Source organism: Saccostrea echinata, unplaced genomic scaffold (genome assembly GCF_033153115.1).
Source record: "Saccostrea echinata isolate AGI-Se365-2 ecotype Australia unplaced genomic scaffold, CSIRO_AGI_Sech_v1 ptg000009l, whole genome shotgun sequence".
Classification (NCBI taxonomy): domain Eukaryota; kingdom Metazoa; phylum Mollusca; class Bivalvia; order Ostreida; family Ostreidae; genus Saccostrea; species Saccostrea echinata.
In genome coordinates this window covers 49,866,285-49,927,232 of record NW_026889758.1, presented here as the reverse complement: position 1 = coordinate 49,927,232, position 60,948 = coordinate 49,866,285, and the positions used below count along the sequence as shown (strand labels likewise).

The 60,948-nt window shown below is 34.0% G+C and overlaps 3 protein-coding genes across 3 annotated transcripts; 2 read left to right on the top strand and 1 right to left on the bottom strand.

Annotated features, from left to right (window-relative positions):
- The first annotated feature begins 4,929 nt into the window (after positions 1-4,929).
- Positions 4,930-6,352, top strand: LOC133182830 (uncharacterized). Its single transcript, XM_061317674.1, has 2 exons — positions 4,930-5,893; positions 6,291-6,352. Exons 1-2 carry the CDS (start codon positions 4,930-4,932, stop codon positions 6,350-6,352), a joined length of 1,026 nt encoding a protein of 341 aa, XP_061173658.1.
- Positions 6,353-13,655: 7,303 nt separating this feature from the next.
- Positions 13,656-18,511, top strand: LOC133182998 (uncharacterized). The gene is made up of 2 exons (XM_061317905.1): positions 13,656-13,709; positions 15,794-18,511. The coding sequence occupies exon 2, from the start codon at positions 15,799-15,801 to the stop codon at positions 18,010-18,012; it is 2,214 nt and encodes a 737-aa protein (XP_061173889.1). The 5' UTR covers positions 13,656-13,709; positions 15,794-15,798; the 3' UTR covers positions 18,013-18,511.
- Positions 18,512-24,560: 6,049 nt separating this feature from the next.
- Positions 24,561-40,414, bottom strand: LOC133183886 (uncharacterized). Its single transcript, XM_061318776.1, has 11 exons — positions 40,388-40,414; positions 37,367-37,435; positions 37,152-37,268; positions 36,167-36,333; positions 35,066-35,183; positions 32,348-32,426; positions 32,139-32,159; positions 31,684-31,830; positions 31,030-31,163; positions 30,285-30,372; positions 24,561-24,681 (listed from the first exon to the last, which is right to left on the bottom strand). The coding sequence occupies exons 1-11, from the start codon at positions 40,409-40,411 to the stop codon at positions 24,575-24,577; spliced, it is 1,071 nt and encodes a 356-aa protein (XP_061174760.1). The 5' UTR covers positions 40,412-40,414; the 3' UTR covers positions 24,561-24,574.
- Positions 40,415-60,948: the final 20,534 nt, after the last annotated feature.

Below are 60,948 nucleotides of genomic sequence, written 5' to 3'. Positions count from 1 at the left end.
TTTAAAAAAAGGTAAATTGAAAAAGAAAAACGAAACGACGAATACAAATATCCCTAATAAATGTATTATAAAACTGTTTTTGCTTATTAGTTTATGAAGTGTGTTTATATTTTTCATTTGGTTGCAAGCTGAAGTAAATAAAAGAAAAGCTAGAGAGTGCATAATTAGACAGATTGAAAGAGAATCTAAGAAGGGAATATAAAAAGAAAGACAGAAAAATGAAAAAGAGACCTAGAAAGGGAAAGAAAAACTGGACAGAGAGAAAGCTGCAGATGCAGAAAAGGATGCCTAAAATGGACGTAGTAAGGAGCTATATGCCATCACAGAGATGCTCAATAGGGGAAAAAGGATGCAAGCTGTTGGAGTGTAAGAAAAAGCGCGGAACACTGAAAGCAGAGGAAAAGGGATAGAATGGGAAGAATGATGGAACATTGTGTTAAATATTGAACCGGCGTTGACCCAATTGCGGAAAATTAAATAGGAGATAAAAAAAGAACATAACACATCAGCACAGGAAGAAGACCAAATGGAAAGGTAAAAGAAGCACTGAGAAAAACAAGGCAGTGGGAGGGGAACAGGGGTAGATCAAATAAGACATAAACTGCTGAAAGCAGAAGCAAACACAGCTAGACTAGTGAAAAAATGTACAACAAAATGTGGTTGCCAGAAATCTTGCCAAAGTCATGGAAACAGGTCCTCATTGTAAAAAATTTAATGTTCAAGGAGGATGGCCTTGAAGACTGTAGCGACTGGCGCGGAGAGAATCTGTCATAGTGATTAGCAAAATGTTTTGCAGAAATATCATTGACTTGATAAAAGAAGGAAAGAGCCGGTAGGATTTAGAACATGAAGGGGAACAAAAGAGCTGATATTTATTTTAAACAAAAAAAAAAAAAAAAAAAAAAAAAAAAAAAAACCATCAGTTGACCTTCCCCCGAGCCTACCATGCTGGCTTTAACCAGGGGTACAACTTTGCTGAAGCAGTCAACTTTGCACCAGCAGACTGGGTAAGTTCAAGATCTCTAGGTTTTTATACGCCCGTCTTTAGATGGGACGTATCATGTTATGGCGATCATGCCTGTCCGTCCGTCCATCCTTCTGTCCATCCGTCCGTCTGTTAGCTTTTTTTGTGTCCGGCTCATAACTTTAATACTATTAGGCCTAGGATTATTAAACTTTGTCAGCTGAAACTTCTTGGGTAGAAGGTGTGTCGCACATTTAAAGTGTAAGTCGCTCTGACCTTTAATTAAGATGCTATGGCCAAATATGGAAAAATCCTGTCTGGCTCATAACTAGAAAACTGTTGAACTTAGAATCATCAAACTTGGCCAATTTATGCATCTTAGGTAAAAGGTCTGTTCAACTGAAAACAGATTTATTGACTAACAGAGTTAAAGATATTTTTGATAATTTCAGATAACCCAAATTAAAAACAAAGATGTTTCTATCTATTTCCTTATTTTATATAGGACTTTTCTGTAGATTACACGGTTTAAATCAATCGCGTTTCAAAGATATAAAAAATTAATACAATAATCGATTTATTTACCGACTCTACAAAAATTACAGCTATGGTAAAGTAAATTTATCTACATGTATAGAAACCTGAAGTTATCCAAGTTTAAATTCGGTGAAAATTTCAATTTAAAAGAACATAACTTATGTCAAGTATATCTATATCAATTTCGTATAATTTTATTTTTTAGTTTAGATATGCCAAATAAAGCTTTTAAAATAAAATCAAATATCATCACTTGGATACTGATGGATGCTTAGGAATCTTGACATGCAATAATTAATAAATGCATTTTTCAGATAAACGGAATCGAGATGATGTACAAGTTAATTATTTTTAGCTCTACCACTTCACCATATTTGTTTTATTATATATTGTTCACCTCTCTTGAACTCTTGACCTTCGTGTTGTGTGGAGGATTTACGACTGTTCTGAAGAGCAGATTTGCTGGTCGATTACACATACTTCTGGAATTGGTAAGTGCACTATGTGATTTGAATGATCCATCTAATGTGTTTTAATACCTATTTATTACAAATACAAGTTAAAAATCAATGTTTTAACATTTCCGAGTGTCTCGTGTGTTTTCTCCCGCTCTAAAATCAAATACGGAAGGCATAACGGACACTAATCGTTTTTGAATATTTTTTTTTTTTTTTTTTACAAAATTAATCGTTGATAAAATTTAAATGAACATGATATAAAGTCCTTGTTATACAAGAGGCTCAAGGGCATTAACGATCACCTGAGTAGAATACAACGCTGTAAAGGATCCATAGAAGTATAAAACAAAATTAACTGATAGACGAAGCAGTGTTGGTCTGGTAAAAATGCCCTTGCTTATTGTAATGTGCTAGATCCGAGTGATCTCCTTGGGTTTTCCCAAATCTTACAGGGATGAAAATGAAAATATAAATACAATGGACACTTGCCTATTGTGTAAGGTATTCATTATACACATATATGTTTTTGTCACTTGTCTAGTGCAACAATTCAGTACACAGAGACTTGGCTATACAACGTGGCTAGTTGCCAGTTTTACCCCTGACCCAGGGGCCAAGAAATTCACAATTCTGGATGGGGCACACTTCCTCATCATAACTATGTACTTAGTTCATCGGCTTAATACCGAAGATTTTCAAAAAAGTAATGCATTTTTACTACATAATCATTAGAGCCCCGCCCTAACACCAGAAACCCTGACCCAAGAGCCACATAATTAAAAATTTTAGAAGTACTTTTCCTCATCAAAACTATGCATTAGTGTGTTTGCTTAATACCCAGGAGCAGAGGAGAAGATTTTTCCCCAGAAATTATACATTTTCACAGAATATTCACAAAACCCCGCCCTTGTGCCAGAACCCCTGACCCTGGGCCATGAATTTCACAATTTTGGTAGAGGGCTTAATGCTCATTACAATCAAGCCAACAGTTTGACTGCTTGATGTCCAAGAGTAAAGAAGAAGATTTTTGAAGTTTGCATTAATTTTTATGCTTTTAATCACATCCCTTAGCCCAAGGGGGCAGGGGCCATGAAGTTCACAATTTTTACCCCCTTAAGCCATACGTGCCAAAATTGGTTGTAATTGGTTCAGTGGTTTCAGAGAAGAAGCTAAAAATGTTCAAAAGTTCACAACCGATTGACGACGGACGACGACGGACGAAAACAGATAGCAATAGGTCACCTGAGTGACTCAGGTGACCTAGAAACGATCAATAGAACGAAATAATACTAGTTCCCGATGAGCCAGAATTGATGAACACTTGGGCGACGTGTACCTAAAAATTGATGAAAAAAAATCCCCTAAAAAAATTGTACAACACTTCATTCTTCGTTTATAACTTGCTTTTTCTTAGCTAGCAAAAGAAAGGGGGATGTGCTGTAAGACATTTGTGCGGAACAGCAAAATATCATAAAGTTTTGTGTGACTCCTTAAGGTTTTGTCAAAGGTCAACATGTCCAAAAATTTATTTTTACAATAGCTCCAAAACTATGTGGTTTATAAAGTTAAAACTTTTACAGTTTATAAATATCAGTTGATAAACATATATTATTTCTGCAATGATGGTTTTCACTAAAAGTACAGAATTAAGCAGGTGCATTTTTTTTAAAAATGTGCAAATTTTTTGCATTTTTTTTTCTCTAAAAATATTTTTTTAAGTATTTGTTTTCAAGTGATACTTTTTATCTGTTAATCAATGATATATTTATAAACTGTAAAAGTTTTAACTTTATAAACCACATAGTTTTGGAGCTATTGTAAAAATAAATTTTTAGACATCTTGACCTTTGACAAAACCTTAACAAATGCCTTTAGTTACATAGAAAATTTATGAACAGTTTGCAGATTTCTAACACAAGGGGCATGAGGGTTTTTGATCCGTGAAGCTTTGTAAGTTATTTCTGAATGTTCCTTCACTTTCAAAAAAATATCAATGTTTTCATTTCAGTTAGAATGCCTGCTGGGATATCTGACCTACCCGATGAACTTCTTGTGATAATATTTTCCTTTCTGTCATTTTATTACATTGTAAAGAACGTTAAAGCTGTTTGCACTCACTGGCGATATTTAGGAGACCGTAGGTCTTTGTGGAATACACACGGACTTTTGAAATGGATAAAAGAGGCTGACGACGAAGAAAGATACATACAAAGAGTCCGTGTAATAGCAAGGCACATTGATACATTGAAGTACTCAAAAATAAACGAAGAAGAGCCCGATGACTATCTTGCCTCAAACATTGAAAAGCTTTATTTGAAAAGATTTTGCAAACCAACACCATTTCACAAGTATTTTACGTACTATGAATATAACGGGCCACTATTATTTCTGAGAAAAGACATTCTCTGTCCGAATTTGAAAGTAATTTCGTCAGTTGATAGCAACATATCTCCTACATGTTTCCGTAAACTGCTTGAAAAATATCCACAAGTTACAACTATTGTGTGGGCTAGGAGTCTTTTCTCAGAACTATGTGCTTATTTACCTTCAATTCGACAATTGCCCAAACTTGAAAGCCTAACTGTTTTCGAATGGCACGATACAGATGACTTTACGAGTTATGGAGATTCAGACATATTTTATAATAGACAAAACAGAAATGAAGATTTGCAGGATTTAGTAAAGACACACCCAGAGTTAGAAAGCTTGAATGTTTCGTTTCGGAGTACAAGTGGCCGCACAATTAAGACAATATTTGAGACATGTCAGAATCTACGGGTTTTAAAATTAAGTACTTGTAAAACCGATGAACTAGAACAACTCACATCGACATTGCCAATGCTTGAAGAATTATTTTTACATTGTTTTGACAGAAAGCCAAATGAAATGAAAAACTTATTTGTTGCTGCTTGTAAAAGTCCGAAATTAAAAAAGATTTCCCTCTTTTATTGTACGAACGTCACGGAGGAGATGTACGATTACATTAGCAGACAATGCCCTCTTCTAGAACAATTTGCTTTAGCTGAGCGAAAATTTGATGATACGGAAATGGACCTAAGCTTCTTCCTGGCTCATTGGAAAAATACTTTCATAAACAACAAAGCTCTGGAATATTTGTCTATTTGTAGAAACCTCCAAGAACTACGCATATGTTACTCAGATGAATCGGCAGTTAATGACGAAGGAATTCTTGCTCTTGCACGCGGATGTATTCAACTGAAGAAGGTCGATTTTGAGGGATGTTTAGGGATCACAGACTATGGAATTATGGAGCTTTCTCGGCATTGCCATGGTCTCAGCTTTATCAATCTTTGCCACTGTCATCATATCACAGGATTTGGGTTTAGTGCTCTGGTAATTAATTGTCCAAGACTTCAGGAGGTTCAGATGTACAGTTGTCCTTTTGTTAAACAGGTTGTTCTATATAATGATGAACATTTTGCAGAAGTTTCTATCGCCTCTCTGTATGAAAATAGGGCAGTAGTTGATACTAAGTGCGATTGTATTGAAATCTACAACTCATGGGAATCATGGGAATCATACAGCGAATCAAGGTGCTGTCCTAGAGTCATTCAAGGCCAAAACGAAATCAAATTTTTTTATGGGTTAACAGATGAAATGATCAAGCAAAGCAGTCAAAGGAATCAATATAAAGAGACTAAAACTGAATTTCAATTAACCAACATGGAGGACATGAATTTATCAAAAGCCCTTTCACCAATTCATCCAATACAAGTTCCATTCGACTGCTCTCGGATACAAAAACTGGATCTTTCAAATTGTAGGAGAATTTGCGATTCAGATGTTTTGAGGATCTGCAAATATTTTCCAGAAATAAGAAATTTCAGTCTTGCGCACAACTTCAAGTTATCAGATACAAGCATTATGGCTACGGCCAGACATCTAACACTGCTGAAGGTTTTGGACTTGGAAGGTATTGAAAACTTGACAAATACTTCTTTGAATTGTCTTCTCGAACGGAGCTTGGAGTTTTTCTCTTTTTCTCCTTATTCAAATGTGTCAGTCATTGGTTTTAAAAATTTTCTTCTGTCTAGCAAGAACTTAAAGAAAATTAAGCTCAATTTCAACAAAAAGGATATTTCGGCAAAGTTGACGCAAGATACAATTAGAAATATGCTTTCCGAGGAAGAATGTGGATTTTTCATGAAACGTGATGAATTTTCGTATTATGTTACCATTGCATCTAAATGTAGCAAATATGACTAGCCCTTCTTTTAAGCAGTGAATGAATTGTAAACATTCTCCTTATTATAGAATTGAATTATTATTATTTCTGATTGAATTATTAGAGTAACAATGGTAAATTGTAGACGTAATTCAAATACTAGCAGACAATCAGAAGCATTCCACAAATTGTCCAATGGACAGTTGAATGTTATATCGCTAATAAAACTTTTTTTGCTTATTGGTTTATGAAGTGGGTTGATGTCTTCCATGTCAAACTTTCAAGCTTGCGGAATATAGACAAAGGATAACAGTCTGATGAATGTTTTTTTTTACGAGATACTAGTACACAGAGTTATAATGATCAAATAGTTTTAGCTTCCTCACCAAGAAAAACATGAGATTTTATACATTAAACTCATATAGAAATCAAATATAGTCCCAGGTTCGTGACAGAAATGTCTTCACAGTATATACACATAAACTTAATAGTCGACCATTCGGACAATAGCAAGTTTATTGTCTCCCCTCGGCTGAGCCTCGGGAAATAGTTGCTGTCTTGGGAGACACTAAAGTTGTTATTGGTTTCATAACCAGTCAAGATTTAAGATAACTATTGCTTATAATACTCAGATAACGAGCAGTTATCAAGCTCATAAATCTCAGAAATACAGATTTCTAGCAGAGCAAACACAAACCTCTTTAAAAAAAATCAGGTTGGGATCAGTGCCATTGAGGAGCGAGCATGCATCCCCTGTCGACCGGTAACACACGCCGTGTGCTCCTTGTTATAATCGGGAAAACGGGAAAATCCTTGGACAATTCGGTATGAAAATAATGACCCAGTTTGTATGAACGTTAGTTATATTCATAATGTAAATCGATGAATTCATTAGTCCCCTACCGGTGAAATTGAAGGTGAACTATAGGTTTCCTCCTCGTCTGTCCGTCCGTCTGTCTGTCCGCACTTTTCTTCTCACTGCTTGCATATAGGCTATTGTGTTGATTTTTGGTAAGTGTATCACAATGAATTACAGATCAAATTTAAATTCGTTGCGCTTCAATTATTATTTTTACGGAATTATGGTCTTTTTTAATCTTTGTGGTTTTTTGCACTTTTTTCTAAACTCTTACAAATATTGAGCTGATTTTTGATATGTGGGTCTATCTTAATAAGTTTTAAATCAAGTTTGCAATTATGTTCCGCTTCAATGATTTTTGACGAATTACAGTATTTTCAATTTTTAATGTGAACCAGATAACAGAGTTCAAGTATTGCTAATGTAGTACTCTCGGAATTCTTGTTTTATGACGAAAATAATAGGTCGGAGGTCGGCCTTTGACCTTCTTTGTCATTTCAAAATTGGGAAGCCTTGGGTCAGTTTTCGTTCAGCACTTTGCTGGATACAGGGAAATGCTGTAAAGAGGCTTATTTTAAAACTATCCTTTATTTCTATGCATTTGTCATAAATATATATTAGATAATATTGTTAATGGTTCACATCTCTTGCTTTATTTTACAAAATTATGAAATTAATAGCCATGTTTCCTCTTCGACATGGGTTTGATTTTAAGCGTGATCGAGAACTGCATCTTGTATTTCATTGCAATCTACTATTTTTCTCTTGTCTTTTTAAAAAGGATCTAAATTCCATCTACTTTTCTTAATAGATTGATTTATGTTATTGCTTAAAGTTATTTAAACGAGCCGAAATGTCTCTAAAAGCCAAGAGTAAGAGGAATTCTAAGAAACACGTGGAAGAAGGGGTCAAAGGTAAAGAGGTCAAAACCTTATGCAGATCAGCCAGCCACTAAAAATTCGGTGCCAACTGAATAGGAGCCATGTTTAAAATTGGAATTGATTTCACTCGAGAGCCAAACAGCAGGATGAGGAATTACGTTTGTCTGTCTGCCTAGCTGTCTGTCTGTCCGTCTGTCTGTAAACAATTTTTCAAAATGCTACTCCTCCTACAGATTTGGTATGATTTTAATATAACTTGGCACACAGGTAGACTACACTTGTGAAGTTACATAATTCAGTATATCGGTTTTTGATTTTTATGAACAGTGTTGTCTTGGTTACTAAAAATAGAAAATTCTGGGAAATACTTTCAAAATGCTACTCCTCCTACAGTTTTGTTCTGATTTCAATAAAAGTTGGCACAAAAGTAGACTATACTTAGAAACATAATTTATGCATCGATTTGATTTTGATGAACGGTTTTGTCATGATTACTAAAAATGAAATTTCTGTGAAACTCTTTTAAACGCTACTTCTCCTACAGTTTTAGTCTGATTTCAAGGTAACTAAGCACACAAGTTGAATACACTAAGATACAAAATACAGTGCATTGGTTTTTGATTTTGATTTTGGTGTTGTCATGGTTACTAAAAATAGAAAATTCCCAAAAATTCCTTTAAAACGCTACTCCTTCTACAGTTTTGGTGTAATTTCAATATAATTTGGCACACAATTAGACAACACTTAGAAACATGTGCATCATTCTATACATCGGTCTTTCCTTTTTTTGCCATGGTTTTTAAAATAGAAATCTCTGTGAAATACTTTCAAAATGCTACTTCTCCTACAGTTTAAGTCTGATTTCGGTATAACCAGGCACACAAGTAGATTGCACTGAGAAACATGATTCTTTTTATCTTTTTTGGAGCGTTGTTGTCATAGTACATGTAACTAAAAATAAAAAAAATATTTTTTAAGACTTTCAAAATGCGACTCCTCCTTCAGTTTTGGTCTGATTTAAATATATCTTGGACATACAATTTCAAACTCAGATAATTCTGTGTATCGTTTTTTGATTTGAAATAATGGTGTTACCATGGTAATAAAATGGAAATTTTTTGGTAAATACTTCTAAAATCTACTCTTTCAACAGTTTGATCTGATTTCAGTATTATTTTGCACAAGTAGACTATACTGAGATGTATAATTTTATATCATTTACTGATTTTAATGCACGGTGTTGCCATGGTTCCTTAAAAAAAAAAAGAAATTTTGGTGATTTTTTTTTTTTCAAAAGGCTACTCCTCCACAAAGAGACTTAACCAAGGATCATTATTCTATTTATTGCTATTGCATAGTTTCAAGTGCAAGTGCTACTTTTCTCTTCCTTTGTTGTGAATAGAAACCAGTGAGCTACAGTCTCATCAGAGACTTCTGGTTCTTGTTTCATCCTCAGTCGCGAGAGGGCAAATATTTTAAAGTTGTACTTTATTACATTTCTTTTCTGACTTTTCTAGATTATAGCTTTAATTTGAAAAAGGTGAAGATAATAAAAAATGATTTTGATTTATGACAAGCAAGCACGCCCTTTATTTGTAGTTTGAGCTTACCTGAGCTGAAGGCTCAAGTGAACTTTTCTAATCGAAGAGTGTCCAACGTCTGTCTGTCGTCTGTAAATTTTTGACTTCTCCAAAATTACTTGGCCATTTTCAACCAAACTTGCTACATAGCATTGTTGGGAAAAGGGAATTCAAGTTTGTTCGCGGCAAGTGCCACGCCCTCTTTCAATGGGAGATGATTAAGTATTCGTGAAATTTGGTAGCATCTTTTAAAAATCTTATGTGAGAACATCATTGCATACTGTAGATTCAAATATGTTCATATCATGGCCCTTGGGAGTAGGGCGGGGCCGCAACTGGAATATATAGGAAATATCTTTTAAAATCTGCTTTTCGAGAACAGCAAAGCCATTATTAGTTATATTTAAACAGAAGTATCCTCAGGATGTGAAGATTCGAGTTTGTACAAATCATGACTCTTAGTGGTAGGACAGGGGGTCAAAATTTAACATAGGAATATTTAGGAAATATTTTTAAAATCTTCTTTTCACGAACTGCAAAGCAATATTAATACTGAAGCATTCTCAGGTAGTGAAGTCTCATGATTGTTCAAATCATGACCCGAGAGAGAGAGAGAGGGGGGGGGGGGGTAGGGTCACAACAGGGTATCAAATTTATACATAGGAGATATCTTTAAAAATCTTCTTCTGAAGAACAGGAAGGCCATGATCAGTTATATTTGAATGGATTCATCCTCAAAAGGTGTAGATTGAAATTTGTTAAAATTAGCAGCTTTTGGTATAGAGTGGGGCAGAAATGGGGTATCAGAGATTAACATTGCAATATATAGGATAAGTGTTTTAAAATCCTTTCCCCAAGAACAGCAAAGCCATGATCAGTCATATTTGGACGGAAGCATCTGAAGGTAGTGTTGATTTGTTCAAATTATGACCCCCGGGAGTAATGGTATGTACAGCCACAATGGGCAATCAAAGTTTTACGTAGGAATACATAGGAAAAAAATCTCCCTGTAGCTGGGGCAGGGTGGGGCCATAAAAAGTAATCAATGTTTTACAAAAGAATTTATAGGAAAAAGAATCTGCTGATACAGAACAGAAGGACCATAGATACTCAGGTGAGCGTTGTAGCCCATGGACCTCTTGTTATAATTTCCAGATTAGAATAGATTCTAAAAAGGTTTTGTTTTTATAATACATGAATATCGGTCTAAAATGCACTTGCCATAAGTAAGTCATGGCCTTCTACCTTATAAAGTTTAAATCTATCTCCATGCCCCCTTTTTGAAATAGACAATCCTGTACAACCTGGTTCAGTATTTTGAAGAAAAAAGCCTGCTTCGATTTTATTTACATTCTGCATAAATGATCGAGCATGCTGATAATATAGAGCCGTGTCAGCTTGAGTTCTGCTTAGGCTATTCACAATTGAAAGGCCATAAAAAAGTGTGCAATATAGTGTGTTTACTGATTAGATAATTAATAATCAATGTAATCGTGACATATGGTGATTCTATGTTTTATAGGGGGTTCTCCCCCTGTTTTTATCATTTGATTTAGTAGGGGAAGTCCATAGCTTTTATCGTAAAGTACCACTTTTGTTCAAAGCTTTATAACATATTCATACGTGATATACGTGCATTTTTAACAGGGGAGATTGGTGTAAGAATCCAAATAATCAAAGAATTAAAATAATTTTCCTTTTAAGAAACACTGTTCTCTTCTTTTTTTAATAACGTAATACTCTAGCAGTGTAACAATGGTGACAGTGTAATACAGCCTTGAGCATCCAGCTGTAAAATCAAAAAGGTAACCCCCCCCCCAAAAAAAAAAAGAGCTCCAGGGGCCATATCGCTCACCTGAGCACATTGGCTAGAGAAAAAAACAGAAATCAGTTCGTTATTAATAAATTTAAGACAAACTTGAATTTACGCTACCTCGATGCTTATCAATGTTAATAATCATGGCTTTGCTGTTCTTAATTAGAAGATTTTCAAAGATTTTTTTTTCTATGTATTCCTATGTGAAACTCTGATTGCTCATTTTGGCCACACCCTAAAATTGAACAAATTTGAATGTACACTACCTGAGGATGCTACTATAGCAATACTAGTCAAATCCGGCAAGTGTAATCTTGTTCCCGTTAAAAATTGAAAATGCCATAATTCCGTCAAAAAATCATTGAAGCGGAACGAAATGCACACTTGATCTGTATCTCATCAAGATACACTCACATACCAAAAATCAGCTCTAATCTACAAGCGTTTAGGAAAAAAGTGCGGAAAACAAGTGGGACAGACTGACATAGGAACAGCTAGACGAACAGAAAGACAGACAGACGGACGGACAGACGCAGAGGAAACCTATAGTCCCCTCCGGTTTCACCGGTAGGGGACTAATAATATTACTAATCATGGCTTTGCTGTTTTTGAACAGATTTTTTCCCCAAGATAATTCCTATTTATTTTTTATGTAAAACATTGACCCTCTGTTGTGCCCCCTAACCCCTGGGGTCATGATTTGAACAAACTGGATTCTACAATACCAAAGGTTGCTTCTGTATAAATAGGCCTTAATTGGTTTTGATGTTCTTAAGAAGATTTTATAAGGTATAACCTTATATATTCATATGTTAAACTTTGACCCACTGTTATGGCCCCGCCCTACTCCCTGGGGTCATGATATGAACTAAACTACCTGAGGAAACTTCTCTATAAATAGTTTAAATACGACTAATAATGACTTAGCTGTTCTTGAGAAGAAGATTTTTAAAGATATATCCTATATATTATTATGGTAAACTTTGGCCCGCTGTTGTGGCCCTGTCCTACCCCCAGAGGTCATGATTGGAAAAACATTGAATCTACACTACCTGAGAATACTTCTCTAAAAACATGACTAATCATGACTTTCCGTTCTCGATAAGAAGATTTTTAAAGACATTTCCTATATATTTCTTCGACCCCATCTTGTGGCCCCGCCCTACACACAGGGGTTATGATATAAAAAAAAATTGAATCTATCTAGAGTATGTAATGAAGTTTTCACGTAAATTTTATCTTTTTTGCCCAATAGTTCTTGAGAAGATTTTTGAAATATGCCACCAAATTTTCATGAATTTCTTAATTATCTCCCCTTGAAAAAGGGCTTGGCACCTACTGTGAACAAATTAAGATGCTTTTCACCCAAGGATGCTTTGTGGCAAGTTTGGTTGAAATTGGCCCAGTGGTTCTTGAGATGGCTAGATTGTTTTTAATACATTTTATTAGCACAGTGGAACATGAAATATGTTAAAGACATTATTATTAGTATGTACAATCACAATGTGCAATAAGTGGGGAAAAAAATAATAATTTCATTTATTGTAACTTACAATTTTCTGAAAATATGATACTTATCTGGCCATTATTTTATAGTATTTCTGAGTGTTTTGAGTCGTATTTCAAATTCTTGAAAATAATTTTTTGGATTGTAAATCGATTGAAACCTGAAAACTAAATATTACCGTTTACTATTTCGTTATCTGTTTAAGAAAGGTCTTAACTTTACTCACTAAAGAGCTTTAATTTCGTGGCAGTTTTATGCAGTCAGAATGAGCTGTCCTTTGATGTAAGTTAAAATAATTTGAAACTGAGGGAAGTGACACAATTGAAAATAGATTAAAGTATTCATAACATTATATTAAACCATGATAAAGCAAATTAATACATTATTTGGTGTAAGCACAGTGATTGCAACTCATAGTTTTTAACTGAATTTTCCTAGGGAAAATTTAAAAAAAAACAACTGATAACCCACAAATGTATGTTGAAAATGAACTAGATATCTTCTATTTGGACAAATTTGTATGATACAATTCCCTCAAAATTAAAAAAAAAAATCTCATTAGATATATCTGAAGTGCTTCCCTAACCGCAACAAAAATGGCAGTATACGATTCCTATGTACAGCTAAAAACAATTTCCTTGCTATACAGAGTTTAAAAATACATGTAATATTATATGTATCATTTTTGGACATTGGTTAATCATATGAACGTGTAAGAATTGATAAACATTTTTCTCTTGTAAACGGAATGGAGGTGATCGAATACAGTCACTCATTTAAACATTTAATTTTAGCTGTACCAGTTCACCATATATATTTTATTCACCTTTCTTGACCTCGAAAGCTTCTTGTTTTGTGTATTTTTTTGCGACTGTTCAGAAAAGCAGATTTGCTGGTCGTTTACATATACTTATCGCACTGGTAAGTAATTTGTATGATCCTTACAGCGTATTATTTAAATACCTCTAATTTAATGTAGTGAAAATGTACTATTTGTACGTTTCCGGGTATGATTTCTCCCGTTCAAGCAAATATCGACCAAAGAAATACGGAAAGCAAATACGGACACTGATCGATTTTTATGTAGGATGGCAGTTTTGAAAGGGTGCGTTTGGTGCAATCGATTTGTCATACGAAGTTTGATTAAAATGCCCGTTGACAGTCAAATTTTTTAACGTAATTTATATCGAAAGAACATTTTTTTGTACACAAAACTGAATGTTGAAATTTAGATAAGCATGATATACATGTAGTTCCTTTTAAATTAACACACATTTGAATGAAATAATATTGGTTTCAGAAGAGCCAGAATTGATGAACAATTTAAAATCAAACCAGATTAAAATCAGAATTTTGATTTGGTCCGAAATCCTTAAGGTATTTTGATTTTTTTCAAATCTTCATATCAATAAAAACGAAGTTGTACAATACGTGCCATAGTCTGGATGTTAACTTATTAAAGAACTTACTTTCTTAATTAGCAAAGAGACATATAATGCAAACATGACGTCGGACGTTCGCATTAGGTCATAAAATTTGAATGGCTGATTAAAAAAAATTTAGAGACATGGAAAATGTACGGTCATTAAATTTTCCAAAAGTTTGCTAATTAATACAAAAAGGCTATAAAGGTTTTTTGTCCGAAGGGGCTTTGTAACCAAAGTGCTAATATTTATGTTTTTGCCCCTGTAATCGATAATAAGGGGGCATAAACTTTTTGCCCTGTCTGTCCGTCTGTCTGTTTGTTTATTGTTTGTCCACAAAACTTTAATCTTGCCCATAACTTTTTATAGTTGGAGCTATGGCTTTCATATTTCACTGGTATATTCATTGAGACAAGACCTTTCATTAAGTACCAGTATATTTGACCTCTTGACCTTGACCTTGCAGTGCTTGTTTGGTCCACGTTTTAAAAAATTTACTAAACTTTAACCTTGGATATAACTTTTGAAGAAGGGCTTTCATATTCTACTAGTGTATTCCTTGTGGCAAGACCTTTTTCGGGCACAAATATTTTTTATTTGAAATTTGGACCTTGACCTTGAAGCTTGACCTACTTTTAAAAAAAACTTTAACCTTGGACATAACTTTTGAATAGATAATGCTAGTGTTGTTATATTTCACAGATGTATTTCTTGTGACAAGATCTTTTTTTTTTTGAAGGGGGGGGGGGGGGGGCAAATATTTTGATGACATTTTGACCTTAACGTGTGAGTTTGACCTACTTAAAAAAAAACTTTAATCTTTGCCATGACTTTTAATCAGTCGGTACTAGGGCTTTAATATTTCACAGGTGTGTCCCTTTTGACAATGCCATCTCTCTGATTCGAACAATTTTGACTCTTTCGTCTTGATCTTGCAGTTTGGCCCTACTTTTGAAAAACTTCAACCTTGGTCATAACTTTTGAATGGTAAATGCTAGGGTTTTCTTATATCACATGTATATTCCTTGTGACAAGCCTTCCCTTGGGTACCAATGGGCACCAACAATTTTGAACTTTCACCTTGACTTTGGAGTTTGACAAATTTTAGAAAAACTCTAACCTTGGTCATACCTTTTGAAAAGTCGGTGCTAAGGCTTTAAAATTTCACGCTTGTAATCTTTGTGACAAGACCTTCCCTTGGGCACAATTAATTTTGACCCATTTGATCTTCACATAGAAGTTTGACCTACTCTTGAAAAACTTTAACCTTGGCCATAATTTTTGAACGGTTGGTGCTAGGGCTTTCTTATTTCACGTGTTTTGCTTGTGACAGTACCTTTCTAGGGGTACCATTATTTTTAATATCTTGACTTTGACCTTGGAGTTTGACCTGCATTTGGGAACTTTAATTTTTGCCATGAACTGCCAAATGGGGGTATCGGTGTTTTACAAACAAATCTTGTGTAAATTGAGTTTTGAATACTTACCACATTCTCTGCGATTATTGATAACTCAAAGGTTATCAATAATCATGAAAAGATACAAATTAACCTTTAAAAATTATCAACGTTCTCATTTCAGTTAATATGCCTGTTGGGATATCTGACTTACCCGATGAACTTCTTGTGATAATATTTTCCTTTCTGTCATTTTATGACATTGTAAAGAACGTTAAAGCTGTTTGTACTCACTGGCGGGATTTAGGAGACCGAAAATGTTTTTGGAATACACGCGGACTTCTGAAATGGGTAAAAGAGGCCGACGACGAACAAGGATATATACAACGTGTCCGCGTGATAGCAAGAAACATCGATACTTTGAAGTACTCAGAAATAAATGGAGGGGAACCTGATGACTATCTTGCCTCCAACATTGAAAAACTTTATTTGAAAAGATTTTGTGAGCCAACGCCATTTCAGTCGACGCATATCATGGATATGTATGAAGAATATAACGGACCTCTCTTATTTCTGAGAGAAGACATTTTCTGTCCGAATTTGAAAGCAATTTATACTGTTGATACAAATGTATCTCCTACATGTTTCCGTAAACTTCTTGAAAAATATCCTCATGTAACAACTATTGTGTGGGCTAGGAGCCTTTACTCAGAACTCTGTGCTTATTTGCCTCCAATACGACCATTACCGAAGCTGGAAAAACTAACAGTCGTCGAATGTCAGAATACGGATGACTTTCCAAGGTACGAAGATTCCAATATTGTCTGGAATAGACAAAACAGGAATGTTGAATTGCAGGATTTGATAAGTGAACATGCTGAGTTAGAAAGCTTACATGTTTCTTTACGGAGAACAAGTGGGCGCACAATTGAGACAATATTTGAGACATGTCAAAACTTACGAGGTTTGAAATTAAGTGCTTGTAATACACACGAAACAGACGAATTAGATCTCACATCGTCATTGCCGATGCTTGAAGAATTATCTTTAGATAGTTTTGACAGGGATCCAAATGAAATGAAAAACTTGTTTGTTGCTGCATGTTCAAGTAAGAAGTTAAGAAAGCTTACTCTGTTGGATTGTACGAACATTACGGAGGAGATGTATGAGTACATTGGCAAAAATTGTCCTCTTCTCAACACGTTTGCTGCAGCTGAGCGAGGATTTGATGATAGGGATCTCCGCTTCTGCTTGGACCATTGGGAAAATACATTTGTAAACAACAAAGCACTGGAATATTTGTCCATTTGTAGAAACCTCCAAGAACTACGCATATGTTACTCAGATGAATCGGCAGTTACTGACGAAGGAATTCTTGCTCTTGCACGCGGTTGTGTTCAACTGAAGGAGGTGGATTTTGAGGGATGTTTAGGGATCACAGACTATGGAATTATGGAACTGTCTCGGCATTGCAATGGGCTTAGCTTTGTCAATCTTTGTCACTGTCGTCATATCACAGGATTTGGGTTAAGTTGTCTGGTAATGAATTGTCCAAGACTTCAGGAATTTCAGATGTACAGTTGTCCATTTGTTGAGCAGATTGTTCTTTGTAATAATGAACGTTTTCCGGAAATTCCAATAGCCTCTCTGCATCAAAATGTGGCAGCAGGCAACACTGAATGTGATTGTTATGAAGTCTTTAGATCCGGAGAAACATACAGCGAATCAAAGTGTTGTCCTAGAGTCATTCAAGGACAAAACGAAATCAAAGTAATGTATGGGTTAACAAATGAAATGATCAAGCAAAAAAATCAAAAGAATGGAAATTCGGGGAATCAGAAGAATTCGCAGACAACCATGATGAAAGACTCGGACTTGTCAAAAGTCTTTAAACGAATTAATCCATTGCAAGTTCCATTCGACCATTCCTGGATACAAAAACTGGATCTGTCCGCTTGTAGGAGGGTTTGTGATTCTGATATTTTAAAGATTTGCAAATATTGTCCAGAAATAAGAAATCTGAATCTCGCATACAATCATAAGTTATCGGATACGAGCATCATTGTTTTGGCTAGACACCTTACGTTGCTGAAGGAGTTGGACTTGGAAGGTATCAAGAATTTGACGAATGCTTCTTTGGCTTGTCTTGTCGAAGGGAATTTGGAGTTTCTCTCTTTGTATGCTTGTCCAAAAATGTCAATCATTGGATTTAAAAATTTTCTTGTGTCTAGCAAAAACTTGAAAAAAGTGAAGATCCGTCTCAACAAAGATGATCTTTCCGTGGAGTTGAGGCGAGATACAATCAGAAGTATGCTTTCCGAAGAAGAGTGTGGTTTTGTCATGGAACAAGATGAATTTTCGTATTATGTTACACTTGAATCTAAAAACAGCAAAAATGACTAACCTTTCTCTTAAAGATTGAGTAATTGATGTTCTTTACATTCTACAAATTATAAAATTAACAACAGGTTATTGTATGACTGAAGACCTTCAAATCATTCTGTTGCAACCCCGGTGATTTGTAGTGATAAATTCAGACAATCGAAAGTAGCTCACAGATTGTCCATGGATTGTTATATGGCCGTTACGGACTTTTGTACGTTTCAGTTTCTTGTATGGAAGTATTTGATTGGATGTCTAAATTTGTTACAACCAATCAGTGTCAATTTTATCTATTTTTTGGAATGCCTTATGTGTGCGGAGACGCAGAGGACTATTGGTAGTATGACGTGTTTTGCAGCTAGGCGTTAGGGTATTTCCATCCTTTTGTGACGTCACAGGTTTTTGCAAAAACTTTCAAAATTTTAAATTGCATGATAGAAATCTATGTTTTGTAGAAGTATTATAATAACAAAAAGAATATACTTTAACAAAAATATTAAAAAAGAAAATATTCTTATAATTTGTCTTTTTTTTGTTTTAAGAAAATGATAAAAATTACAAGAACTCTTAATTATGTTTTTTTTTCCAATCATGCATCTTTTCTTCAATCCCTCCATCATAAATGAGTTCTCTGATACCGACAATTTATATATACTGTAGATCACCAAAGTTTTGCGACACCTTGTTTTCTCCAGGTGGGTATTTGATATTTATAAGCAAGACAACATTTTTGATGAATTCTGGTTATTGTTGTATGTTATCTATACTACTGAAAATACCGTATATCGGGTTTTCTTGGAGGGTGTAAAATTTGGCCTTTTGCTTGCTCAAAAGTGTGCCAATAATTTTGGCAGAACTTTTTTTTTTTTTGGCAGACACTGAGTACTATGACTTTGTAAAAGAGAGGAAGTTTTTTTCCAGAATTTTTAGTATAATATATATAATAATAATATACTTCTGAATACGGATTTAGACCAGAGATTGAGGAAAAACCAACACCAGATGGAAGATATATTGTTTAACAACAGGCTGACCAAAGTTTATATTTTTCTTGTATTCTGTACTTATACGCAAGGGTGCAAATTAAATTTTTTGCTGGCTACTTCAGAACCGCTAAACTAAGCCAAAGTTAGCACCCGGCAGGCCCGTAGAGCGCGGGTAGCCCCCCCCCCCCTTTTTTTCTGAGTATAGTATTTTGCTGTAATAAATTTTTCTTTGGATGGAAAAATTACGAAGCCAGCCATGAACAGGCTTTTATTTTATCGTATATTAGAGGCCCTCGTAAAAGATCCGGTCTGATTACTTTGTGAAATATTTGGATATTTCAGATGAAGTAATCCTTCCAGCAATTAATTTTAAGAGTTGACAATTGAAACACTCTAGGCAATAAACAAGGACACTTGCAACAGATAGTTGAAATTTAATGATGTACGTTACTTTGAAAATTTATCCATTTTTGTGTTGAAATTAAAATTTCTTATTCAGTACATGATTTATTTAATTTGCACATTATATCAAGTTAATTAGCATATTATACATATTAAAATACATAAAACTTAATTGATATATTGTTTGCACTAAGAAGACTTCCAAACTTATAGATAAAACCGCGCAGATTACTAAACTTCAATCTATAGAGGCCCGTGTATCAGTTTAATGTCATCGACCTTCATGAAAACAGAAATAAAACAGGTCAATGTCCTTAATTATAAATGGATACGAATAATGTGTATGTTAGCTTTAGTTGCAGATCTGAAGATGGGGTTGAACGACCACAGGCTTGTAGTATCATTGGGCGGGGGGGGGGGGGACTTTTTTCCAAACATTACTTTCTACTGTTGAAAATGTTTAGTGGAAACCCGCCCTTCCCCCACTTTTTATTGCGGTATGGTTAAATCTTGGTAATGTGGTATTGTATTAAGAAAAATTTGGTTGTGAAATAAAAGCTTGACTTCCCACCCCCACAGGCACTAGTTTCTGTAACAATTTTTTTAACCCACTGATAGTGTACTCAGTAATAATAACACAAGGTATGTAACTCCGAATTACTTGGAGTATCCCTCCTCAGAATTTCCAGTCATTTACACTTTCAGAGGAAATGCACCGGTACTGTTTCTACTGTAATTTACCTACACAGCCATATCTGGCATGCTTGTCTTTATTTTCTTCTATTTCCGCAGAGTCATTTGAAACTCTGCTCGCCGACTGGAAAAATCTTCTCACACTATGGAGAGGTATTTACCAATCTCGAGCACAGAGCAAAATTTAAAAATAAGTGGGTTAAAAAATTAAATCCCAGTGTTAAAAATATTGCAGTATAATAAATAAAGAAGATAGGCGAACAAGGCGAGCGAACTGCCTATAGTGCGACAAACATCAAGGTGAAAAATCTAAATTTGCAATTATAACAAAATTTTCTTTGATATTTCATCTAACATTAAAGTAATGTACTTCATGTAAAATCGCCTGAATTTGCAAAATCTCCCAAAGATTGAAATTATTTGCCATGGAGCAAAGACCCATATACATGTACATTAAAAATACACTTTTATGACACAACATTCGCATCTTTCCGAGAAATAGTCACATCACAAACATGATTTAAGTGCCACTATTCATCAGGAGTTGTATAGCGTACTGGTTAGCTTGTTAGTCTCAAAGGAAAATGATACTCAGGAATTTTATTGCTGGCGTTCGAACTCCACGCATGAATACCACATTATTTTTTTAAATAACAGAATAATTTTTGCCGAGAAAATTTTCCTCAGAAAAGTTTTTTTTATCATAATTTCATGAATTCCAATAATAAGAACTTTACTCTAACTACTAAATTTACAAATTGAATATGATTTTTATATATCTATAGATATAGGCATTCTACACGCCTTGTTCACCATCTCCTTGTTTACGTTTTATTTTCCATAAAAACAGTACGATATTTTTCGGAAGTAATCTTAGAAACAGATTTTTAGCCAATCAAAATCCAAGAACATATATCGCCAGAAATTAGTACATACCACCCCTTGGTAAGGTATGGTGTCCGGATAGGGCCATTTGCAAAAGCTCAACTGCGCGTTCAGAAAAATACGCCGTCGCGCTAACACACAACACGCTGTCACGCTAACACAAGTTCGCACAACACGCCTATCCGGACACCATACAAAACCCCTCCTCATCTAATTTCTTGGGGATGTAACTGCCCAAATCCAAGAAAATTCGTGGTATGTTTTCTTATCTTTCTCTAGAAATATCCCCAACTTGCTAATGTCTCTTAATTCAGGATCATTGGTTACAAATCTTAGATGAGCTCACTCTTGACTTCAGTCTCAAGTTTCCACCATAAAATTCCTATTTCAAAAGCGAGACTGAGATCAAAAGTGAGTTCTTCTAAGTTTTATTGTCCCGGATCCGGATTTCGTCGGCTACATCTGACATTGCATCAACGATAACGTTTATTATAGATCTACTTACCATTACTCAGCTTTAGTTTACATTGTAAATTATGAAAACATTTTGTAGAATCTAATTTTGATCTAGGAAATCTTGCAACCCATCATTTTAAATGAAACTCAGCAAATTAAATATAAGCCAAGGAAACAAACTTGATAGCTTCCTGAGGAACTTTATGCACTATCAATCTATCTGAGACTTCTTTCGATTCAACTGGAATATGCAATCAGACTGCATGTGAAAGGAGAAACTACATGTAAATATATTGTTCTTGTTAACATTGTAGGCAATTGGACAAAAATGCATTTCATTATAAAAGTCGGCAGATTCCCATTATCAAATTTTGTTGCAATATCCAAAGCAGGCGCGTAGCCAGAATTGAAATAAATTGTACGCAGAGAGAGGCCCGGGGTCTGAGGGGCCACCATGCATGATGCCCCTGTGGGTCCAGGGAGAAACCCTGGCGGGGGCCCAGGGGCGAAGCCCCCGGAAGCTCCTGGGTTTTATTTTCCTTGAAAAAAAATATGCTTCTTTTTACAAAATAAATGTCTCGGTAAAACCGTTCAGTTTTAAATAAGTTGATACATGTATTTCCTTGGAGACATATTGTACACATATTAGAGGCTGAATATTTTACCGATACATGTATATACAATATACTAAAAAATTTTAGCAACAAGTATCATAAATGTTATTAACAAAAGTACTATATTTTAAATCATACAGTAGAATAACAATCCATTCTCCGATGTGATTTGAAATTTTATTTCTCAAAGATATTTTAAACATTATCAATTATTACAGAAAATTTACAAAGAGCAAGAGCCACTTAGGGCCTTTTTTGGCCCTGTGAATTTCTGAAAATTCAAAACTGTATAGTTTCAGTCAACAAGGCAATAAATAATACTTGAGCACTTGGTGAATGAATATCTACTGAAAATGATGTAATTTTCTTTCTAGTCAATATATTATGACGTCATGAATAGCGTCATTATTCATATATCCTAAATATTTCTTCAAAAATTGCTAAAATATGATGCCATTTTTCAATATTTCGTATACAGCACAACCTCCGATCCAAAATGTGCAAATATATTATAAAAGAACTGTTAATCAAGATTATAAAACATATTTTAATTTTTGGATCGAGGGGTGTGCTCATATTTTTATCCTTTGCTGAAGGTTCTCAAAAACACCTGTTTTCTGCAAAATTCAATAACATTGCAGTTTCACATAACCTGTTTTTCAATGCCTGGACTCTTCAAAGGAAATTCTGTTGTATAAACTGAAAACACTAAGTCTCTACTTTATAATAATGTTGAAAATGGTACACGGGGTATTAGTCAATAAATTGGTATATCTACAGGGCCATTTTATGCATAAAGTGAACCTTGCTCTTTATAAATAATTTATTTGGATTTGACAATGATTGATTTCAAATTTATTTATTATATAAATTTTGAATTGGAACAATATGACACAAAATTTTAAACACAAAATTAATATTTGCTGGATTGTACATTTTTTTCTCTACAAAACTCTCTCTTAATTTCTTTCTTTTTTTGAAAATGATGTGTACACATTTGCGTACTTGCGTATAGGCAGCTACACGCCTGCAAGGTTTCGAATCTTTAAGATATAGAACTTGCTTTGAATTTCGTAGACATGGAGCATATTTCTTTAACTGTAGAAATGTTCATATTCTGAAACTTAGTCCTTAGTAACTCCAGATTTATATGATCAGGAACATTACAGTAATTGAACATAGTTGTTCTGAATTAAAAGTTGACCTGGAGGGACATTTCTACAATTTTAGAAGTATGCACCATGTCTACGAAATTCGATTTTCCTCTGTCCCTCTGTGTTCTTCTGTTGGTCATGCAGTCCGTCTGTCCCACTGGTTTTTCTTCTAGACGCTGGCAGATATTGAGCTGAATTTTCAGTAAGTGACTAGATTGTCCTTTTTTAAATATAAAAATCTGCAAAATGACTATTTTTCATGCTGAAGATTTTTATTTGATGAAATATATGAGAATGAACACTACTCTAATGACAGATCAAGATAGATTACGTTCCATTTCAATGTTTTTTGACGGAATTACGGCCTTCGGATTTAGAAAATTTAGTTTATTCAGTTTTTGACTTTTTTCTATACACTTGAAGACACTGTTTTTACTTTTGGTAATTATGTCATCCTACCTAACGCATAGCAATTTTGACAGAAATGATAACTAAAACCCTAAACCAATGGAGGCTTGTGAAAAACCTACCCAAGCAACAGTTACCTCGAGGATCTTGCCAAGGCCCCAGAAGAACAAATATCATTCTCTCAGGTAACAGGGGAATGTACTCACCAGTAGCCAGATATGCCGTACGTTATTTATAGATATATATATTCCGAGTGCTCTGATAATACCATACTGTTCATAGAACACTTTTTAAAAATTAAAATTAAAATTTACTCTCAAAGTCTCTGTAAATTATACATATTGCCTTACTTGAAATTTCTCTGTACAAAATCAAATTTTAAAATCTCTTCACATAAATATACCTTTTTTAAATTGGATAATGAACATCATCAAGAAAATCCATTGTACAGGTAGTAATCTAAAGATTTGTAGTACCAGAGTTATAAAAAGTTGTAGCATGATAAATGCGATTGTCGTGTTTGTTTATTTTAAATACATTTACTTTCAAACAGTATTAGTAAAATTGTACGAATTCAACAAAATAGTTAAGAAAGGTTTTTCATTAACCTTGAAGATATCTTACTAGGATATTTTGTACATCTGTACACCCTTTTTTCATTAAGAAATTAAAAGGACACTTTTTAAAGTACAAAGAATTTATTCACAGGAAAAGTCCTTCATAAGAAATATTTCATAAAGTACTGGCCAAAGTCATTCTTTGATATTGTTATATGCTTTATGTAAAATAAACAAAAAATTAAAGGAAAAAAGTTGTAATGTATATTGTGCATATATATTACTATTTATAAGCGAACTATTTTACACAAAAGACTCCATGCACATATGTAGTATTCACAAAATACTACATGTATTTCAATTCCTCTCTTCCGATAACGCCATCAACGACCCCCCCCCCCCCAAAAAAAAAAAAAAACCCCGCCTTGTTATATGTCAAGTTCACGAAGCCCTGCGAGATGTGAAATAGTTCCCGAGAAATAGCTCCTGAAATCCGCCAGCTGTAAACTCCCTTCTATGAAAAAAACTGCCTTATCTGAAAGAGAAACAAATCTTTACTCATACATTTAAAAACTATCTAAGAACAGATTTGACAGATTTGAGAAGAAAAAAATGTGGTATCATCTTTTTATGCAAAAAGAAAAACATTTAATTTTTTGAAATAGTAGTCCTCACATAATATTGGCAACAGTAATTTTTTTTATTCTAAATGTCAAGGGGAAAGATAATGACCTTGACCTGACCTTGTTCCTAAAATAGAAAGGTAATATTTAATCTGATTTTTTAAAAACAATAAATATGAGAAGAATCCCTGCTTAAGACAGCTTTGCTTTGTTGGTTTTTATTATCACCTAATTCAATATGGTATAATTGGACTGAAGAACATGTCAAAGCTCTATGCAGCTTGATTTCTTTCGGTTTTTTTCCCTCGCAACTGAATAAAAAAAAACCCCACAAAATATAGTTTGAGTTTGTTTTAAATTACTGATTATCTTTCAATATTTACATTTGCTGTGTTTTTGTACTACGCCAACTGTGATACTGATATAATTCCAATCTTAATTTTATTTATTGATTTCCTGTGTTTTGACTGGACGCGAACAAATTCAAGAAAAAGTTTACACATCGATAAATTTCTCAACCAGAACTACTTTCTTGGCCTACATGTAGCCTTTATTGAAAAAAAATGAAACAAATCGTTTTTTCTAGTCTGTTTTAGCTAAACAATTACAGAAACTTTAAATTAAACCAGAAGTCTCTGATGAGACTGTAGCTCTACTGGTCTGTATGTATAACAAAGTAGCACTTGGATTTGAAACTTTGCAAAATGCAACCATAAATAGAATTGTGTATCTTAATGTATTCTTCTTCTGTGCCAAGTTATATTGAGATCAAACGAAAACTGTAGGAGTAGCATTTTGAAAGTATTTCACAGAAATTTCTATTTTTAGTAACCATGACAACACCATTCACTGAAATCAAAACCAAAATACATATTATGTAACGTAGTGCATTCTAATTGTGTTCCAAATTAGATTGAACAGACCAAAACTGTAGGAGGTGTAGTGTTTTAAAGGAATTTCACAGAAATTTCTATTTTTAGTAACCATGGCAACACCGTTCATCGAAATCAAAAACTGATGCAACAAATAATGTATCTTAGTATAGTCTTTTTGTATGCCAAGTTATATTGAAATCAGACCAAAACTGTAGGAGGAGTAGCGTTTTAAAGGAATTTCACAGAAATTTATATTTTTAGTAACCATGGCAACACCGTTCATCGAAATCAAAAACCGATGCTTAAATTATGTATCTTAGTGTAGTCTACTTGTGTGCCAAGTTATATTGAAATCAGACCAAAACTGTAGGAGGAGTAGCGTTTTAAAGGAATATCACAGAAATTTCTATTATTAGTAACCATGGCAACACCATTCATCGTAATCAAAAACCCATGCACTAAATTATGTATCTTAGTGTAGTCTACTTGTGTGCCAAGTTATATTGAAATCAGACCAAAACTGTAGGAGGAGTAGCGTTTTAAAGGAATTTCACAGAAATTTCTGTTTTTAGTAACCATGGCAACACCGTTCATCGAAATCAAAAACCCATGCACTAAATTATGTATCTTAGTGTAGTCTACTTGTGTGCCAAGTTATTTTCCAATCAGACCAAAACTGTAGGAGGAGTAGCGTTTTAAAGGAATTTCACAGAAATTTCTGTTTTTAGTAACCATGGCAACACCGTTCATCGAAATCAAAAACCCATGCACTAAATTATGTATCTTAATGTAGTCTACTTGTGTGCCAAGTTATATTGAAATCAGACCAAAACTGTAGGAGGAGTAGCGTTTTTAAGGAATATCACAGAAATTTCTATTTTCAGTAACCATGGCAACACCGTTCATCAAAATCAAAAACCGATGCACTAAATTATGTAACTTAATGTAGTCTACTTGTGTGCTAAGTTATATTGAAATCAGACCAAAACTGTAGGAGGAGTAGCGTTTTGAAAAATTGTTTACAGACAGACGGACAGACAGACAGACAGACGGACGGACGACGGACACCTTACCATCGCATAAGCTCTTCTGGTCTCTGACCAGTAGAGCTAATAAAAACAATACTGACGACATACAGGACTGACAGACGGGAATGTTATGTTTATGTCACTGCCTGCATGGTCAGATCACGAGTTAAATCTCTCATCGAATATTATCGTTGTTCCTAATGCTAAGCAAATCAGCTTAGTTCTCGGTAGTTGATAGGAAAGAGAAACGTACCTCAGACTCTTGCCTTATTAGCATCAAATTCGTATTTCTACATCCTATATTCTGTCCCGTTGTCTTTAAAAAACAGAGCAAATCAAGGTGTCGTGGTATGCTACTTTCAATTTAGAGCGTTTGTCGTTAATGTCAACCAACATGGCTTCTGAAGTCTACTTATATTTACGATATTCGTTGACTTAAACAATATTCGAAGAGTTTTTATAAGTTTGTTTTATTGAATGTTTTGACAATTTAAGTTAAACTTTATCGATGTTCATCTCAATTACGTTTCATTTCCACATCGCGACATAAAGTATTCCTACGCTGTATACAGATATAACGGATTGTATGGAGGCTCCAAAGAGAAATAATTTTTAAAACTTCGTAATTGGAATTATAAGATATAAACGTTCTTTTTGAAAATTTTATCGATATGTAAACTCGTGACATTTTACTCACAAAATGAACATAAAAGTGCTTCGCACTTTTATTTATTAATCCAGTAATGGAATGCCATTTTGGTGTGTACTCACGCGTAGTAATATACACGGAGAAACTCGCGCTAAAGAGACGTCACAATAAGCTACAGAGACGTTAATAAAAATGTAACGATATAGGGCAGCGAATAATTCAAACATTGAGTATATTTGTTGGTGCTTTTTAACATGTAAAATGTAAATATAAGGAATGTTTCTGGAACGACTTTACCGGTCCCCAGAAAAACGCGCTAAAATATAGTGTCGCGTGAGCGATCGAAAAAAAAATGAAAAAATGAGGTTTTAAGCCTTTTGGACCCCAAATTCGAATTCTACAGTTAAAAGTTTAGTCTAAAACTTCGTTTTTAAACGAAGTTTTTAACCTTGTTCTCTGAAAAAAAGTAATAAATATTGTTTATTCAGTGAATAGGAGACAAAACGTAATTGTGAACGAAGCGCGTGCGGCGCATGCTTAGTGCCGTTTCTTTCGTACTTAGCCATTTTTTCATGTAAACAAACCAACGAGATGTCGTTGAAGCTGAATTAAGATCTTGCAAAAAATACAGACGCAACTGATTTCTTAATTAATCTAAAAGAACAAGACACTAACCCTAATCTCTCGGATGGTATGCGAGGACTAACTCAAATCTCCCAGGCGGATGCTAGACCATGCTAGACTAACCCATGTGCGAGGACTAACCCTAATCTTTCGGATGGATGCGAGACTAACCCTAATCAGTCGAAAACTTATGCAAGGACTAACCCTAATCTTTCGGGTGGGTGCAAGACTAACCCTAACCAGTCGAAAAATGTGCAAAACCAACCCCAATCAGTTGAGTGACGTAAATCTTACGTCATAGTGCAATGAGCGCGCGGATCTTGCGGATCTGGGGACCGGTAAAGTAAAGTCTACCCATGTTTCTAAGTTTAGTGTGAATTATTGGTGTGTAAATCACACAGACTTGCACGTAAACATATTTTTCATAAAGCGCTAGCGCGCTTCATGAAATATGCCTACGTTACAAGTCTGTGTGATTTATCCACCAGTAACTCACACAAAACCTTCCTTAATTATTTAATTCATTAAGTTCGTCTGTTTTTCCCCCTCGCAGTTGAATTAAAAACACAAACCTAGTTTGAGTTTGTTTTAAATTACTGATTATCTTTCAATATATATATATATATTTCGCTTATGTTTAAGATACAAAAATATTCTAGGATTTGGTTTAACCACCACCACCACCAAAAAAAAAAAAACAAACAAACAAACAAACAAAACCGCATACATATATTATTTAATTTTCTCTAAAATACACTGTAGTTCCATAAATCAGTGGTAATGCATGTTATAAAGAGGTGCTTTTTATATGAAATTATAAATCTTTTATTCAATATTATGTCGAACCCATCACCTTCTCACCTACTATTATTATTCTCTTTTTTTTTTTCTTTTTTTTTTTTTTTTTTTTAGTTTTGCAACTGTTATTGGTAATATTCAAAATACGTATACATGTAAGAACATACTGTGAATCATTTTTTTGTTCTCGCGAACTTTATTTTCGCGCAATTGCCGTCTACTCGCATAGATTTCATTCTCGTGTATAATTGTTATAGTTCTGCCTGTCATTCCGACAAACAAGGTTTATTGGAGTAGGTTTTTTAGGAGGTAAACACTAGGGATGGCAATCGATTACAGAATTGCTAATCGGTTAACCGCAAGACGTTCCGACCGATTAATCGGTTAATCGTAATATTATACACATTTTTTGACATTCTATTTTTTTCAAGTAACTCTTTCATATACACAAGAAGACTGATATAAAGACGCTAGAAGTTAGGAATATTCTGTTTATTATCTCGATCAGGAAACTTAATATGTACCTATCTTTTATTTCAATTTCAATAGACAAGAAAAATTATAAGAAAAACATGAATTTTGCCTGAGAAAACAGACGCAGATAATTTTCCAGTGCACACACAAGTTCAATCTGCATTGACACCATAATCACAACTATGCCTGAACTTTCACTGTCCAATCTTTTTCTAATACTATAATTTAAAAGATAACGGCAAAAGAAAGGAAAACTAATTAGCTCTACGTTGTTTTATTGAATATCATTAAAGGATTACAGGATAGTCTGGTTAAACGATTTGATGTTTTTAAAATCAGTAATTAACTCACCACAAACTGACCAATTAGCCGCGATCTCAATCCAGAAAGCCATAATTACCTCCTGACAAGCTTAATTATTAGGTGTGTAAAAACCGTAAATGATCAACTCTTATGTGTTGAAGTTTCCTTTCTAAAAATGAATTTTAAGAAAATTGCGTTCAAATTTGAATATATTTTATTTTTTTCCGATTAACCGATTACGGATTTTCTAACCGATTACCATCGTTCCGACCGATTAATCGATTAACCGGTTACAAATTGGCATCACTAGTAAACACAAATGTCGGTATGGTCCAGTCTATAATATATTCATGCGATTTCATTCGGTTAATTAGTCATTTATCTATACATGTATTAACCACGGACAAACAGATGAACACAGATTCATTAGAAGGGGATTAAAATACTAGTTGAATATGTATGTTAAACTTGAAGAGTTAACCTATTACGTTTCAAATCTTTAAGTTAAATATATGTTAAGTTTACGCAGACAGACAAATCTAAGGACCAAGAGAATAAAAACATTTTGCCCCCGATCTTCGGGAGCATAAAAATTATTTAAGAAAAATATGAGAGTGTGAAATCTTCAAACACAACCTGGTCATTGGAGATATTTTACAGGACAAACAAAAGAAAAAAAAATGAATAAAGTCACATGATTAAAGATAACCAATGAGAAGAATAAATCAAATCACGTGTTTTAAAATATTTCAGGAACTACTTACCAGGTTGTGTATAAGGTCGCAAAATTGACCCTGAGGCTTGACATTTATAGTTTCTGAATGAAACACGTTCGTCGTCGTACTTCCCCTCCTTAAAGAAAATAGTTTTACCTTCAACATTTTGCATAGTGATTAAATTTAAAAGTTTGGAAAGAAGTTCAAACCCATTGTGTTATTTGTTGTTTTGAAATGTACACAGTATATAGAAGCTTTCACATAAGTTTTGTCTTTTTACTTTCAAAACCTTTCTGCTGATTAAGTGTTTCAAAGAGATACTAGTATGTTTCAAGTGGACTGTTTTGTAAAACTCCGTTTTCGTGAAGCAGTTTACAAAATTTGCTGTAAACATGCACCCACATTTAAAAAATAGCTTATACTAATCATAGCGAAATTTCCCCTTTTACAAATTTTCATGCATATAATTTTTTTTAATTTCTCAAATTACAAATAATGAGGCCATCTTTAAAAAATTGTTTGGTTGCCCTCTCCCGACGACTGGCTAAAAATGGTCTGACTAAAAACTTTTTAACTACCAGGAAACATTTTCTTTTTATGTTTTCCGAAAAATAAATTTAAAAATTCAGCATTAATGTTGTTTTTTTCTGTGAAAAAAATTCCCACCTACATGTACCTACCGATCCACTTTTTTCATCCTAAGTCGGGGGAGGGCAATCAAGCATAATTTTAAAGTTGGCCTAAAATAATAAAATTTGAACTGTAAGCGTAAGTTAAGGCACTAAAAACGAACCACTAAGTCGATTGTTTTTCCATCGGATGCCAATCCGAGGAACTTCGAGCTGTCTGTCACAGACTGATAGGAGTACACATTGAAGAAACTAAGGTTTTGGAATTTGATGCTCCGGTGACGAACAAAGTGGCCAGCTAAACATAATACATTTAGTATTAATAGCTGGCTATATATCAATAAGTGTAAAATTGTTTTGTTTGTCTTTTTTAAAAAAAAAAAATGTCTAAAGCGTGAAGTAATATGTAACGTATAAATCCTTTTTGAGTTAAATACGACAAGAAATTGCCTATAAAGCATAATTTGTCCCTGTTGCGTTCTTTAGACTATTAAAAAACAAATTGCATACACATTTGTGTATTCATTCCTTTTATGCGTACTTGCTAACCCCCCACCCCCCACCCCAATTCATGACTTGTCAGAATTAGCCAACTTTCGAGCTTTTTTAAAAATTATTTACCAAAGCATAACAGAATTTCATTGACAAAATGTTTGGTACCAAATTCCAGTGTTTATATATATATTAATTTCTTTTTCCACAATTTATTGGAAATCCTGGAACATGAAAATGCAAAAGAATTCTTATCCAAAAATAAATCGGATGAAACAAGAAGGTAAGTTGAAGAAAGGAAGAATATTTTTGCAAGCCATGCTTACATTGGCGTTTCTTAAAATTATCCAATATCGCGAGTCCAAGGCGTCCGCCATTGTTAATCAGATATTGGCAAGCGTTTGCAATTCTCAGTGCTGTCACTAACTGATATGGGCTGTCTGTGGGTTCCTTTACAATTATTTTCACGCAAACTACAAAATGGATATACAAAATATGAGTGGAGCACAAAAGGCAATTTTAGAAAATTTTTAAACTTTGTCATTTCTCGTGAGATGATGAGAATAAAATTGGATACACATTATAAAGCATACACATGTACATGTAGTTTAATAATTCAATACATGTATTTTAAATAATACGAGTACATCAAAGACAATAGAGTAGTTTAAACAATGTAGCCAATGTATGTTAAATATTGGAACAAACTTTCTGGTACGTAAAACATAAATTTAGATGTGACATTAAATCTCATTAAAATACTACGGATCCTCGTAATTACCATCCGTTTCTTCGGACCAATCTGTAAAAGAGAAGAGGTGTCAAATTCTGAAGCCTTTTGTATATTTTTATCACAAAATAGTTTGAGCAAATATATTTTTAGAAAAAAAAATCAATTAATCTTTTATCATACTTTCTACTTAATAAATAATTAACATTTCACTGGTCCATGTTTCTATTAGCGATGCTTTTTTCCCTTCTTTCACATACCTTTTAAAATGTTCTTCATGCAAAATTTAAGCTTGAAGTACGTATATTTTTCACTTCGAGGCCTACATCTACATATCATCTATCAAAAATTAAAAAGACAAATTGTTAATCTGCATTTAATATATATCAACGTTCTTTTCGAATAACACAGCTTGTAATTCCCTAAAAAAAAACTTTTCTGTGGATATATGAACACTGAATCAGGAAGTATTTCATATCTAAGGAAAATCTTTATAACTTTAAATTATTTTTATATTTTTTATTTATTCTACTCTAGAACATCACATAAGTCTTATGAAGGTTGGTAAGGTAGATACATGTACGATGTTTTGATTGCTGGGGCCCGAGTATGTATATAAATATATACAGTCAAACCTCGTTATCTTGAATTCGATAAGGCCTATTAAAAGTTTCGAGAAATCAAGAATTCAAAATACATGCATTGTTGGTAAAAGAGAAAGAGAAAAGCGATTAGGACTTACTGATGACTTCAACATATCCATGGTATTCGAGAAATTGAAGCGTTCGAGATACCGAAGTCAACTGTATATATATATATATATATATATATATATATATATATATATATATATATATATATATATATATATATATATATATATATATATATATATATATATATATATATATATTAGGGATGTCAACGAATATTCGAACATTCGAATATTCATTCCATAAGTTGATATTCGAATATGAATTTAAGATTCGAATATTCGGTGTTTTTCAGATTTCATAAAAAGAAGTACTGTGATTAATAAATTTTGATTAGAACAGTGCTGGAATTATCCCTGTTTAATTTACTAGCGATCAATTTCGATCGCCCGATTTCTTTCACTATTTTCTTATCTTATATAGATCTACTAAATTATTTTGTTTCGAGTAAGGTGTTTAAGAATTATACAATAATGCTTTATGTATAATACAAAACGTACTTTCATAGTTTTTATTAGTTAAATACGATCGAATCTAGAATCGAGGACAACGAAATGAAAACCTTCTTAGAATGTCTAAAAGACGTGAACAGTATACTTATGAAAACAAATTTAATTGATCATTCAAATAAATATCCGATAGAATTAGTCTGTAATTAATATTGTAAAGGGCTCAATTTTGGAGTAAATGTGTAAATTACTTGATTATCTCAGGTTGTACATAATCCTGAATTTTATATTCATTATCGGGAAATTAGTTAATTACCTAGGAAAATTGTCTATGGAATTGTTTGTTTATATTTCATAAACATTGTATCAAAGAATATAATCATATCTCTTATAAGCCTGATGTAATTAATTACATGCATTGAGATCTGAACAGTATACGACTATCCTGCCTGTGGTAAAACGACTGGTTCCTCAGTTGGAGCTACTATAAATACACATGTATCATTTGTTAAAATTATACTTTTCTACATTTAAATCACTTTTTTATTTCAAACATTGACAAGTATCAAATGGATTCCGTTATTGTACACCTATAGAAGTTTTCATACAATTTCATTTCAAATATAAGAATACCTACACTAAACTTTCATGAGAGTAGGATGACGCGTATTTAAAATATACCAGATCTTATTTATTTTATCGAATATTCGAATACTTTCATTGAATATTCGAATATGAATGATTGACAAAATTGATATCCCTATATATATATATATATATATATATATATATATATATATATATATATATATATATATATATATATATATATATATATATATATATATATATATATATATATATATATATATTAGGGATGTCAAGATATTTATTTTCCTTAGTCGATCATTCGATTGCATTATTCGAACGATAGTCGAATATTCGGAACATTTTCTGAAAATAAAATTTTATTTCATACTTCATTGGTACATACTCAGAAACCTTTTTACTTAAATCTCTATTAGCATGATTCTATGAAATAAATTTAGAAACCTAATTCTCCAAAATTTATTATTTCCCCATAAATAGAATTCATAAATCGGCCTGTACATGCGGTCAATTTTTTATTTAGTAAGCATTAAAGAATTGCCAACTGATATTTTTTTTTAAAGCTTATTATGAAATAAAATGTAAGTGCACTGTTTTAATAATTATCGATGTATCAAAACAGGTTACTTTATTCCTTGCATTTGAGCAAACTTAAAATAACAAAAGATAATTGTCCAATGAATAATTTTACAAACAAAGCCCATTATATTGATTATTTATTACAAAAACAACACAGGCAGTTACTGACAATTAATTCTCGCAGTAGTGAAGCATTTATAATTGCTGTACTTTCTATGCGTACATGGAAAATCTACCGTTTTTTGTTCAGGAAAATTACCGACTGTATATGAGAAAAGACTGTTTCTCATTTTTTGATGAGAATTCCATCTCATCTATCACTCATTTATTGCATTTATTTAGTTAAAATAATATTCGAATGTCGTTTCATTATTCGATCGTCGGTCCATTCGACTGATAGTCGAATAGTCGACTATTCGTTGACATCCCTAATATATATCTATATATATATATATATATATATATATATATATATATATATATATATATATATATATATATATATATATATATATATATATATATATATATATATATGTAAAATAAATACTTGGGCTCGTTCAATCAAACCATTCTAGATAAAAGTCCCTGTGGAAAACAAAAACGCTTTTAAAAAAAATATATTCACCATTGTACTGGATTTGTCCAGCGAGACCTTTTGAAAATATTCGGTGACTTCAGCATGGCTGACCGGTGGTAAAACAGAAACATCTTTAAAGTTCAAGGATACAATGACGTCACCATCTCTATGAAGAAAAGTAGTGATCTGTATTCATTAGAAATGTCCTAAAACATGTATTGATAAGCTCTGAAGCGTTCGTTCGATATCTGCATTTAAGCAATTCATATATGGATCACCCTGTTCTCAATAAACTTATCCTTATGAAATATTGAGATAACGAACAATATCCAAGCTCAAAGTCCATTAAAACAATAATCGGGAGCAGAAGAAAATTCGGACCTCCAAAACAGAGTTTGGATCGGGTGCCATGGAGGAGTGAGCATCCCCTGCCGACCGGTCACACCCGCCGTGTACTCCTTGTTATAGTCGGTAAATAGCGGAAAAATCCGTCCACAATTCGGTGTGTAAATAATTAATGGCCTTACAATTAGTATGAAAAACGTCAGTCAGCATATGACTTAATGATAGATTGTATTTGCTGAAAAGGTCATTGTATCGACCATGGAACTTACGAAATGGTGACTTTAAACGAGACTGTTCATATTGTTGTTTCATCAACTTGTTTGTCAATAACTTACCTCGTTTTAGAAATTGTTCATACGTAGAGCAGGCTCTAGCGTATCGAATCAAGAGAGAGATATGCACCCCATATGCAGGTGATCAGGGCATATTGCTGCATAAGTAAGGGGACTTGACGATTGAAAAGTTAAGTTCATCACATTTATCCCAAAGCTTGGTTGTTATATTACCATTAACATTTTTTTTTTATTAGAAAAAATATCCAAATATGAAACAGATGTGTCAGACTCTGTGATATCTTTTATTTCAAGCTCACTGGGATTTATCGTGTCGACATATCAATGGAAATAACTATTGTTAATTGAAAATACGTCGTCGATATATCTAAATGTCAAGTTGAAGGCCACAGCAAGAGATTTCTTTTTCTCGTGTATGATTTTGAATATGTATACCTATACAGAATATTTTTCAAGGAAGTCGGATATACTTAAGTAATCTGAGAAAAATATCAAATGCCGTATCAATTACCTAATCGAAAAACTCTTGAACAGAACTCCTCTTTGATCAATGTCCTCAAATCTATGAAGATAAGACCCATCCTTCCTTTTCGTCGAACAGATAAATCCTCCCAATGATACGCCTCTTCCGGTATCCATGTTTTCTACACGAACTTCCGATCTAAACATTTCTTCACACTAAATGTGATATTGAGAACTGATTACCTAATTTTAATAAATCCACTAACAGTCTGGCAATAACATTTTTTAATAAAAAAGGAAAATGTATTTAAACTTAATTTTTAAGGTGTTTTTAACTTCAGCACTCAGAAGTTTAAAAATGCATTTTGAGTAGGAAGATAAGTGATATGTACGTGTTACAGATCATCGCTAAAGCAAAAAAGAAAAAAAAAAGGTTATAGTTTTTGTCAGCATATGTTTGCATTGTATTAAAGAGTTATCTTCTACGACTTTACCGCCGAAATTTGGCTGAAATATTTCCGACTTGGCGTTTATCTATAACAATCTGAAAATCAATCTACGACTTTAAATGTTAAAGCTGCACTGTTTCAGTTAGCTGCAAAACAGTAGCTCACTGGTTTAAAATTGTTGGCAGCATGGGAGACGAAAGAGGTACAATTCCATGCATACGAAAAGTTGCAACCAGTGAGTCTCGTGCTATATACGGCACGTATAGAATAAACCGAATATTCCTAATATATTCTTATATTGCGTCTACAACAAAACATTACCTGCAACATTCATGTACAATATACAGTCTCTAAGAAACTTTGTATGTGCTTCTGATACTTTTTTCTTTTGTGGGTTCAAGAACTTCATAAAAGCATATAAGATAATTTCTATTTTTTATGTGAGTGCTGTGACCAATTTGCTATTTGTCTTTTAGAGACAACTGAAATCTTATCAAATATGTTTCCATGCTCTTGAATGAAGAGTTGTTTTTTTTTTTAAATTAATTTGCTGTAGGAAAGCCAGAAAAATATTCATATACTTACTTGTATCCTTTCAAGAGTGTTCAATCTCCAAATGCATTTCTTTTGTTCATGATCAATTTTCTCTTCGGTGTATTTGATTTTAGTGAAGGTAAAATTATTTTCCTCAAAGTTTAAGTCCTTTAGAAAAATAGGAATAGAAATAACAATGACCTTTTCTCATCCTTTTAAAGAATGTATGCATGTATTTTATTGCACTTTTTGATTTTTATTCTTACTTGTACAATGGATTTTTCAATTTCTCCTAGTTCTTCTCCATTAAGTAAGAAGCCGTTGTTATAACAGAGCTGTCATGATACAATTAGAAATAACTAATATGTTTATTAACATTATTTGTATAAGGTATCTTTACTTCTACTAGAAGTGGTATGTTTAGGCTCAGGTGACCTATTTCCATCTGTTTTTGTCCGTTGTCGTCCGTCATGCGTCGTTCGTAAACTTTTGAACATTTTCAGCTTCTTCTCTTTAACCGCCCAACCAATTGCAACCAATTTTTACATATAGCATCAATATAAAAAGGGGTAAAAATATTGTGAATTTCATGGTCCCTACCCCCCTGGGGCTCGAGGGTGGGCTTAAACCATTAAAATTAATGATATCTTTAAAGATCTTCTTCTTTACTCCTGGAGATCAAGCAGTCGAACTGTTGGCATGGTTGTAATAAGGATTGAGCCCTCCACCAAAAACTGTGAAATTCACGCCCCCAGGGTCAGAGGTTCTGGTGTTGGGGGTGGGGGGTCTAATGATTATATAGTGAAAATGTATTAATTCTTTTAAAATCATCTTTGCTCCTGTGTGTTTAGCAGATAAATTAAGTACATAGTTATGGTGAGCAAGGATGCTTCTTCCAAAATTGTGACTTGTGTGGCCACTGGGTGAGGGGTTCTGGTGTTGGGGTGGGGCTACCTCTATGGATTATATAATGAAATTGCATTATTTCTTTAAAAATCTACTTCTCTACTCCCGAATATTAAGCAAACAAGGTAAGTCCATAGTTACGATGAACAAAGGTGCCTCATACAAAATTGTGAATTTCATGATCCCTGCCTCCCTTCCCCCCCCCCCCCCCCCCCGAACCTGAGGATGGGGCTAAAACCATCGAAATTTGTTCTATCTTTAAAAATCTTTTTTGCTCCTGGACATTAAGCAGTCAAATTGTTGGCATGGTTGAATTAAGCATTGACTCCTCTACTTACTCTGTGTAAATCATGGCCCCAGGGTAAGGGGTTTTGGAGGGGTTCTAAAGATCATATAGTGAAAATACATTAGTTCTTTAAAATTCTTCTTTCCCATAGCAGATAAACTAGGTACACGGTTATGATTAGCAAGAGTGCCTTTTCCAAAATTTGTGGCCCCAGGGTCAGGGGTTATGGTGGGGGCTTGGGTGCTCCATTGATTGTATAGTGAAAATGCATTGATTCTTTAAAAATCTTCTTTTTCTCTGCTCCTGTGTATTTAGCAGATAAATTAAGTGCATAGTTATGGTGAGTAAGGGTGTTTCTTTCAAAATTGTGAAATTTGAGGCCCAATGGTCAAGGTTTCTGGTTGTTGAGGTGGGGGAGGGGGTTCTATTGATTATATAGTGAAACTGCATTATTTCTTTGAATATCTTTTCTTCTCCTGGATATTAAGCAAACAAAGTAAGTGCATTTTTATGATAAAAAGAGGTGCCTCTTCGAAATTGTTAATTTCATGGCCCCTGGTTCAGGGGTTCTGGTTTTGGGCAGTGCTCTATTGAATATGTATACTAAAAATGCATTAATTCTTTAAAAATCTATTTCTATGTATCAGCTAGGTTATGATGAACAAGGATGTGTCTTCCAAACCTGTGAAATTCATAGCCCCTGGGTCAAGGGTTTTGGTGTTAAGCGGGGCTCTGTTGAATATATCTTGAAAGTGCATTATTTCTTTGAAATTCTTCTTTTCTGGCCCTGGATATTTAGCAAACATACTTAGTACATGGTTATGATGAGCAAGGGTGCCTCTTCCAGAAACGTGAACTTCCTGGGTATAGGGTTATGGGGCTAGGACGGGGTTCTATTAATTTATAGTATACTGGGAGAAGTTTTATTCCCCGTTGCTATTCACCTACGATAATTAATCACTGTAAATAATGTAATTGAAAGCTTGATTGAATAAGAGAATTATAGAAGAATTTTTATCATATGTAATACAAAAAGTACTTTCATGGATTCTTATGGTCAGGTAGAATTGTAAATAATCGACAAATACAAAAAATGCCCTATCTTTGTACATTAAATGTTCTTTAAACAAATGGGACAAGTACAGGCAAGTAAAATAGAACTACTTTAAGTACTAGACTAATAATTTTGTTGATCCTTGATTATCGTGTTTTTTTTTCTTTTTGGGCAACATAGCTTCATCTATTAGTTTATTTTGTTTTATTATACCCCTTTCAAATGAAGTTTGGGGGGTATATAGGAATCACCTTGTACGTTTATCCATGCAAGCTTATCCGGGCTATACTTTGTGATAGATCATTGGAAGCTCATACTTGGTACAGAGATTATTATGACCTGAGGGTGTGTCATGACATTGACCAATGTCATTCTGGCAAGTTCAGGGTATAGCAGAAAAAGCATATAAACATCTTGTTTAGGCTATAACTTTGTAATAGACAATCATTGGAAACTCACACTTGGTTTATGACCTGAGTGTGTGTCATACATGTAGCCTTGATCCAAGGTCATTTTGGCAAACTCAAGGTCACTGGTATAAAAACTGTAAAAATTATTACAGGTCTATAATTTTCTAATTGAGAAACATTGGATGTCCATATTTCACTAAAAGATTACATATGACCGAGGTATTTTTGGTAAGTTCAAGGTCACATTTACAAAATTTGAATGGGACTTTTAAAAAGATATTTTATTTTGGGATATTATTTGGTAAGCTTGCTCACAGTACCTCCAGTTTTATACTTTTATGGATGCTTTACAATGTTGTATTATAATCAGGTGACCATAAAGGCCCTTGGGCCTCTTGGTTTTTTTTCCCCTCGATTAGAAAAAAGATGTTGCATAAACATTATCCAATAAATTAAACAATTTGGTCCTTACAAAGAATTGACGTTAATATATGACAAGCATTTTCTGCTATAGTCAGATTTTCATCTTTTTTTTTAAATAACTATAATATAAATATAATATAATATTTTAAGTAACTATAATAATAAAATGAATCTTTCAGCAATCAATGAATACATGTACGATACTTACATCGCGTGTTTCTGGTGAGCTCATGGCTGGGGACCTGTTGGAAACTAAAGCAACAAACCAAGCAAAATATATTTATAACAGCCGAGATATCAGCCTTCTTCCGGGGCGGACGGATTTTATATCCTTCAACTATGAATTCTCAGTCGTGCTCAAAAATGAAATATTGGCTTAGCTTCGAATCGAAGGTTACTATCTTTTGAACAGCATGCAAACATTAGATACAAAATTTTTAATGAACATTCAGTAATCAATGCAAGTACCAGATATTCTAGAGTTGAATAGTTGATGCTGAACGAATGCAATTGGATGTAAAAATAACTGTTTTTCTTCCTTGTAAGTTGGTTGTTAAAAAACGAAAACGGGTAGGTTTATCAAGCCAGTGAAGGTCAAAATTTCCAGGAATTTGTTGTGAATCTATTTCAATGTTACTCAATTTGTATTCTATAATTTGGTATGATATACACTGTACAGTGATTTATAGTCAGTTGAAGATACGAGTTTTGGAGAATTTGTTGTGTATGCTACCATTTTAGAATTTTCTTTTAAAAGTCCATTCTAAAATTTTGGATAGTAAAACAAGCAAGAGTATTGTATTAGCAATACTAGTTCCCTAACGGCAAGTGTTATTTGGTTCCCCTTAAAATAAAAAAAAAGACTTTAATTCCGTCAAAAATCATTGAAAAGGAACAAAATGCAAACTTTAAGGTACAATCACATAGCCCCCCCCCCCCCCAAAAAAAAAAAAAAAAACTCGATCTCTGCAATAAAATTGGGAAACCTCATTTCCTGTAAGAATTTAAAAAGATGCCCAATTCCGTCAAAAATCATCGAAGTGTAACGAAATGCAAACCTGATCTGTAACTCAACAAGGTACACTCACATACTAAAAATCAGCTCTGACAATATTTACAGGCGTTTAGGAAAAAAAAGAGAGCGAAAAACCAAGTGAAACAGACCGACTGACGGACAGACGATGGGGAAACCTGTAGTCCCCTCCATTTTCACCGACAGGGGACTTGCAAAAAATTTTAATTGCTATATAGCACACTTTACTTCCGATTTTTTTTTTTTTTTTTTTTTTTTTTTTTTTTTACCATATAGTAAATTCTTTTACATAGTAAATATAGTAAATCCTTCTTCATAATCCGGAATTAGGTGCATTTATCGTGTTTATTTTGATTGACGATGACAATCAAAATTAACATGAACAAGATTTCTGGTCAAAACATTTTGCAAGACTAGTATTATATCTGTGCCTAAAATATGAAATTATGGTGAAAGTGGTATCTGTGTGAACCATGAAGCTTTCACATTTATCTAAGCAAATGCAATTATGACTTGTTTTTCAAAGCTGCAGTTTTTTTCTCACGATTTATTAAGTAATGAAATGTGATCTTGAAAAGAATTAAGTACTGAGGTTTGTTAGAAATGTGCTAAAAATGCATGACTGTTCGCAAAAATGTTGATAAGTTATTTTAAAGGACTTGGGTATCTCCGAACATCAATAATTTCAAAGAGTTGAAACTCACAATATGACGTTTATAACAAATCAATAATGCTGGTTACTGGCACTTCGCTATAAGCGTGTTTTACTGTACTATCATGAAGTAAATATTTTACTATGGGGGATGTTTACTATATAACACCAGCACTTAACTATAATATTCTTTTACTTTCAGATGTAGAATTAATTTCTTATAGAAACCTTTAGATATTACATATTATTAGTTGTTTTTTCAGGTAATATGAATCTCTCAAGGAATAAAAGGTTGACCCAGACATGGCCGTAGAAACCGGGGGCGGGGGGGGGGCACGGGTGGCCGTGCCCCCCCTCCAATAATTTTGCCGATATATAGATTACTATAGTAAACATAGATACTATAATAGATACTATATGCTTGTGCCCCCTCAATAAAAACGTCTGATGACCTTTTTTTTTTTTTTTTTTTTTTGCTTGTCAGGAAATTTTTGGTAGTGCCCCCTCACCTGTACAACTGAAAAATGTTTGGCTGTGCCCCCCCCCCCCCCCCAACTAAAATTGCTTCCTACGGGCCTGCCAGAAAATCATACACAACAAACTTGTACTGTATATGCACATGTATGTATTTCCGATCAGAGGAGGAAACTAGATGTAATATTCAAGTAAACAATTTTTTATCAAGGAATTCGATCATGTTTATGTAACAAAATATGCGATAATCAATAAGTAGATTAAAAAAACTAGTTTACGGTCCTCAATTTACACCAATGAAATTAAACAAACCATTGGATTGGTATTTCTGCATGAGAAGGGGGAGGGGGTATTATGGGTTATTCACTTCCCGATTTTTAGTCTGTAACTTACTTTATTATATAAGGTCCATTGACTCTTTGATAAGTAGTATAACACTCATTGGGATAAACAATCTTCGCTAGCCAAGAGTGTCTGATACGCTACACTCTCCTCACAAGTTGGTCTGAAAATTTGATTATTTCCCCTCCTCTAGCTCAGTTGGTAGAGCACCTGACTGGAGATTCGGGGGGGGGGGGGGGTCGAATCCCGGCCTGGTCCGTCGCATTTTTTCTCCTTTCCTGTTACATTTTGTGCCGTGCCATGCCCTGGAAGTGACAGGTGAAAGACCTGCTGGGGAAGAGCCTGGGTTGGTGTCTTCGGGGGCCGAATACCTTTAAGGAGGGAGGAATGTGGGGGTCAGACGGGTTCGATCGATAGCTCAGTTGGTAGAGCACCTGACTGGAGATTCAGGGGGCCCTAGTATTAGTCAAACCTATAACCTTTCTTATTTAGCCGTGCACCTGGTATTGGAAAGATTTTTTATTTAATACTCCCAATAATGACTAAAACTTGAAATATTAGAATGAGAAATTCTTATTATAGACGCGAGCGGTATTGTATTTTATTTTAACCTTGCTTCTCTCACTGAGTTCTGTTAGGAGTTGAACAGAGATATACAATCAAGAAAGAAAGATGGCAAGGTTTGCTTGATGAGTTAGTTTAATTAAACTGTTATAATATTGCTGTTTTCGATGTCAATCGTATTGACCTCGGTAAATAGCAGCTATAATTGTACAGGCTTATATATGGCTGTATTTTTTTTTCTCACAACGTCAGGGACGTTGCCGTTCCTACGGCAACGTGTTGACTCAGGACCCCTGACGTTGTGAGGATGATTTTCCCATAGAAAACACTTTTTATAGGTATAAGTTAGTTGTATATGCAAATGAAGCAATCCAAAAATGGTGAATCTGTGTTATTTTTTGTTCGTTTTCTCAGGTTTGATTTACTGAGGAAAAAGTAAAGGCAGAGAGAGAGAGAGAGAGAGAGAGAGAGGTCTGACAAGCAGAAAAAACCTACATGTATCTCTAAAACCCTATTTCGGGGTGGAGGCTTTGAGTGAAAATCTCCATGCATACTATTTATAAATTACTTTAACCGTTCTAAAGACTAAAGACTATTTTAGGGGGAAAAGTGGGTAGGACGAGGGCAAGTCTCACTGATACCACGTGCCTGTAACTGTATCTGTTTGGAGTTATTCCCCTTTCGATGGTTTCTTATTGGCGCGGCGGCTGATCAATCTGCACGTGCAGATGTTGCACTTCGATCGTCCTCGATGTTTGGGTTTTTGTGTCAACGGATGTTGATCAGGTAAATTAAAATAATCATAGTAAATCATTAGGTCTGCTGTATAGAGTAATTTTATGTAATTTTGTCAGACGGTGCAACCGTTAGTGATGAAGGCAGAGCCGTCAGAAGCATGTGTGATAGACCTTTGACTACATGTTTCTTAATAAAAACAGGCGAGTAACAAGAATGGAAATGAAGTGTACGCACAGAACGGCACGGGGTTTGGGGGCAGCCGTGAGGCCCCAGTTGGTCCAGGGCGAAGCGCTGTTGAGGGCACAGGGGGCGAAACCCTCGAAAGCTCCTGGGTTTTACCAGGTATTTCAATCATTTTCTTGGGGGGAAAACCATGCTTTTTCGCTTGTCTTTACAAAATAAAAGACTTGGTAATATTGATTTAACGCAAAGTTAATACTTCCTTGGAAACTAATTGTACACGTGTGTAATATTGAGGCTGAAAATGTTACCGATATGCATATATTTATAGCATTCAACGATGCGATTGAGATTTAATTTCTCAAACATCTATTAGAATTTATCAAATTGTTACAGGAAATTACACATTAAAGACAATATGACGCAAAATAAATTGAAATTGTTGGATGCCTCAGACATCAAATTCATTTTTTTAATGGAAAATAATGTGTACACATTTGCATACTTGCGTATAGGCAGCTATGCACCTGAAAAAGTTGAATAGAATCAAATACGTACATACAACAAAGAAGATCCCATTCTCAGATATTTAATTAAGTGTAGCAGGTCTGATATTTGCAAGGGCAGATCTAGAAGGGGGTGGGGTGGGAGGGGGCAAAACCACCCTGGAATTTTCAGATATTAAATTTATATGTATATGTTACATGTAAATATGTAGATTTATTAGCTCTTCTGAGCCAAAGGCTCAAAGAGCTAATGCTATGGCTATTTGTGCGGTGTGCGTAAACTTTTTAGAATATGGGCCATAACTCAAGAACCCCTTGGCCAATTATTGTCAAATTTGTCACAGGGTATCCTTGGCCCAAGGGCTTCCGTTTGTTTTAAAACTAGGGTTGTGACCTTTAAACAAGGGGAGATAATTAGGAAAATAGAAACAAAAGTACTGGATGCTAAAAAATCTTCTTCTCAAGAATCACTGGGCAGATTATCACCAAACTTACACAAAAGGATGAGGATATGTTGTATATTAAAAATTGTTCAAGACATCACCTTGGGGCAAAGGGCGTGGTCTCAAGGTCACTTCAAAGTTGACCAAAAATTACATTTTATTAAAATGTTGATATTTTGCTCACTATAAAGACTAGGATCATCAAATATTGTCAGTTGATGCATCTTAGGACATCATATCATGTTGACTCAAAAATAGGTCACGGTGACCTACTTTTTAAAATATGCGGCCATTCTTTTTTAAAATGATTTAGAGGCATATTTTGAACAGTTTAAGGCCTATGATCATCACACTTTGTCAGTTGATGTATCTTGGGTTCTCGGAGTACGTCAACTAAAAAGTAGGCCACCTTGACCTACTTTTTGAATTTTATGGCTAATCTTTTTCAAAACAATTAAGGTCATTAATTTGAATACTGAGAGGTTTAGAATCATTAAATCTTGTAAGATGATGGATCTTGGAAAGATAATACATATTTATTAAAAAGTAGGTCACAGTGACCTACTTTTTGAACTTTGCAGGCATTCAATTTCAAAGCCTTTTAGAAGCATAATTTGGACATTTTAAGCCCTATTATCATAAAACTTTGTAAGTTGATGCAACTTGGGTCCTCAAAAAATCTCAACTGAAAAGTAGGTCACTGTGACCTCAATTTATATGACTATAATTAAATATTTTGGGTACTAATTGGCTTAGAATCATCAAACTTTGTCAGTTGATGCATCCTGGGTCTTCGAAGTAGGTCGACTGAAAAGTAGGTCACCGTGACCTACTTTTGAAAATTTATGGCTTTAAATAATACGGGTACTAATTGGCTTAGAATCATCCAACTTTGTCAGTTGATGCATCTTGGGTCCTCGGAGTACAACAACTGAAAAGTAGGTCACCGTGACCTACTTTTGAAATTTTATGGCTGTATTTAATGTTTTCAGGTACTATTTGGCTTAGAATCATCAAAATTTGTCAGTTGATATATCTTGGGTCCTTGGAGTAGGTCCACTGAAAAGTAGAAGTTGAAGACTGTTTCATAAATTTACTCTGTGAAAGAATACACCTTAAATTCTGTAAATATATTTTTGGTGTTCATAAGAAAAGTACAAATTTTGCAGTATTGTCTGAATTGGGAAGTTTCCCCCTGCATTATGATATTGTCAAATTGTTAATCAAAAGTTGGTATAGATTTGAAAATTTGTCCACAGAATTTCCTTTACTTAAAGATGCATATGAATGTAGTAAAAAACTTTTTGTACATGGCAAGAACTCATGGTTCGCATTTATACAGAAATTAAGAAATATACTGAATATCAAAGATGAAGTAATTTGTTATGGGAAGCATAAATTTAAGTCACTCTGTCATAAAACCATATTTAGATTATTATGTAAAAAATTGGTATACAAGTCAACAAAGTTATACCGATGTTAAATTAAGCACATAATTATGTAAAACTCAAACAAAATTGGGGTTATGAGAATTATTTATCAGTAGTTAAAAATTTTCATCACAGAAAATCTCTATGTAAATTAAGAATTTCTTGTCACAGATTGCAAATTAAAGTGGGAAGATTTACCAACATCCCTCGAGAAGATCGATTATGCAATAGATGTAATTCTAATAGTGTAGATGATGAAACTCATTTTCTGATAGCATATGTAAAAAATATGATCATCAAAGAAAAGAAATTTTTCAGTCAATTAAAAGTAAATTTCCAAATTTCTCGGCATTAGATGATGAACAAAAACTTTTTTGGTTACTCAATACTGAAGACAAAGAAACTCTTAATTCTGTGGGCAAATTCATAAATGATAACATGTTGTAGTAGCCATACACTTTTATATATAGTATTCCCTTTAACTGAAATAGTACAATATTATTGTTGAAATGAGCAATGTCATTTACAAATTGTTATACTATCCATTGGCATATCTTTTCTTTATTATTGTAATAATTTCATACTTATCTGTTAAATATGGGCTCTAAATTAGAAAATAAATGTTCTGTTCTGTTCTGTAAAACATTTTCAAGACCCAGAAACATGTCAATAAAACGCTACCTCAACAATATAAAAATTCCTAAAAGTTTTCCTTTTACGTATCAAAGGTAGCGGGTTTTCATCCATATCTTATTAAGAGTGATCCACACTGTGTATTTTTCACAAATGACAGTCTTATATTTATTAGCTCTTCTGAGCCAAAGGCTCAAAGAGCTAATGCTATGGCCATTTGTGCGGTGTGCGGTGTGCGTAAACTTTTTAGAATATGGGCCATAACTCAAGAACCCCTTGGCCAATTATTGTCAAATTTGTCACAGGGTATCCTTGGCCCAAGGGCTCCCTTTTATACTAAAACTGGGGTTGTGACCCTTTAACAAGGGGAGATAATTAGGAAAATAGAAAAAAAAGTACTGGTTGCTAAAAAATCTTCTTCTGAAGAACCACTGGGCAGATTATCACCAAACTTACACAAAAGGATGAGGATATGTTGTAGATTAAAATTTGCACGGGGATTTACCCTGGGGCAAAGGGCGTGGTCTCAAGGTCACTTCAAAGTTGACCAAAAATTACATTTTATTAAAATGTTGATATTTTGCTTACTATAAGGACTAGGATCATCAAATCTTGTCAGTTGGTGCATCTAAGGACCTCATATCATGTTGACTCAAAAGTAGGTCACGGTGACCTGCTTTTTAAATTTTGCGGCCATTCTTTTTCAAACTGATTTAGAGGCATGTTTTGAACAATTTAAGGCCTATGATCATCAAACTTTGTCAGTTGATGCATCTTGGGTCCTCAAAGTACGTCAACTAAAAAGTAGGTCACCTTGACCTACTTTTTGAATTTTATGGCTGATTTTTTTTAAAACAATTAAGGTCATTAATTCGAATACGGGGAGGCTTAGAATCATTAAATCTTGTAAGATGATGCATCTTGGGGCCATAAAACATATTTATTAAAAAGTAGGTCACAGTGACCTACTTTTTGAACTTTGCAGGCATTCGATTTCAAAGCGTTTTAGAGGCATAATTTGGACATTTTAGGTCCTATGATCATAAAACTTTGTAAGTTGATGCATCTTGGGTCCTCAAAAATGGTCAACTGAAAAGTAGGTCACCGTGACCTACTTTTCAATTTATATGACTATAATTAAATATTTCAGGTACTAATTGGCTTAGAATCATCAAACTTTGTCAGTTGATGCATCTTGGGTCTTCGGAGTAGGTCGACTAAAAAGTAGGTCACAGTGACCTACTTTTGAAAATTTATGGCGATAATTAAATATTTCGGGTACTAATTGGCTTAGAATCATCCAACTTTGTCAGTTGATGCATCTTGGGTCCTCGGAGTACAACAACTGAAAAGTAGGTCACCGTGACCTACTTTTGAAAATTTATGGCGATAATTAAATATTTTGGGTACTAATTGGCTTAGAATCATCAAACTTTGTCAGTTGATGCATCTTGGGTCTTCAGAGTAGATCGACTAAAAAGTAGGTCACCGTGACCTACTTTTTGAAAATTTATGGCTTTAATTAAATATTTCGGGTACTAATTGGCTTAGAATCATCAAACTTTGTCAGTTGATGCGTCATGGGTCTTCGGAGTAGGTCGACTAAAAAGTAGGTCACCGTGACCTACTTTCGGAAAATTTATGGCTTTAATAAAATATTTCGGGTACTAATTGGCTTAGAATCATAAAACTTTGTCAGTTTAGGCATCATGGGTCCTCGGAGTACAACAACTGAAAAGTAGGTCACGGTGACCTACTTTTGAAAATTTATGGCTTTAATCAAATATTTCGGGTACTAATTGGCTTATAATCATTAAACTTTGTCAGTTGATGCGTCTTGGGTCCTCGGAGTACAACAACTGAAAAGTAGGTCACGATGACCTACTTTTGAAATTTTATGGCTGTATTTAATATTTTCAGGAATTATTTGGCTTAGAATCGTCAAAATTTGTCAGTTGATGCATCTTTGGTCCTCGGAGTAGGTAGACTGAAAAGTAGGTCACTGTGACCTACTTTTGAAAATTTATGGCTGTAATTAAATATTTTGGGTACTTATTGGCTAGAATCATCAAACTTTGTCAGTTGATGTATCTTTGGTCCTCGGAGTACAGCAACTGAAAAGTAGGTCACGGTGACCTACTTTTGAAAATTTATGGCTTTAATTAAATATTACAGGTACTAATTGGCTTAGAATCATCAAACTTTGTCAGTTGATGCATCTTGGGTCCTTGAAGTAAAACAATTGAAAAGTAGGTCACTTTGACCTACTTATAAAATTTTATGATTATAATTTTAAAAAATATTTAAGGTATTAATTGGCTTAGAATCATCAAACTTAGTTGATGGGTCCTCAGAGAATGACAAGTGATAAGTAGGTCACCATGACCATTTCTCAGGTACTAATTGGCTTAGAATCATCTTGGGTTCTCAGAGTGTGAATTGGAATTTCAAGGGTTTATGTAAATATACAGGATACTTTGAGGCTTCAAATAGAAGTGATAGGTTGTACAGTTTATCAGAAGAGCGATTCAAGGCCCATGGGCCTCTTGTTAATTTTCCTGCTGAAGTAAGTAAGTTAAAGATGTTTTCTGATTTTTTTTTTTTGCTACTACCATAGGTAAAAATATTTCAAGTTACGAACTTTGAAAGTCGGTAAAGTATCTATATTTACGATAAAAACATATAATTCAAAATACATGATGTGAATGAAAACATGGATTTTCATACATGTGGTGTCAAAATCTGTGACAGTTTATAAATAGAGCCATGCAAGGGATAGATTGGAGAGAGAGACAGTTGGCCGTGCATAATCACATTCTTCTCCATACTGTTATGCTGTTTTGTCCTTTTTTATGTCCTTTTTATAAAAGAGACAAAGTGAATCAAATCACTCATTTCTTAGATTTAGCAAAAATACAAGCATATGATATACTGAGGGAGGAGTGAAGCAATATTTTCACGCTGGACCAGATAGTAATTATTATTTTCTCCATAAATACAAAGTCTTTAGGTCTGAAAGCTGTAATTTTATGAAACCTAATATTTTCAAGAATTCAACAACAATTTGCAGTTGCCGTGCAAGAATTCTGTTTTTCAATTTTCCCATTTTTCATGTTTCTCTTTAAATAAGACATTTGGGTTTAGGGGCATAAATTTAGTTTTGATTTAGATCCATAGGTTTTTTTTTCTAATATTTGTATATATACTGGTAATAATTTTGTAAAGTGTTGTCTTTAAATCTTAATTCCAATTCTGTTATATTTCAAATTACAACTGTTTTCAAGTTAAACACTGCAGGGTTTGACATTAACTTTTATGAGTACTAGACCAGTCGGGCTACTTCCCATAATTTTTACTAGCCCTGACTGTAAAATCACTAGCCCTGACCAAATCTGCATTTTTTTCTTAAAGTTGCTAATTTTAATGAGGTAATTTTGAAATTGTTTCAAACTAGCCAATTGAGTGGGGTTTATCAGGACATGCGAGTATTGTAAGCTTTAAAGATCATTCAACGAACTTTAATAACTTTTTTATCCTAAATATTAATAAATTAATTGCAGAATATATTTTTTCAGTAACTATTTATACCATATTGATACTGAAGGACGCTAGTTTCTACCGTGGCTTGTCTGTTACAGCCGTGGCTAAAAATAGCGATTGTGTCATACAGGGATCTCTTTCTTTACATATAGTGATAGCTGTGTTTACAATCGGACAAATTAAGAAAAATTCTTAAAAAGTTTTTTGAATATTTATTTGAAAGACTGAAATGGGTTTTAACAGATATTTTATTAACACGACCAATCAGTCTAGTTTACGTACATTTTACACAACCGGACCACTCATTTACTAGACTGAGTCGGTCGGACGTGCCTTAGTGTCAAACCCTGCACTGTTAAATTTAATTTAGTTTGGTCTCATTTCAGAAAAGTCCAACAAAAATTAAAACACGCGAAGTACAAGTGTACAAGCTATACAAATCAAGGAAGGATCCAGGATTTTTTTTTTGCAGGGAAGGGGAGGTGGGGGGGGGGGGGGGGGGAGAGAGAGAATTTTTTGAGAAGCCAAAAAAAAGGGGGAGAGGAGGGGGTCCAAAGTCTTTTTTTTTGTTACATATAAAAAAAATTGCATACAAGAAGCCCAAGGCCCTTGAATCGCTCTTCTGATAAACTGTACAACCTATCGCTAATATTTGAAGCCTCTAAGTATCCTGTATATTTAGTTAAAGCCTTGAAATTCCAAAGGTAGGTTATCATAAGCTACATTTAAGATGAAACACTCTGAGAACCCAAGATGATTCTAAGCCAATTAGTATCTGAGAGTAGGTCATGGTGACCTACTTATCACTTGTCATTCTCTGAGGACCAAAGATGCGTCAACTTAGTTTAATGATTCTAAGCCAATTAATACCTAAAATATTTTTAAAATTATAACCATAAAATTTCAAAAGTAGGTCACAGTGACCTACTTTTCAGACGACATACTTTGAGGACCCAAGATGCATCAACTGACAAAGTTTGATGATTCTAAGCCAATAATTACCTGATATATTTAAATAAAGCCATAAAATTTCAAAAATAGGTCACAATGACCTCCTTTTCAGTCGAATAACTCTGCAGACCCAAGATGCATCAACTGACAAAGTTTGATGATTCTAAGCCAATAAGTAGCCGAAATATTTAATTATAGTCATATAAATTGAAAAGTAGGTCACGGTGACCTACTTTTCAGTCTACCTACTCCGAGGACCCAAGATATATCAACTGACAAATTTTGATGATTCTAAGCCAAATAGTACCCGAAAACTTTAAATACAGCCATAAAATTTCAAAAGTAGGACATGGTGACCTACTTTACAGTTGTTGTACTCCGAGGACCCAAGATGCATCAACTGACAAAGTTTGATGATTCTAAGCCAATAAGTACCTGAATTGTTTAATTAAAGCCAAAAATATTCAAAAGTAGGTCATACAGTGACCTACTTTTCAGTCGACCTACTTAGAAGACCCAGGATGCATCAACTGACAAAGTTTGATGATTCTCAGCCAATTAGTACCCAAAATATTTGATTATAGTCGTATAAATTGAGAAGTAGATCATAACTTTAGTTTTTTGAATGTTTACCTTTAAACACCAATCAGAGCAATACTTTTCAAGATTAGAAAGTCTTGCTTGTATACCTTTAGCTGATGATGATAAAATAACAATGTCATCTGCATACATTAAACACTTAACAGTTTTTGTCTGAAGTGATACTTCATCAATACATGAATCTAAATATGATAGAAAATCATTTATAAATATTTTAAATAAAGAAGGGCTCAAGTTATCCCCTTGACAGACACCTATAGCTATTGGAAATGGATCCGAGAAGAACCTTCCAATTTTCACACATGCCTGACTATTCTTATATATATTCTTATATATATTACTTATAATATTATAAAATTTAGATCCAACATTCATGTGAAGTAATTTGAGCTTTAATCCTGTGTGGATAACGCTGTCAAAAGCTTTATATGTAGAAAAGTGCATTTAATAGTGAAAACCAAACCACCATTGGGTTTTATAAGAATAAAATTCTTATTTGCCATGTGGGCGAAAACAGAGTTGGTCACCCGCAAGCAAAATTACTTGAATTTGCTAGTGGGTGAGTGGTTATTTGCAACCCTGAAAGGCATTAATTCCGTCAAAAATCATTGAAGCAGAACATCTATAACTCGTCAAGGTAGACTCTGATACCAAAAATCAGTCCAATATTTGCAAGTGTTTAGGAAAAAAGTGTGGAAAACCAACTTCAACCCCCCCCCCCCCCAATTAAAAAGGCCAAAGTACCATCAAAAATCACCAAAGTGGAACAAAATGCAAAATTTATCTGTGAATCATCAAGGAACATGTACTTAGCTCACATACCAAAAACTGGCTCAAAACTGCAAGCATTTAGAAAAAAAAGTATGGAAGGACCATGTGGGATGGACTGAGAGACAGAAGGAAAGACAAACAGACAGATGGACAGATGAGGAGGAAACCTATAGTCCCCTCCAGTTTCATGGGTAGAGGGACTAATAAAAGTAAAAGTTGATCTACACCATTTCTCTTCCCTTTAAACTTCAAAAGCAAAAAGGATTCCTTTCCCCCTCATGAAAAACAATGGTATACATTGTACCATAGAGGAAAGTGTGAGGTCTGACCACACCTTCCTCATTGATCCTCATGAGTCTGTTTTGTTTCTCATTGTTATATGTTAGAAATATTCAAAATATTAACATTATCTTGTGATTTCTAAACTGTTTTCAAAATGTTTTAGAAAATATATACAACAAAAATTGTGATATTGAAAATTCAAGTGAGTTCAAATAGGATTATATAGGAAACACCACCCTCTGGTATCTTACAGAAATGCATGATAATTAAAGTACCACAACTTTTGTGAAGAAACTTATTAAATTAGCAGTACTTCAATGATAAATTCTTGGGAAAAATTATATATTATTGTGGAACGTGTTGTCTGACCTTAATAATGCCCACCCATCCACCATTTTCACCATTTCAATAACCCGATTTTTATACCCCCTGTTTGAAAAGCAGGGTTTGTATAGTGATGGTTGTGTCTGTCTGTCTAGCTGTATGTCTGTCCATATGTCTAGCTGTATGTCCGGCCGTCAATTACGCTTTGGGGGACACATCTCTTATCCACAACTCCACTTATACCACTAAATGAAATTTAATGAGACTTTCACAGAATCTTTGTTACATAGTGTCATTGTGCACCTCCTATTTTACTTTTTGATCAGACACATTTTTAGCTCACCTGAGCCAAAGGCTCAAGTGAGCTTTTCTGATCACATTTTGTCCGTAGTCCATCTGTCTGTCTGTCTGTCTGTCCGTCTGTAAACTTTTCACATTTTCAACTTCTTCTCCAGAACCACTGGGCCAATTTCAACCAAACTTGCCACAAAGTATCCTTAGGTAAAGGGGATTCAAGTTTGTTCAAATGAAGGGCCATGCCTTCTTCCAAGGGGAGATGATTATGAATTCGTGAAAAATTAATGGCATCATTAAAATATCTTCTTCCCAAGAATCACTGTGCTTGAAAATATGAAACTTATGTGGAAGCATCCTCAGGTAGTGTAGATTCAAATTTGTTCAAATCATGCCCCCCGGGGGTCGGGTGGGGCCACAATGGGCAATCAAAATTTTATGTAGGAATATATAGGAAAAATCTTTAAAAATCTTCTTCTCAAGAACAGGAAAGCCATGATTGGTAATATTTATATGGTAGCATCCTCAGATAGTGTACATTCAAGTTTGTTCAAATCATGCCCCACGAGGATAGGGTGGGGCCACAATGGGTGATCAAAGTTTTACATAGGAATATATAGGAAAAATCTTTAAAAATCTTCTTCTTAAGAACAGCAAAGCCATGATTGGTCATATTTACATGGAAGCATCTTCAGGTAGTGTAGATTCAAGTTTGTTCAAATCATGACCCCTGGGGGTCGGATGGGGCCACAATGGGCGATTCAAAGTTTTACATAGGAATATATAGGAAAAAATCTTTAAAAATCATCTTCTCAAGAACAGGAAAGCCATGATTGGTCATATTTATATGGAAGCATTCTTAGATAGTGTAGATTCAAGTTTGTTCAAACATGACCCCAGGAGGTAAGGGTAAGGCCACAATGGGTGATCAAAGTTCTACATAGGAATACATGGGAAAAATCTTCTACTCAAGAACAGCAAAGCCATGATTGGTCATATTTAATTGGAAGCATCCTCAGGTAATGTACATTCAAATTTGTGCAATTCATGCCCCCCCCCCCCCCCCCCCCCCGAACCACTTTTATATTTAAACTCTTTCAACCTTTTAAGACTGAACTGATTTCTGCTTTTTCCTAGCCATAGTGCTCAGGTAAGAGATGTGGCCCCTGGGCCTCATGTTCGGGTTTCCAATAGCAAAACAGACATTGCCATTCTTTCTATAATATTGAGGGTAATCCATCTCTTATCTGCAACTCCTCCTATACTACTGAATAAAATTTAATGATACTTTCAAAGAATCATTACATAGTGCCATTGTGCACCTACTTAATTTACTTTTTGATCTGATACTTATTTTGGGTCTCCCGTAGCATAACTTTACCATTACTAATAAGCATGGACTTTACCATTATAATCATATGGAAGGTGGGGAGTGGCAGGGAGTATCGTTTCGTGAGCTCCAGTGCTCACAGTACCTCTAGTTCCTATGGAAAACGGGGGTAAAATATTTTCATCACAAATCAAGAGCATTTAAACAAGGGTATGGTCTATTTGACTCATTTGATATACCAGTCTGATTGGGGCCTATATTGGGTTATGCAAGTTTAACTGAAATAGCTAGGTTTGCATTTGTGACGTTAACAGGGCCGGAACACCCAATATGGCTGCATGGGGCACTAAATGACTCATGAAAAATCCAGGGGTTGAAATTTTTACTGGAAAACTCACTAGCCCAGGGGCTACTAATCAGTAAAAAATTACTAGCCCAAACCTCAAACTAACTAGCCCAAAAAATTTTTATGCAAAATGATAACGTAACAAGTAAAATTAAAGTTTCAAATGCTGTGGTGGCAGAAACAAATTAAACTACAATGTAGTTCTCATTCAAAAGACACCAGTATACATAGAAAAGCAAAAGTAAACTGATGAGAATTTTTTTCCGTTCTGCTAGTCCAACGGACTATCATTACATTCAAATTAGCTAGCCCGAGTCTTAAAATGACTAGCCCCGGTCATCAGGCTACCATATATTTCAACCCTTGAAAGTCATTTGAAAAATGCTAAATAATGTCATGTTTAGTCCTCATAGAAGGTGAATGTTGACTTAGTTGACATAATTTATATCTCAAGTAAAGCTACAATGAAGATTTTTTGGTAAAAATTACATCTGCTTACCGGGGTATTTATCAAACATAAATATGGCAGAAAAAAAATTCCACCAAGCTGTATTTTGAATGGGTAGGTCAGGTTACAGGAAACAAACATAATTTTTTTAAGGCTTTAATGTAATCAGGGATTTATCAGTACCTTCTCAGGGGCCGAAATTCGGCCCCATTCCCAATTGAAAATGAGTTCAGTTTTTCCCAATTTGGCAGTATTTTTTCCCAATTGGTGAACAATGCTTTTATATTTAATTATCTTCGAAAAACACAAGGAAAATTGTCAGATTGTCTGTAATTTTCATCTATTTAAGTCATTTAGCAAAACTACAGTCATAACACATGTTTAAAAACACTGTAAAAACATCGCCAACTTTTAATCCGAATTTCCTCCGTTTTTCTGAAAATGGTGATATTGTGTAATTATATAGATTTATTAAGTTATTTCTACATACTCAATTGATCTACGAGTGAATGGTAAGGACTGTAGGCATTATTTCAAATAGAAAAATATATTTTCAATGCATCAATACATATTAAAAGAGGACTTTGAGAAAATGTATACTTGCAGGAGGTTTATATTTTCCAGAAACAGATCCTGTAATGACCTAAATTGGAATCTCATACATGTACTACCCTATGTTGTATAAACACTTTATACTCATTGAAGTCAATTTTACTTTTATTAGTCTGTTATTCATAATTGATCTTGTATGAAGTTGGATCATATATATAATTGTCTGTTTGGTTGCCCAAATTGGAGTTCATGCTGAAATATTAAATGAATTACACCTGAATACATGATTTAAGCAACATTTTTAATTTTTCCCAATTTTATCAAAAAGCCGATAATTTTTTCCCAATTCCCCAAAAATGGCGTTTCCCAAAATAGGCTGATAAATCCCTGGTAATAGTCTCCAAAAACAATTTTTACTCCTTATTTTTGTCTGTAATGGCCCTGGGGAATAAATTTACTTAATTGTCTACTGCTACATTTTTTATAGGGGCAATAGTAAATACTGGAGATATCCACAAACCAACAGGACCAGATTTTCCTTTGGCACACATCTCATTTTTCACACCCACGCATAACACTCATTTTGTTGAGACCAATTGAATTGGATCAGTCACCTCATCAGCTAGCTAGCCCAATGTCACCCAGTTCTGTTATAGTAAGTGCTGAAATAGTACATTGCTAAATTCACGGGGTGATACAAGTCTTTGAGATAAGGAGACCTAAAGAGTTACCTTCCTTAGATTGAGTAAATTATATCTGAGAAGCAGAGCATTTTCCATATATTGTACAAAGTGACTTAGCCTCGTAATTAAGTATACTTGTTTCATTCCTAGGGGGTTCTGTTCTCTCATCTTGTTTCCACAGTCAAATATGTTCTATCTACGGATCATTTAATTGCATTTCTGAAATTTCCTCATTGCTCTAAACAGCTAACCAGTAAATAGTTTCCTTCTTCCTTATGTCTGGCATTTCTGTGGTTTCATTAATTTACAAAACCTTTATCAAAAGTCTGAGTTAGATATTGCAAGAGAAAACCATATTGCCATATATTGCAATGTTTTAATTATACCCCTAACAACAAGTTGCGTGAGGTATAATGTTTTTGACCCGTCTGTCAGTCTGTCAGTCCGTCAGTCCTGTTTTTTTGTCAGTGCAACTCCTCATAAACCGCTGCACAGAATTTGGTCAAACTTTGCAGATATTTAGGACACAATGTGTAGATGTGCATATTACCAGGAAATTCCAATTCCTTTATTTTTTCTGGGAATTTCGGCACTTTTCAACTTAAATTTTTGGCCATATCTTGAATATAGAGATGAATAATTTGTCAGTGCAACTCCTCTTAAACTGCTGCACAGAATTTGATCAAACTTTACAGACATTTAGTACACAGTGTGTAGGTGTGCATAGTACCAGGAAATTCTGATACCTTTATTTTTCTGGGAATTTCGGCACTTTTCAACTTAAGATTTTTGGCCATATCTTGAATATAGAGATGAACAGTGTGTTAGTGCAACTCCTCTTAAACTGCTGCACATAATTTGGTCAAACTTTGCAGATATTTAGTAAACAGTGTGTAGATGTGCATATTAACAGGAAATTCCGATTCCATTATTTTTGACTTAAGAGTTTTGCCTTTTATTGAAGAAACTTTCCAGCTAGGTAATAAGGAAATCCACTGGAATCGGCTTTTGTAATGAAATTTTGTGTGAAATATTTTATGACCTTAAAAGACCCCTATCGATTTTGAGATCAAAATATTAATGATTTAACACACACACACACACACACACAATCTTGGATAGTTCCCCCCCCCCCCCCCCCAAATTGGTGCTTTAATTGCCTTAAATAATTTCATAAGTACAGTATATAAACAAAATCATATGACTACATCATAATTTTGTTTCCATCAATTATTTAAATGTGTAAATTGTCATGTGTTGGACATGGACTTACACCCATTAACAAATCGAAATCACTGAGGAATTTAAATAACAATTTGTCAGCATAACTCCTGCACTGAATTTCCTGAAACTTTGTAGGTCTTTCAGACATAATGTAAAGATTTGTATATTACCAAGAAATTTTGATTCCATTATTTATCTAGAAACTTCAGCCCAATTAAATTTGTAACATACAAAGATTTAATGTCCTTATATGCAAGAAGTTTTGATGTAATGATTTTTTGCAAGTAATGCCCCTTTTTGAATTATACTGTTTATTTAAAATGCACTGTGCCATTCATTACGTGTTGCATTGTTGAGTTTTGGGGGAGCGTGGGGTATGTGAGCTTGCTCACTTTTTCTTTCATTTTATTATTGCAATATATTAAAGATATACATAAACAATTAATGCTAATCTTGAATCGAAACTAAGTATACAATTAAGTTCATATTCTTAATGCCCCAAGAATGGCTGTGGCATATAGTGTTTATTATGTCCATCTTCCATCCTTCCAGACTTGTCTATAAGGCTGGTAAAAATTTTCTGGACTGATAACTTTCACGAAAACTTTTGGTCCAAATGACCGTTTGAAAAAACCAAGTGTGATGCCAATTTTAAAAAGATCTGGATCCGGATGCACAGGTGAAGGTCACAAAAACAGCAGAGATGGCCATATGGTGACGATGGTCAATGGCAAAGCCATAAAACAGGTCATTAATGTCTCTGATTAAAGACTTTCCATCCTTAGAGAAGAAACTTGTGAGATTGAAGCTGTTGAAAATAATAAAGGGTATTGTTGCAGTTATTTATTTTTCTTTCTCAGCATCAAAATAAAGTATGTATCTTGTCTGACAAAACTTCCTCCGGTCTGACAGAACAATTGACTTTAATTGTCAGACCAAATGTCTGACAGTGATTTCAAAAATTCAACAAGCCTGTCTTCTGTCCTTCCATCAGTCAGACTTTTAGTTTAGCTTAGTTTCAAGATGGTGCTTACCAAAATTCATACACTGATACATTCAGCTGTGGCTTGAATTTTTTACTGTGAAGTTAACCTTACTATTCTGTATTAATTATTTTCAAAGTAACAGTTATGGTACTAAAAATAGAAATTTCTTTGAAATTCTTTCAAAACACGTCTCCTCCTACAGTTTTGGTACAATTTCAATAAGAGTAATAGTATACACGTAGACTATGCTAAGATACATACTTCTAAAAATCTCGTTTTGATTCCAGTAAACAGTGTTGCCATGGTTACTAAAAATATAAATTCTTTGAAATTCTTTCAAAATGCTACTCCTTCTACAATTTTGATACAGTTTCAGTAAGATTTGGTACATAGGTAGACTTTACTAGGTATAGGGTAAAGTGATCTGGAGTCGGACGCGATCTGAAGTCGGACATTTTCGAGTCTATATTTATCACCTTTCCCAACCGATATTTTTTATTACGTCGGCACATAAACAAAAAAAAAGCATTGGTTTTCTTAGAGTTACCTTTCTTTGTTCACGCTTCCGTTTTCTATCTTTCTGACGCTTGACTTTCACAAGTGAAAACAGAGGGAAAATTTGACAAGCAATAAGGTAAAAGTTTCAAAATCAAAACATTTCAACACGACTTTGTTTTGCTTAAGAGTATGTCTTCGAGTTTGAAAACTAGTAAAACAATTTAAAAAATGTATAAAGTAACTAAATCTATCAATGATATAAGAATTACCGTAATAGATTATTGTAAAAGAATTTCAAGATCAAACAAAAATGGATAATTTGATGTTGAGTCGGACGGTAAATATCATGGATTCGATCACAAGTTGGACACTGTCCGACTCATTATCATTTAGTTTTTTGGGCTTGTAATTCATCTGGATTGTAGAGAGAAAAATTATCTCTTTTAGTATTTTAAATCAAATATCAAAAAACAAAAAAAAAACAAACAAACAAACAAAAAACAAAAAGAAACCCAAAACCAATCAAACAATTAAACAGAACAAAAAAATGAAGAGAAAAAAGAAAGAAATACAGTTCTGACCATATTTTGCTTCAAAGTATTAATTACTTTTCATATTTCATACAACTGAGAATATTTTTTTTTTAATTTTGCCAATGGTATAAATCACATTTTCTCTCAATATTATGTCATCAAATTTTCAATTCTCTTCTATTCTGGAATGTCTCGTAGGTAATATGGGTTTAGGTCAGGTTTGAAATTCTCTTAAGTTTCAGCATTCTGATATATAGTTTTGAAATAATTTAACAGATCTAGCCAATCCAGTGTCATGAAAAACATGATCATCAGAAATGTGTATGCAGTCGGAATGCATCATTGGGGCCAAAATGAAATGCCAGTTGATGTCGTGCATTACTGTAAATGGGAACCCCAGAATCCCTACGAC

Bases quoted from the DNA above. Each gene is read 5' to 3' on its own strand.
- LOC133182830 (XM_061317674.1), top strand. From the start codon at position 4,930: ATGTACGATTACATTAGCAGACAATGCCCTCTTCTAGAACAATTTGCT. The intron at 5,894-6,290 runs GTATTGAAAACT...GGTAAATTGTAG, and splicing joins GAAGGTTTTGGACTTGGAAG to ACGTAATTCAAATACTAGCA.
- LOC133182998 (XM_061317905.1), top strand. From the start codon at position 15,799: ATGCCTGTTGGGATATCTGACTTACCCGATGAACTTCTTGTGATAATA.
- LOC133183886 (XM_061318776.1), bottom strand. From the start codon at position 40,411: ATGAGCTCACCAGAAACACGCGAT. The intron at 35,184-36,166 runs GTAATTGATACG...TTTTCTTCATAG, and splicing joins TTCAAGAGTTTTTCGATTAG to AGATGGTGACGTCATTGTAT. The intron at 31,164-31,683 runs GTAAGCATGGCT...TATTATGTTTAG, and splicing joins TAATTTTAAGAAACGCCAAT to CTGGCCACTTTGTTCGTCAC.